The sequence below is a fragment of the Dreissena polymorpha genome, chromosome 1, assembly GCF_020536995.1.
Source record: "Dreissena polymorpha isolate Duluth1 chromosome 1, UMN_Dpol_1.0, whole genome shotgun sequence".
NCBI classification, from domain to species: domain Eukaryota; kingdom Metazoa; phylum Mollusca; class Bivalvia; order Myida; family Dreissenidae; genus Dreissena; species Dreissena polymorpha.
The window spans coordinates 168,851,094-168,923,182 of NC_068355.1; the positions used below are offsets into that span (position 1 = coordinate 168,851,094).

A 72,089-nucleotide genomic window follows, 5' to 3' on the forward strand; every position below is an offset into this window, starting at 1 on the left:
AAACCTGTTTTATTAACACACATAATCAGATTTTATATTCATCTATCAATTTTAGTAATAAAATAGATACAAAACCCATAAATATACACACATATCAATATACACACTTTGTTTTGCTTATGCAAAAATACATGTTAAACGGTATGTTTGCATAGTTAGTTGAAATAGCTTTCAATAAACATCACAGAATGAAGCGGGGTCCCTGTGTCTGTCACTGTGGTTTTGATAATTAACTTGCCACATATCACCTCCCGTGTGGTTTGATGGTGTTCATGTAGTTCTTACACAGCTTCGAACCTTAAAAGCGTTACAGATCTTTCGACGAATCCTTTTCAAGTCTGAAAAACAATAGAAGTAAAACCCATTTTAAAGCATGTGCTCTTATTTTCTTTGTCATTCATTGAAAAATGGACCAAATTCAATAATCAGGCAGAACTATCAATTATTATATTTATTTAAAGACAATAAGTAAAACAAAGAAATATTATATTTCAACATAACATGTATGCTTTTATAAGAATTATGTTCAGTTAAACATAAATTGTTTAATCATTACACGATTACTTCAGTATTCAATAATGTAACATTTGGTTCATTTGATATATTTTCAGTACAGACTAAAGTTTATGTTCTGGATTCTTACAAAACTGTGTTCAGATTAAATGCAGAACTGACGGGCAAATTATTGTATACCACACATAGCATTTAAAAAAAAATGTGTCCCACACATAGCAGTATAACATTTATATACACACACTCCGAATTAGATGTATTTGCGCAAACATACAATGTAAGTAGCTTATCTATGAAGAATAACAATATCCGCCCTATTTTTTAAACCCTCGACAATATTATAATCAATGTTTTTGTTGATTGAACAAAAAATATACCACACATAGCATTTCACTTTATGTGTTTTCAAACACGCGGTTGCACTTTTTGGAAATTATACTTAATTAATTTAGCGCAAACTTAACAAAGTTGTGTCTTTTTACAATGACCGGGCACTCGTCTTTGTTTTTTTGAAAATGGTTTTGAAATTATGAATAAATTATTAAACGTTACCTGAAGCGACGTTTTGTTTACATCCGATTGTCCCACACATAGCCGAAAAAGTCACGTGGTTCAGGCACCTTGGTAATGCGGTGCGCTTGTTTGTTTTTATTATGCCCATGAAATATATGTGTGAGAGGGTGGGGGGGGGGGGTTCGTAAACACATTAAAACTTTTACAGTGTTTTCATATCAATGAGTACTCAACCCATATCATAAATGAGCAACGTAAGAATAAGTTCAGAATCATCTCCCCTTGAAGTTGAGAAAAATATGAAATTACGCTTACAAGATGAAGCAGATTTTTTAAAGCCTACACAGTTCTGTTCCATTAATGAAAACTGCACACGGATGCCAGTAAAAAATGAAACCAATGTAAATAAAGTGAACTATGAAATATTTGGGGGTTACAACACAAAATCATAGATAATGGTTATTTGGGGGTTATAACACAACATCATAGATGATGGTTATACCAGTATCTTTTTCTATTTTGTTTAAAATAAACGGCCAATATATTAATATTTACAGTAGAAAAAAGATCGTTCCATGTAACTTGATTGAGTGCCTTTTACACTGAAATTCCCGACGCCCTTTGATGCTTTGCATCAATACTTATCTTGTTTTCTGGTTTAAACGCATATTAGGTCATATCGCGGAGATTTAGTTAACCTTACCATGTGTTCATGGGCGAACTCACGTATTCAAGTCGTATTCGACTATGTGCTCATACCTACTTTCGGGAATCATCATGAAATTATTGCCGTACTTAACGAACAAACATGCCTTAGCTTATCGAATTAGAGAAAAAAACAATAATCAAAAGAGAAAAATTATATGTTCATGCACATGGGCATGTGAAATCACGTCCGTACACATAACATCATTAACTTAGGAAAGGGAACAACAAAATATAAAGTTTGGTATGATATACACGTGAAATTAAAGAGCATGGTGTAATTAAATAGCATGTCAAGTTTTGAATATATCTGCTACGTACCGTTATGTTATAACCCACAAACGTTTTACTGTAACAGAACGTTTTTTTTTAAAGATAATTGGTACAGAAAATACACGTCGAATATCTTTTTTAAAGATATTTCTTGTTATATTTGATCGAGAATGTAACCCGCCTCCCAGTTTCGCTGAATGGGTCAAGTTCCCCACGGGTATTACTTCCTCGTACCCCCCATTTTGTTTTCGTACCGAAAATTTTTCGTACCCAATTTATTTCGTACCCAATTTTTTTTCGTAACCAAATTATTTTTGTACCCAAATTTTTTTTCGTACCCAATTTTTTTGGCATAATTTTTGTACCAATAATTTTCGTACCCATTTTTTTGTAATCAAAATTGTCGTACCCACATACACAATTGTGGTGATGTAGATAAACTTAAATTGATGCTTTCATATCCATCCTCTTCAAAAGCTTCGTCACACCAGTACTGTCAGTACTTTGATTTACACACGGGCTGGACAGAATGTACACACACCATTAAGATTAATTCAACACAAAATGTACAGAAACATACATTCCCAACTCATTTAAAAACGTGAGAACCTGTATAAGTTGTGGCATGGTGGTTTTAGAAAAAAGCATTTCGATAAATTTTTCCTGTAGACGCGATCAAATTTCCACCCAATTAAATCGCTAACGACATCAAACTATTGCGTACATCATGCTGCATGCACACAAATGGTGGCTTCTTGCCGACGTAATAGATAATTTTGCATTTTTTCCAAAAAGGATGGGGCCAATGCTTAGGAGGGGCGCTAATGATAGGAGGTGGCGCCAATTCAAGATGTATCAATTAACAGTCGTATCGCAATGAGATCATCACACGACGTACATTTTTTGATAGATAATGTTATTTGTTATATTTACTTTATTTTTCAACGTACATACGTAGGCCCAAATCTTTACAGAACATAAACACATTCTACAATAAATAAGATGTGTTGTTTTTAATATGTAAGTTATCAATTCAACTAAGAAGCCACCAACATTAATAAAACAGATTGTACTATACATACCACAAATGTGTAATACTCAATAAAACCAATAACTAAATTCTCAACATTATCAAAATAGTTCATCGACAGCAATTGTTGTATACAGTATGATAATTCGCGAAATAAATCTAAGATAATACTTTTTCTTGAAACGATGATTTGTTTCCCTTCAGTTGCTTAATTTACTAAAAGTCCAAGTTCAACGAATCTTGATAAGGTTCATATATGCAGTTTTGCCACTATCAACTTAAAAAAAATGAAGAAAGCTCGGTCTTTTTTCGTTAACTTTTGTGTATAAAATAATAATACATGTTAAATGTTCGTATCTTACAAAGACGAACGTTTAAATCCATCAATATAAAGAAGTGAAACTCCAGCTGCTGGAGCAGTATTGAATTTTCATTAAAAACAATTAGTTGGTCCTTTACTTAAGGCAAGTGACCGATTGCCCAAACAGTACAAAACAGCACAATAAAGCACAATACAAACCAACATAAACACAAAATATGAATAAAGCTGGGGTCACCGCCTTGGAACGGTCAATGCAAAGCATTGGGGGTTTAAACCTGGTTATAGAGCGCTCAACCTCACACTTGGTCCAGCAATATTCATAATACATTTAAGTGTAAATAAAATTTAACGTCATAGCATTGTAACTCAAATTAAACAATAATAAAAGGGAATTAAAACGCATTCAATTTAATTACTAAGACATTATTATAAAACTACTTTTTTTCTAAGTAAACACGCACGCGACTCAAATGTGCTGAAGTAGTCAACTTACAAAAATAAATGTAAGTCCTGTAAACATAATATAATTCATTTCATAAAATATGTCACTTTAACATAGCTATACATGTGCATTGGCGCCACCTCCTATTATTAGCGACACTTCATTGTCATTGTCTCCATCTCTTTTTGAAAAATGCAAATTTAGTTATTTGTAGATGCATTAACGTATACATTGTACATATTCAAAGCAATCGTTATATGTAATGAGCGATTTAATTGGCTGGGAATGTGCTCGTCAGACAGGCAAAAGACATCGATTTGCTTTTACGAATTCTACCATGCCACAACTTATAAAGGTGCTCAAGTTTCCAAATGGGTTGTGATTGTATGTTTCTGTACATCTTTGGATGACTTTTTCTTCGCTGAATCGCACTACATTGGCCGATTTTTAAAAATAATGCAAAATATGTTGAAAAAAAAACCATATAAAACCTAATCACCCTGTAAAATTATCCGTTAACTTTCAAAACAACCGGGCCTGAGCGCCACCTCGGTAATAGAATTGGCTCATTCATTAAAGGTGCCTTTTCACAGATTTTGGCATTTTTTAACTTATTCATTAAATGCTTTATATTGATTAATGTAAACATTGGATCGTAAAAGCACCAGTAAAAAATCAAGAATAAAATTAAAAAAATGAAAAGAACATTGCCCTGAGCAGGTTTCGAACCAGTGACCCCTAGAGTCCTGCCAGAGTCCTGAAGTAAAAACGCTTTAGCCTACTGAGCTATTCCGCCGAGTACGCATTCTTGACGTATTTTATACGTTATATAAGCAATCTTCGTAGTTTCACGAAATTTAACGACAAAAACAGAACTCTCCAAATTATTCAATCGTTTCGCGTTGCAACGCTTTATAATTTTTAGGTTTTAAAATCGTCAAAAGATGCATATAATGGCTATATTAGAGCATGGTAAATGTTCAGTATTACTGTTTCCTCACAAATATCAAAACTAAAACGAAAATTTGCGGATCTGAAACAACTTTTTTTCAATTTTGTCAATTTACCAAAGCGTGAAAAGATCCCTTTAATGCATCTCAAAAAAGAGGTGGCGCCCGTGCATGATTAACGGCCATGGTGTTTCTGTACTCCGTTTTATTCTGCGTTATTAACGCGTATTTGCTGAGCCAGAACTTCACGAAAAAATCGTACGCCACGATTTCAGCAGTAAAACATGTACATGTATATGCCTATAACTGACATCTGCCCTACTTGAATCGGAGGTAGTGGAAGAATGGTCGTGAAAACAGATTTAATTATCGAACACCAAACTAGCGTTCTACATCTATGATGCAAATAGCTGAATCTGATTGTTAATTTAAGCATATATATTGTAATGGTCACGTGTTTATTTTTACTCCTTGTTATTCTGCGTTATTACCGCATAGTTTGGGCGAAGAATTAAGAAATCAAGCCTTTATGAAACGCACGAAAATTTCGTGCTCCATGATTTCAACAGTAAAACAATCGACAAAAGGTGGAACTCTGAAAATCCGGTGCAGCACCACGATTGCGACGTCGAATCAGACGACAATTAATTTGAAATGCTTTGGATTTTCGTTCAAGGATTTGCCTCGATCACGTGCCTTTGTTATGACGTTGATCAATTGAGAATGAACGCTGCTATTCGTATGGACGGGATATTTGAGAAATGTTTTATAATTGTATGTAATGGCTATAAGAGTATATCGTAAATTGGCCAATAACATCATACAGACGCGTAGCGTTCCGGTTATTCACGGATTGTAACGTCTTTGACACAAAAAGTGCTGCGCAGTTCTTCTTGAATGCTTTGAGCTTTTATGAGTACATAGAGCTCAACGACCAAGAATGTCAGTAGATGGGAGTTGGATTATTGCAACTAACAAGTGTCCAAACAAACATAACCGAGACATATTTCGACATCGCGACCTAGACACCAAGTTATAAGGTAATTGATTCTTACCAAACAACGAACACTATATTGTGTTAGGTCATCTAGCACCGGCTCGATGTATGGCTGTTTTCGACAAGTAAACAGTGCTACTGCCAGTGTGATTTATGCAACTGTAAAGCTGAAATACATGAATGGATCTTGAAAATGATGTGAACAATTCCATTGAAGACTTGGAAAAGCTGGAGGCCACTGCCATAGAATATATCCCATTGGAAAGTAAGTCACATACATATAGGTTTTGTGTTTCTTCTAAGATTGGGGTCCCTTTTAATATGTCAATGAAACATCTGTAGTCACAACATTTTTATCTCAAATTCTAGTGTTATGATATTAGCCTTTTTAACATGTCCCAAGATCTAGCTATACTTGTAATGTAGTTGCAACAATCTTTCATTGCAAATGAGTGGCATGTGCCATGCATGAGGTAAAGGTATTTACCACAGGTGGTTAGCGTGTGGCTATGATATTAATTAGTGAAAACATCATTTTGAATGATAATTAATCATATTATAACGAAAAATTAAACTTTTCGGAAAAAAAAATCATTATCAAATATATATATATATTTATTTGATAGAGATTTTTTTCTTCAGAAAAGTAAATTTTTCGTTATAATATGATTATTTATCATTCAATATGATGTTTTCACTAATTAATTTCATAGCCACACGCTTACCGCCTGTGGTATTTATTATTAATTAAAATAAAAGAGGAATTACGCTTACAAAAAAAATTGAGTTATTGTCATGTTTCTACATAGAATGATTGTGTTATATTTAAACTTCATTTGCGATTGCACATATGGGAGTGAAGGTTAATGTTACTCAACAAAAATAAATGGTTTCTGCTCCATAAATAAATAACAAATTGAGCTATTGTATAGAACTTACCTACTGGTACATAACTGCCTTATAACCATATTGAGCATGGGATTGCTTCTTGGGTGTGTGGGGTGAATGTCAAGATCACTGACGGATATTAAAGGTATTCTTTTAAGTCCATAATTTGAAATGAAACTGAACAGTTGTAATTAAACTGTTTACATGGATTCCTTATCTCCAGGGATTTGTTATGGTATAGTGGCTTTGTGTGTATCTTTGTGAAGCAGCGATGGCCATTCACTGTGTGGAAAATTAGCAGCCAATGAACTTTTTAAAACTATGAAAAAAAAGAGGCGCATACTCCTGATAATTGTGAAAAACAAGTTGAAAACTTGTACAAATTGTGAAATTTAATTTAATTGTAACAAAGATTGTCAAAGAAGTATAGTTTTTCTAACATATTGACACAATATACAGTGTAATTAAACATTTTCCTCACATTATACCACATAAACTGCATTTCCATGACTCAAACTAAGCATAATCATTGTTAATTATTGGAAATAAACAATTTGCAATTTAATGAAACATTATCAGAATAGTAATATACCTTTGCAGTATCAAGGCAAGGTTCTAATCAGGGTCACATACATTCATAAACAAGGTCACCAGTTGAAATCTGTATAAAACCTGTTTAACTCTCTAGAAGTCATATGTATGACTCAATATTGATGAAACTTAATAAGAAAGCTTTAGCTTGACAATATAAACCCTAAATTTATATCTTTAGACAAACTAGGTCACCAACTCAACTCTTAGATATTTCCAGTTGAGAATCCTTATTTAGGACTTAATCGTGATAAAACAAGGTCAGAATGTTTTTTAATATTGGTCTAATTGTGTCAAAAACTGGGGACCAGGACAGTTGGTGTACCTAGAATTAGTGTTAGCTTTTTGGGATCATCATATCCATTTTGTTATCTCCCATGGTAGGCACAGGTATATTGTTTTGGCAGTGTCCATCTGTCCACCGGTCTGTTCATCCCACTTTCCATTTGTCCAGAGCCATATCTTAGAACTTCTTGGGCCAATTCTATTGGAACTTAGTATGGGCGTATATACACGTGTATTGCTAAGTGGATGATGCTCTTAGAATGTCATCTCAATCCATTTGCAAATAATGGAGTTATGGCCCTTTTTTAATTGAAAATAAGCACACTTATATGTCTGGAGCCACATCTTGAAACTGATTGGGATGATTTCATTGATTATTGGTATGAGTGTATATATGGATAAGAGTAATATGCATGCCAAGAAGATGCAACTATTATTGGTTATAAATAATGGAAGGAAAGTCTGTATGGCTGATGTTTGTATATAAAACTGAATAGCAAGTTAAAAGCATATATATTAGAAAATAATGTGTCAATGAATTTAACAAGTTTCAATTAGTACAATAATATATACATACTAGTAAATCAAGTTAAAGGGACCTTTTCACAGGTGGATTGAAAAAGCTCCAGTTAAAAAACAAGAATAAAATTTAAAAAAGTAACCTTCAACTGGGCTCAAACCACTTACGCTTTGAGTAAACTCTATTGCTTAGACCACTCCGCCATCCGTGTTCATACAATGAGAGATGTATTTTATACTTTATATAAGCAGTCCATGTACAGGGTTTTTTTTTAGAAAAAGGGGAAGACGCTGGGTAAAAGGGGAAAATAGAGCGCGAAAGAGACATATTTGGGGAAAAAATAAAAACTGTTCATTTCAATGTCTATAACTCACTTACAGACTTCATGTTTTTTTTTAGAAAAAGAGGCATGTCTCTGACCTTTTTGTTCTTAAACACATGAACAAGTATGATATTAAAGTCAAAGTCCTAAATAAAGTTGCAGGGGTAGATCTAATAATGGGAAATGTTTTCAACAGGGGCCGGGGGACGATGTCAATATTGTGATTTCAATTTCATGATGAATGGGCAGATGATTTAGATCTGCTGCAGTATTGGAAGGGAAAAGTGCGGCTGCTGCCGATTGTGTACTTTCACTTTCACAATGTTCGATGTTGATTACTGTATAATGTACCTCCGAATCCTGCTGGATTTCAACGGTTTTTGATGATTCATTCTTAAAAAATGCGTCTACGCAATTAATATTTTCTGAGTCCGAACGTTTTATTTTGTTTGTGTATGGACTTTTTTCTGTTTTAACGTTTATATCTTGGCTTTCACATAACCGGATGAAAATTCGACTGGTTTTCGGTAATTAATTGACGAAACACCCTTCTCGCGCAATAACGGAATCCAGTAAAATAGTCACATGATTAATACGATTAGTTGCCCGGTTTCCATGACGTTATTTAAAAGCTATATTTAGAATCACTGGTATTCCCAGATTTGAGTGTTCGTCGGGAGAGAGAGAGAGCGAGATCGTTGTACTTCCCAAAAGAAAAACAAAACATTTCTTTGAGGGTAAAATATTATATTTTTTTGAAAAATTATATTTTTGGAGGGAAAATTGTATTTTTAGGGGAAAAATTCTGGTAGGAGAAGACGCCGAATATCGGCGTCACTTTCTTAGTAAAAAGAAACCCTGATGTAGTGTCACAAAATATAACAACAACAGAACTCTCCAAATTATTCAATCATTTCGCATTGCAAAGCTTTCTAATTTTCAGGTTCAGCATCAGGGTTTTTTTGGCCCGATTTTATAGCCGAAATTCGGCTATGTTCCCAATCCCAAAAAGTATACTTTTTTCCCAAAATGTGGCAAAAAATTCCCAATTTCCAAAAAAAAAAAAATAAAAAAATATTTTTTTATTTTTTTTTAGAAAGAAGTCTTATGCGTATTTTATCTCAATTTCAATTCAATTACATCTAACAAAGTATTATATGATTTTGTTCTTTTAATTTGAATGATTATAAAGAGTTATATCAAATTTAGTATTTCCCTAATCAGTGGACTTTTCATGTGGAAAAAAAGGATAATGAATTTATTTTCCCAATTTCATGAAAATGCCGATAAAATTCCCAATTCCAAAGCCATGGGCTATCTTCCCAAAAAGTGGAGAAAAAAAACCTGAGCATGGTAAATGTACAGTATTATTGTTTCTTCACAAATATCCCCCATAACTTCAACGAAAATTAGCGAATCTGAAACATTTTTTTGTGTTATTTTGTCAATTTACCAAAATGCGAAAAGATCCCTTTCAGAAGATTACAAACAAACAAAAAACAATTTATGTGTGGATGAATTGTGGAAGTAAATAAAAAATAAGCCAGAATCATTAAACCAGAAATCTGCTCTGGGATTTTTGACTTTGAAATGTATCACAATAACACCTGCTCATTATATATGTATGTGGTTGCATACTTTTCAACAATTGGGGGTATTTTGCCTTGCTTCTGCTGGTTTGTGATTGGATGATCAGTCATTGGACCATTTTGTTGTTGTAGGATATCTAAATAAAATGCTAACCCAAGTTCATGCAACTTGGTATGATGGTTTTTTGTGAATGTTAGCCCTTATTGATTTGTCATCTAAAGGTCAAGGTCACAGGCTTTTGACCATATGATAGCTAGAAAAGCCTTTGAACCCATGATTGTCAATATTGTTATGGTTTTAAATGGGAGGAACAAAAAAAACACCTATTCGTTTTGAGGCCAAAATGTTAAAGGTCATGGTCACAGAGGCTTGTAAAATGAAGTTGATTTCCGCATGATATATAGGGGATGCTTTGAACTATCATAACCTTATTTGGAATGCTGGTTCCATGGGAGGAAAAGAAGATTATAACCTAATTATTTGAGTTCACCTGGTTCAAGGTTAAAACTTGTAACTTTAATATTATTATAGCAAAATATCTATAAAATGCTTCAATATCCAATCATCAATGTTGGTATGTTGGATAATTGGAATGCAAGGATGAAGCCTTAGTTGAATTTTAGTTAGGCCATGGTCAAGTATAGAGACTTTTGACATTAAATTCCTTTGTGCGCAATTCCTAAAGAAGTATTTTACCCATGATTATTATAATAGTTGTGCGAGTTACGGAAGTTAAGGAAGAAGTGTTTCAACTTTGAGTTTAACATGTCAAATGTCATAAGGGCTTGTAACATGCAAACTGTTTTCTGCATGGACCAGTTTGTTTCCATAGAATTTCAAGAGGTCATTTTAACCTAAGATTATCAAGTTTTTCTATTGTTCATTCAATAGAAAAGATTGAAGACAACCAATTTTAAAGGCAACCAGTCAGAGGTCAAAGTCACAGGGATATCTTAAATGATAATCATTTCAACACACTATCTTGAGAATTGATTTCATTTTTAGCATAGGTGTGTTTACGCACCTATGCTTATGGTATATACCACATTTCGAAAATCCACATCGATTGGTTGCCCTTTATGAAGCCTTACCTGATCAAAAATCAGACGAAATATCTATTTAATTTAGTATATGGTCATTCTTACAATTTTTTTTTTGAAACGTTTTTCTAACGTTTTCTTCCAAGAATATTGCTGACACCGTTTTTAGTGAATTTTTCTAAGACCGTTTTATGTCAAAAAATCTTCTTATAACCTAAAACAAATTTCGTTCGTAAAACAATTCTATCTGCACTATAAATCTCAATCTCCTACGCAGTGGCCTCCCTTATACTAGAAGTTACTGACCGGGCGAAGCAAGGGAAGTAACTGCTGTGAGGAGTTTCTATAAAAATCTGCATTCAGAAATCTGTATTCAGAACTCAATCTGTTGTGCACGTCTGCATCTAACGCTTACCACAAGTTTTACGACAAATTCTTGACGCAGACGAATAGGGTAGCGTCTATTTTCAGTTGTGGAAAGAATAGTTCGATACAGATCTGTCCGTGCTTAAATTTTGAAAGGCTTGGGTAATTAATTTTTCATAAGCGTTTCAAACACTGATGTAAATGGAAAGATTATCTATTTAAATAGTCGGTAATTGTTTGAAATTATTGATTTGAGAAATTCGCGGATGGCGATATCGAACTACATTATACCACGTGACGCCATTCTTCCCTGTATCTTGCACCTATGCTTTTAACGCCATCGGCGCTCTCGTTATAATATTTAGTTAGTGTGGTGGTAAGTCGTGAGTGAAGGATGTCCCTGAAGGATTTTTTAATCAAAAGGAAAAGGTCAAGGTATATGTTGCATGTAATCTCGGTAAAAATTGCTACATTGATAATTTGGCTGCATGTCAGGTTCATGCATGTCTGCTATACATCTCCTTTACTTTTATGAAATATAATTACCTTAATCTGAGATGAATTATGAATTTAGAAAAAGCCCCAACTTAAATATTACGTCAGTAAAATATTGCAAATGATACTTTAATCACATACAACAATGAACAATGCCAGGTTGACTTTGCTCTTTGATTGCGCACTATTGATAATGTTATTATATTACATATAATATTAACATCTCATGTGAGATTGTTGAGAGAAATCATTGGATCAATAGGATCTGACTGCCTAGCAACCAGGAGGTCATCGGTTTGATATACACTGTGCGAGTGTTCTTTAGATCTCCCCCGAAGACATCTTGTATTGCATGGTTCAACTAAGGAAACTGGGTGACTCGCGAGTGTTTCAATAAGCCTAACGTCCTGCAAGTGTTTCAGTTAAAGGCTATGGTCTTTTTTCCAATGAGCTAAAATAAGTAGGTTTCAATTATATAATGGGATTTCACACACATGTATATATCATATATCATATCAATATGATTGCAACAATAAGGGAATTTTGCACGAGATGTCAATACAACAGCAAGGTCATTTTTAAGAATAAATTTTTATTCACACGTACAGCAAATACAGGGCTATAAAGAATGTGCTTTCCAGAGTTTGTGGCTTGATTCTTCACAATTGTTAAATTGACGTTTTTATCAGATCTTACTTTTGAATCTTAATATTAGGCCAAAAAGAAAAATAGTTGTGTTTCAGGTCACCTCCTGAAAAAAAGAAGGGTCGGTAGGTAGGAAAAACTTATTATTATTTAAAATTCTTTTTATTTTTCATGTTTTCCATAAATCAGTGTAAAGTGTTGAACACTGTTCTAATATCTAAATATAGCAGTTTGGATCAGTTATATCAAATATTTGTTGTTAGATATTTCACACAATGTTAACTCTTTACCATCTGAAGGTGAAAATTTTCATTTTGCTGCAGACTACTTTTAGTTCTTTAAACTTGTGAAAAACCTTTTATATGTAAATAGTTTCGATCGCTTCGACTGTGCTGGGTGGTATCTGTGCCATACATTCTTTAAAGTCATGGAGTTTGAATAAGAATTCAAAGACTTTGTTCCGGCATGATGAAAACATTTGTTCAAATTGACGGACAAAATGGACGACGCCATGTTTACAATCAAACGGAACGCCGGATATCATTTTTGCGGAAAAAACAGGCTGGTCCCCCGATTGCACAATGTGTATAATATAAAGCGTTCGCGGCGACGTGATGTTATTTTGCAGGTCACAATACAATAATTCTGGTAATCGCCGAATTCGACCGGACGGAGATGGAAAAAAATCGCCGAACTCGGAACTCGACGGGGAAAAATTAACAAAAAAGGCAAATATTGGATAATAAGTTTTTGGGTCGGCCCCAAAAAGGAAGGGTCGGTCGGGTGACCGGAAACACAACTATTTTTCTTTTTGGCCTTAAATGAATGTATTATGATACACATTTCTTGTCTATGTTACTACATTAATTCTTTTATTCTTTAAATATGATTCAGACTTATGATAATCAGGGGTTTTTCTGCCTATTTTGGGAAAAGGAGTCTGACCAAATTGGGATTTTTTTATCGACAAAATTGTCCATTTTGGGAATTTTTGCTTTGATGAAACGGCTCATTTTGGGAAAACATTGTGAAATTATCATGCTTAAATAAGTCAGTGGTTTAACAAATAAATTTGTTTTTATTTGTTATTTTGTCTTCTTTATATAAACACATGCAATATTGGGCATGCTCAACGTTTATTCAAGTACTGCAATTTTGTTTTTCAGTTACAGTTACACTCTGAGATAAGAACTGTACAGTCAAAAACTTATAGCAGATATTTTTTACCAAAACAAACACTGGTTAGTCACACAAGTTACAGCATAATTTTTCTCTGCTTGCTGTTTTTGAAAGCATCACACAGTTCCTCCAATGTTTTGTCATTCAGATCTAGACCTTCAATCCTGGGTACCGTTTTACTAAGCAACTTACGCAAGCCTTAGACGTACGCACATATTTTAAAATAATTGAATTTCATTTATTTCAGATTGATGCAAACTAATTTTTACTTAGAATGTAACATTATATTATGAATTTCATTTCAAACATACCAAATTTTAATGTAGCAAGAATTTGAAGGAAATAGACTGAATTTTAAATATGTGCGTAAGTCGACGAATTGCGTAAGTAGCTTAGTAAAACGGTACCCAGATGAGTACCCCTGCGAAATGTTGTTCTGCAGTTCACAAATAATTCGTGAACAGTTCATGAACTGTTCGTGAACTGAGTTCATGAACTGTTCACGAATAGTTCGTGAACAGAAAATGAGCCACGTCTGTGAAAAGTTCTTGAAATTTTAGTTCATGAACTGTTCATGAACACTAATGGCATGAAGTGTTCATGAAATATTCTTGAAAAATGGCATGAAGTGTTCATGAACTATTCTTGAACCCTTATGGCATGAAGTGTTCATGAACTATTCTTGAACCCGTGTGGCATGAAGTGTTCATGAACTATTCTTGAACCATTATGGCAAGAAATGTTCATGAACTATTCATGAACATCAATGGCATGAAGTGTTCTTGAACAGTTCATGAACAACACAATTCTTGAACTAGAAATGGCGCGGCAGAGGCCGACGCGTATCCCCACGCCGAATGTTTGACCTAGGTGTGCCCCAGGGTTGGTAATGGGGCCATGCATAGCTGAGATTGACCGTATTGTCATAAGAAAAGTTCATCATCAATTAGAAGTGAATTGGTGTAGAAATGAAGAAGTTATAGTAAAAGGCAATTTTGGGTGGGTGTGACATATGTGGGCAGGGCGCCCCAGGGTTGGTAATTGTGCCATGCATAGTTGAGATTGACCGTATTGTCATAAGAGAAGTTCAGTATCAATTTGAAGTGAATCAGTGTAGAAATGAAGAAATTATAGTAAAAGGCAATTTTGGGCGGGTGTGGTCTATGTGGGGGGGGCCCCAGGGTTGGTAATGGGGCCATGCATAGTTGAGATTGACTGTATTGTCATAAGAGAGGTTCAGTATCAATTTGAAGTGAATCGGTGTAGAAATGAAGAAATTATAGTAAAAGGCAATTTTGGGTGGGTGTGACATATGTGGGCGGGGCGCCCCAGGGTTGGTAATGGGGCCATGCATAGTTGAGATTGACTGTATTGTCATAAGAGAAGTTCAATATCAATTTGAAGTGAATCGGTGTAGAAATGAAGAAATTATAGTAAAGGCAATTTTGGGTGGGTGTGGTCTATGTGGGCGGGGCCCCAGGGTTGGTTATGGGGCCATGCATAGTTGAGATTGACCCTAATGTCATAAGAGAAGTTCAGTATCAATTTGAAGTGAATCCGTGTAGAAATGAAAAAATTATAGTAAATGGAATTTTTTGGTGGGTGTGGCCTATGTGGGCGGGCGCCCCAGGGTTGGGATTGGGGCCATGCATAGTTGAGATTGACCCTAATGTCATAACAAAAGTTCAGTATCAATTTGAAGTGAATCCGTGTAGAAATGAAAAAATTATAGTAAATGGAAATTTTTGATGGGTGTGGCCTATGTGGCCGGGCGCCCCAGGGTTGGGAATGGGGCCATGCATGGTTGAGATTGACCGTATTGTCATAAGAGAGGTCCAGTATCAATTTGAAGTGAATCGGTGTAGAAATAAAGAAGTAAATGTAAAATAACCTAAAAAAATGAGTGATAATTTCTGACGCGGCCCCACCCCAACCGCTATAACTTTTGACCCAGGGGTCAGATCAAAATTCCAAATAGTGCAGGGTCGCACATATGCTCATAGCTACCATGTGTGTAAGTTTCAAGGTTCTAGTGCTTTTAGTGTAGGAGGAGATAGTGGCCAGGACGGACGGACAGACAGACAGACAGACAGACAGACGGACGGACGGACGGACGGACGGCGGAGATAACCACAATATCCCCACCTTTTTTTCAAAAAGCGTGGGGATAAAAATTCTTCAGGGTTTTGCTGTTCACGAACAGTTCATGAACATTTTCCTTCTATTTTTCAATGGCTCATTTCCTGTTCACGAACTGTAAGTGAATAGTTCATGAACCATAGTTCTTCAAGAATTCATGAACTGAGGTGGCATGAAGTGTTCATGAACTATTCATGAACAAGAATTTGTCAATTTATGCAAAGGTTATCATAAGTGTTACTAAAGCTCAACAAACAGGTCAGGGTAAGAAGAAACAAGTCTTGTATTAGCCCTTAACATATTGATAGCAACATATAACAATAATTTAAATATAACACTAATAACTGAGGTACAAGTGGTTTGATAATACTCTTTAAATTTCATAACACAACTTTGCACTATATGTTCATGAATAATTCATGTATTGAAAAGATTATGAATAGTCTCATTTTCAGTTCAAGAATCATTTACTAATCAATGGTTTCCCTGAAATGGTTACACTTACAGTGCCAAAGAACTTGAAATGGAACCAATGGCTGATCAGTTCAGCCGGTAATTTATTAAAGACTTACATTTTCAAATATAACATAAACCATGTGCCTTCCGTTTCAACTTCCTGTGCACACAATATTCTTTCTTTGTAAAAACAGCAATGCAATGTACATTGAGTTCTTGATATCATCTTAAACTGTTCTTGAAATAAGATGTCCTTAAAACGTTCTTAAACTTGTCTTTTAAGTCTTCCAAGAACAATGACAGATCCTTTTAAGAACATATTGGATTCTTAAAAAGTCCATCATACGTTCAAAAACATTGTGTAGACCTGTTTAAGAACATCAGAAGGAAACATGTTGTTTATAAAAGTTCTTAAAGTGTTCAAGAATAGTTTAAGAATAATTCAAGAACAGGAAAGGTCCTTAAAAAGTTATTGAAGTGTTCCTGAAGGCAGTTCTTGAACAGTTCTTGTACAAATGTTCTTAAAATTCTCTAGAACAGGTCAAGAACTCTAACTTACAGAGGTGAAAGTACTATGCATATTCATACTAACTTCACTGGTTTCACAAATCTACAAGATTTGTATGCTAGACATTTCAATATTACTTTCAAAAATATGTATGAAACATCTAGCCAAAAGGAATTCATGAATTATTCATGATGGATCCTTAAAGTCTGTCTCAGAAAAGTCATTAGAAATACTTGTGCATGAAATGTTCATCACTAAGTATTTATGGTTAGATGAAGAACTGTTCATGAACTTTGAAATGTTCAACAATAATTCATAAACAGTTCATGAACATGTCTTAAGAACAGTTCATGTCCAAAAGTTCATGAACCAAGCTCAGGAACTTTTTAAGAACCGTTCATGAACAGTTCTTGATTGGCTTGAAGTGTTCATGAAATCATGAACAACATTTCGCCGGGGCATTTTTACCCCTGCGAAATGTTGTTCTGCAGTTCACGAATAATTCGTGAACAGTTCATGAACTGTTCATGAACTGAGTTCATGAATTGTTCACGAATAGTTCGTGAACAGAAAATGAGCCACGTCTGTGAAAAGTTCTTGAAATTTTAGTTCATGAACTGTTCATGAACACTAATGGCATGAAGTGTTCATGAAATATTCTTGAAACCTAATGGCATGAAGTGTTCATGAACTATTCTTGAACCCGTGTGGCATGAAGTGTTCATGAACTATTCTTGAACCATTATGGCATGAAATGTTCATGAACTATTCATGAACATCAATGGCATGAAGTGTTCTTGAACAGTTCATGAACAACACAATTCTTGAAAAATTCTTCAGGGTTTTGCTGTTCACGAACAGTTCATGAACATTTTCCTTCTATTTTTCAATGGCTCATTTTCTGTTCACGAACTGTAAGTGAATAGTTCATGAACCATAGTTCTTCAAGAGTTCATGAACTGAGGTGGCATGAAGTGTTCATGAACTATTCATGAACAAGAATTTGTCAAATTTATGCAAAGGTTATCATAAGTGTTACTAAAGCTCAACAAACAGGTCAGGGTAAGAAGAAACAAGTCTTGTATTAGCACTTAACATATTGATAGCAACATATAACAATAATTTAAATATAACACTAATAACTGAGATACAAGTGGTTTGATAATACTAATTAAATTTCATAATACAACTTTGCACTATATGTTCATGAATAATTCATGTATTGAAAAGATTATGAATAGTCTCATTTTCAGTTCAAGAATCATTTACTAATCAATGGTTTCCCTGAAATGGTTACACTTACAGTGCCAAAGAACTTGAAATGGAACCAATGGCTGATCAGTTCAGCCGGTAATTTATTAAAGACTTACATTTTCAAATATAACATAAACCATGTGCCTTCCGTTTCAACTTCCTGTGCACACAATATTCTTTCTTTGTAAAAACAGCAATGCAATGTACATTGAGTTTTTGATATCATCTTAAACTGTTCTTGAAATAAGATGTCCTTAAAACGTTCTTAAACTTGTCTTTTAAGTCTTCCAAGAACAATGACAGATCCTTTTAAGAACATATTGGATTCTTAAAAAGTCCATCATACCTTCGAAAACATTGTGTAGACCTGTTTAAGAACATCAGAAGGAAACATGTTGTTCAAAAAAGTTCTTAAAGTGTTCAAGAATAGTTTAAGAATAATTCAAGAACAGGAAAGGTCCTTAAAAAGTTATTGAAGTGTTCCTGAAGGCAGTTCTTGAACAGTTCTTGTACAAATGTTCTTAAAATTCTCTAGAACAGGTCAAGAACTCTAACTTACAGTGGTGAAAGTACTATGCATATTCATACTAACTTCACAGGTTTCACAAATCTACAAGATTTGTATGCTAGACATTTCAATATTACTTTCAAAAATATGTATGAAACATCTAGCACAAAGGAATTCATGAATTATTCATGATGGATCCTTAAAGTCTGTCTCAGAAAAGTCATTAGAAATACTTGTGCATGAAATGTTCATCACTAAGTATTTATGGTTAGATGAAGAACTGTTCATGAACTTTGAAATGTTCAACAATAATTCATAAACAGTTCATGAACATGTCTTAAGAACAGTTCATGTCCAAAAGTTCATGAACCAAGCTAAGGAACTTTTTCAGAACCGTTCATGAACAGTTCTTGATTGGCTTGAAGTGTTCATGAAATCATGAACAACATTTCGCCGGGGAAGTTTGGTTTGTGTGAATGTGCTGCGTAATGGGGAGCACAGCATGGTTCTGAATCCTCGCTCAACCTCAGCAGTGCTTGTTGGTATGATACACATCAGCTGGACATTAATAATCTAATAATCAAAAGTCATAAGACACTTCTTTCTAAAAAAAAAAAATTTTTTTTCTTTTTTTTAAATTGGGATTTTTTTTCTAATTTCGGTTTGGGATCGGGTCCGTTTGCTTTGGGAACGCCTTCGTTTTCCGGAGGCGCAGACAGTGGTGAAAACCCTCTGATAAAACATCAAAAGTGAGTTTGTTTTGTTTAAAAACATATTATTGTAAGCAGGGATCATATTTTTTGTCGGTTTTGTCGGTCCTAGACCGATTGGGGTCATGAAAGACCGATTGAAAATCCCAAACAGTCGGTCCGATTCTATTTGCTATTAAAATTCCCATGTCATGAAATCGATTACACAGTGTACATGCTAACACACCCTAATGACATTCTTATCTCGATTAGGTGTGAAAACCAGTCGCTGCAGTCTCTAAACTGGTCAGGACCGGTTTATTGCACGTCAGACCAAGAATCAAAAACTTGTGAACAGCGGATTAAAAACGCATCCGAAAAGACGCGTCTGAATGCACGCGCTGTACCTAAACAAAACATGCCGATACGTTTTCCACCAGCGTAATAATCCGGTAATAATGAAGTTGAAGATCTGATCGACAGAACAGCCGAAAGTTATTTTTATGGGTGGAACTTCACATAAAATAGTACATAAGAAAAATAATATACCGTAGGTTTCCACGTATAGCGCGCTCCCGTGTATAGCGCGCAGGCTGTTTTTTAAATGCAAAAATGGAGAAAAAAATATTTAAAGACAATTAAATCACCAAATCGGACCGAAAATGGCCGCCATTTTACTATTGCACAATCCAATAATCTGGGGCATTGGAAAGCTTAATTAAGCATTCAAAATAGAAGCGTCATTATGACTAGGAGCATGGGTTGCATAGCACTATACTTTTCTGACAATTTTGTAAGTTTCCAGCAAAAGATTGTCAACGTGCATTTCGTGAAAAACGTGAGAAAATAAGAATTAGTGTACATCGTGTGATTTTTTCCTCGGGGAAAGCATGGGCATTACCATTAAATTTGAATGTCGCATGGGAGACAGAGATACAGTTGTTGAGGTACACCACTGTTGAACATTCAATATTATACACACAAAATGCAATTGCATATCTTCACGTTCTCAAGTGTCAATTAGTGTCTCAAATGTCAATTAGCGTCTTAACAAGTCGTGGCACATATTACTCAATAACATCTGCCAATTACGAAGTGCAAAATGACCCCCTTTCACACCTACCGTTACCCGCAAAAAAGACCTCGTTCACACCTACCCTTCCCTTCTCGAAATAAAATACGCTTTTTAACAAAATACACTTTAAGAAGTGCATTTATTCTGCGCTTTCTCCAAAAAAGTGTATTTTTTCTGCGTCTTTCGTTTTAAAAGTACACTTAAGTGCATTAAAGTGTATTTTTCGAAATTAGAGCGTGTTTTTTCATAATCTTTTGAATTGCCAAGTGTATTTTTTCTGTACTTTTATATGATTGAGTGCGTCTTTTCAATGGAAGTGTATTTTTAACTATATCTTTTCCAAGACAGTGTGTCTTTTCAATTTAAGCGTATTTAAGTGTATTAATAAGTGTATCTTTTCTGGGTCTGAACATATTTTCTACTTTTCATACATTATATATTAGTAGTAAAAATTTTGTAGTCTTTACAAAAACAACACAAATACAAGTGTTATGTATGACATTATCAAATGTTTATTGATTATTTGAAAACATCAAGAAAATAATACTATGCATAATAAATTTTTTAACAACAATGCTTAACAGCTTTAAAAAGCACAAGTTCAACTAAATCAGGCTGTGGGTCACTTATTAAAAATATTGAACATGTCAAAAATATTATGTGGGCTTCTGGCAAGCCCACATAATATTTTTGACACTTTCAATATTTTTAATATTTAAATTATATTTTCTCAAATTTCTTATACTGATATTTAACCCAAATAAAATTAATATCTACCACATTGTCTACTAAACACATTTTGTAAAGGCAATTAAAATAATATTTATAATAGAATTATAATTTTCTAACTTCTTTCAGTATGTCAAATTGAAATATTCACAAATAAATATAATATGCTAAGGGTTATGTGCATGTATTGTAATTTGTGATTTCATAAACAATAAACAGATTGTCATTTCTCAGTAATGATATTCAATTTAAGGTCACAAAGAGAAGAATTGTTATCAGTGATGTGTATTATTCCATAAATATTTTGGTGTTGAAATTTGCCTTTATCAGTAGATATATCTCAAGCTGACACAACAGATAAAAGATCAGCTCTCCCCCAATTAAATCAAATATGCATCATAAACACTAATCTCTTATCAGTGATGCAGCAATGCCTAACAAAGGGGTGCATATCATCTGCATACTTTTGATTGGTTGATAGTTTTTGTTTTGAAAACAAGCCACTTTTGATTGGTTTAGGGCACAGGAAGTAAATTTGTTTAAACAAGCAGGTGTCAGCAACTGATAATGAGCTACATTTTTAGACATGATTTAGCAAATTAAGATTTTAAATTGTACATGTAGTGTCAAATGTCTTGAAATACTGTCAGCATGAAGTATTGTGTGATGAAAACAAAGTGTATTTACTACAATGTAGTAAATCAAAGGAGGTCCAAAGTGGCTGGATACTGAAGAACAGTTGTAACAGGTTTGTATTTTTATTTCTGCATCCCTTTTTTAATTAAGTTCATTGAATTAATTATGATCATTATCATGTTTATGTATTGTCTCTGGTATAAGGATAAGTAAATGCATTGTAATTTTAAGGAAAACTAACACCAATTGAAACAAAAATAGATAAATATACAAATTAAAAAGTGTTAATGTTGTGTACAGTGAATTATTATGGCTGTGTTTTATGGTTATTGTCATCTTAAACTTTATTTATAGCTAAGTCTGGTCATTACTGAATGGACTTCTTTCCCTCATATTTCAATGAAAACTTTTATATTTTGATTTTAAAGGTAAAACTCTTGCCCCAAGGAAAGAATGTGCATTATCACCTGCTAAAAAAGGAAGAAACAGGGGGATACTGACTGATGTATGGGCTTTAACACCAGGTTTTTACCCTTCAAGAGTTGGCCAACTAGAGTGAAGCAGGAGAGTGGGCTGTGCTTGACTAAGAAAAGCTGGATTTGTTGAGAGGTAAAACTATACAGGTTATTGCATTTAAAATGCATCACACTTCCAGCCAGTCCAGACAGCCAAATGAGACCACGCATCTTAGTTCATTTTCAAACTGTATTGTCTACAAAACGCTATTTCTTTGATGATAAGAGTTTAGTCACATGTGATCACAGGATTAAAAAATTGCAAAAATAAACAAACAAAAACAACAAGCAAACAAACTTGCATTGATTTAAATTTCTAATTATAATCGCAACAAGATTACCATTACAGCAATATTTCATAGTTAAGTGAAACAAAAACCTTACAATTTAACAAGTATGAAGAATGCCTCGCCCTTTTGATAGTGTGTGATATCATGTTTATCTTTTGCAGATCAATACGCATTCAAGATCCTTAAGAAGAGAAGGACACAAGCAACATCAGTGGTAGATGTCACTCCAGCCCCTGCTTTTCCGGTCTCGCCTGCTGCTTTCCAGGTCCCTCCAGCTGCCAAGATCAGGTCTAGGCACTGGCTGCCATCCAGGTCCCCCTGGCGGTTGCGGTCGTGTTCTCAAATGGCTGCTGTACTGGACTACTGGTCCCACCACCATATCGTTAAGGTCTCTCCAAATGCTGAAGTCCAGGTTCCTCCGGCCACTGCGGTTCAGGTACCCCCAACAGCTGTGACCTAGTTCTCTGCAGCAGCTGCGATCTAAATATATTGACCCACTGCGGAACACTGCGGTTAATCGTTTTTTCCATACAATCTTCCACAAATGCCTCATTTTATAATGAAGTGTACAATTCTTATGTTCATATTTGTTTGTGTTATAAAGATGATTTTCCTGCACATTGTGTTTTTTTTCCCTTAAAACTGCATGGGGCTATTACTTTTTTTACTGAAACATATCAGCACAAAATTGTAAAAGACTTTAACATACTTTAATACAAAAAAGTGTTTAAACCCACAGGAAACCACCTTGCCAAAAACCCACAAAAACTTACTGAGCAGGTTATTGTTTGCCAAAACCTAGCGAGTGTGCATTTCATTGTCCATATGCTTATAAATTTAATTATTAGAATGAATTATCTTTAATGTATTTTTTTTAGATATAAAAACTCAAGAAACTTACATAATTTTTGCGCCACATTACAAGTTTATTTGAATTTGTGTCACTCCTAAGATTTTCCCATGGCCTCCGAATGTCTCTCTTACCCTCTGAAAGTGTTTGTGTTTAGAAATTATTTATAACGTTACTTTTAATAAATAAATCTATTTCAGACTATAAAATACTGTTCTAGCTGTTGATATGTCCCCTTTATAGTTAAAACTGAGATAACTTGTGAGTAAATAGTTGTAAATGGTTGTATATATTTCCAAGTTTGGAAAGTTATGTAGATCTCAAATGTGCTTTCATGTCCATAGTGCTTATATATTTAATAATAAGAACGAATTATCTTTGATGTCATTTTAGGTTTTTTCATATAAACTCGAAAAACTTACATAATTTGTGCGCCACATTACAAGTTTGGCAAGAAAAAATCTTTAACAATATTAAAAACCATGTGAGGATTGAGAAAGATTTAAAAAAAACTATTTTGCTATTTGACAATTTGGTAAGCCTACATGTATGTCTTTGTCTTTCAACATATTTTATTTGCCATTGTTATTTATTGTGATATTGTTTGAAAAAATTGTATATTGACATGTTTTTTTTCAATGCATTCTTTGTATGGAACAATATAAACCAAAAAGTATAGGGACAGGGGGAAGCAGTTGCAGAGGAAAGCGGAAAAGCTTTTAAGCACCCATAGAATGGCCTTAACTACTTGTTTATTTTAAAATGATTTATGTGAATAAATGTGTTTATTTCAAAGTTTATTTGCTGTTGTTCTCTCAGATCATATTTAAACCGGCCACTTTTCATATCCAAATGAATGTTTTTTTAATAGACATTTTCAAAAATACACTTGAGCGTTTTTTTTCTTCAAAAAATACACTAGAGCGTATTTAAAAAAAAAATACACTTGAGCGTATTTTTTTCCCCAAATTTTTCAAAAAATACACTAGAGCGTATTTTTTTCAAAAAATACACAAGAGCGTATTTAAGTGTATTTTTTCATGTTTTCCTAAGTAAATTAAAACGCTTAAAATACGCTTCAAGTGTACTTTTTGGGGAACAAAAAAAAACGGCAAGCGAATTAATACACTTAAATACACTTAAGCGTATTAATTCACTTAAAAACACTAAAGTACACTTTAAAATACACACAAAAGTGCATTTATACACTCAAAAAGTGTATTATTTGAACAGAAAAATGCAGTTGTTTAGTTAAATGCGCTTTAAAGCGCATGTTATTGGCACCATATTTTTTTCAGCAAAAAATACGGTGCCAATAACATGCGCTTTAATGCGCATTAAAAGCGCATTTATTGCGCATTAAATGCGCATTTAGTGCACTTTTTCGAGAAGGGTTGCCTGCTCTCCGGACTGTCGACAACAATCCCTATCGGAATTCATCAATAAAGAAGTGTAAAAACACAAACAAAGAAATGTCCGCAAGTTTATTCAAACAAATTTATTTTCGACCAAAACTTCTTCTACCGCATTCATATCTACCAGTAGCGACTTCTTGTTGTTTCGACAATGGCCCCTCAGTCTGAACAATTATACTATACTTAAATTAAACCGCGCGTGTTTTTCACGTTTTCCTTTGATTCAAATACGCCGCTGTTAGTTAGCATAGTTTGTAAGTAAAACGATCAAATTAAATTATTATCACCTTTTCATTTCAATCGAAAATCTGCAGAAAGTTGTAACATCGAAGACATACAACTAATTATTTAATTATCACAGTTTATCGATAGTCAGCTTGGATGTAATAAATTTATTGTCACGCTTATTTTCATTTTTAATCTTATAATACGACATTTGCGACCGGCCGCTATTTTGTTTGCAGACGACAATTTTAACTGTGTATTCATAGCTCCACCCATTTTTACGTTTCATTCAACAATGTCATTTCATGTGTAAGCGAGCTCAGTTTTGATTGGCTAGCTACCATGTGCACTTCAATAACAATAAGGTCAAGCGATGTCTCGATACAGGTGCAGACCGGTTTTCGTTCACTGTTCAAATTGCGAATACTTTCATTGAAACAAAGACAAAAATATAGAAAACCAGTTTCGGGTTAAAATGGTGGCTGTTTTCAATGAAATTTTACGAGATTTTAGCATTTTCGCAAATCGGATTTTTCGTTAGCCAAATTGTCAATATTTTCGAAAATGGCTTAAGTGGCGAACGACAGTGCGAGCCCTGATTATAGGGTGGTAGTTTTCTGGAAAAAAACATGGCGGCCATTTTTATTATTTACGATTACACAACATATTTTTTACCAATTTAGCAACCAGGATAGCGTTGTATCAATGTATAGCGCGCACCAGCTTTTTAATTTGAATTTTGGAGGTAAAACACTGCGCGCTATACGTGGAAACCTACGGTACATTGAATAAATCTTTAGTAAAACTGTGTTAGAATCGAAATAATTCGTGTACTTTATACTTTGTTGTTGAATAACTCACGACCGGAAAATTAGAGGCGTGGTTTCAAATACTTCGCTCTCGTGATTAAATCCCTACGCATCTAAACTATCGGACGTGGGTTATTTGACAAAAAATTATATAATTATTTGGTTTGTCGTTGTCAGTAGCCAACCTTAACGCACAGACATTTGTTTAGTTCAGTGAATGTTTGTAAGATATTATCGAGTCAACAACAATTTAAAACATCGGTATAGACTTTCACGGATTAATAATATTGACAACGATGAAAAAAGTCTGATAAAACAGCACACGAAACAAGAATGAAATACCAAATGATAACACCAGTTGAATAAACTCGTTACGTTTAACAAAAATGCCTAAGGGAATTTTACTTGTACATGTATTATACCACCTTCATGAATTGCAAAATCAATGGTATATATTTTAACGTAATTTGTCATGATTTCGGATACACATTTTCGGATACTTTTTCCCATTTATATCCGGACCGATTGATGTTGCGGGAAAATATGATCCCTGATTGTAAGTAATACTTAATCATTTAAAAGCAAACAATAACAATATTAATATTATAGAAATTGACAGCCTTTTCAGAATCCAAAAATGAGAATCATTTTATACTAGATTTTCATCAATCAGATGAAAATGAGTAACCAACTTTTTGCGCAGGACTTAACCTATTAAACTGAACATATAAATTTAGGAAATATATCAAAACAAGTTTCAATAAAAATTGATGATATTTCTTTCATCATTTAGCTTCAACAAAAATGCTCAAACAAGCTGATTAATTAATATGAAAAGCAAAAATTGTAAGTGAAAATAGAAGAAGATACGTACCTACATCACATAAAACCTTTAAAAACTACTGGAAAGCACAGAGACCAGTTGTAAACACATACAGTTCCATGTACAACACATTGTAAGTATCAACAAAAGATTGTGGGATTATTTTCACAATTTCAAAAGAAGTGTCAGTTTCTATTCAAAAGGTATTTTTAAAAAGATAAACTTGGTATGTACTGCCACTCATTACATCATTCTTAATAAAGAAGTACAAAGCATGATCAACATTGGAAACTTGTATATCATCTCAGAATGGGTTGGTGCATGTAAACCAAGTGCTTAGATAATGTCTACAGTTGTGGGAAGATCAACAGAGAATGGATTTTGTGATGCGCATTTTGTATATTACTGGTACCTTCTGCTTGTTATGGCTGGCCCATGCAAACAATGTGTGAAATGTGTTGACTTATTCATTTAGTTGCAGATAATAAAAATCTGAACATTCCTTTTGATCCCTTCAGGTATGAGCATGAAATTAAAAAAAAATTATAATTATTAAAGTATTCAAATTTTTGCATAGTACCTAAGAGATCATCCTAGATCTTCCCCTTGTAACCATATGCAATACCTGTCTTTCAAGATGTAGATGGTTGTTGTGCTTTATGAAATATATAATGTTAATCTGAACTTTAGATGGAACTTGTGCTGTTTATACATGGAACAAACATTTAAAAGATAAACCTTACACACACACTTCCTGAAACAAAAATCCCATGGGCTCAAAAGAACAATTTTTATTATAACAAATATGTGTACTGCATGATGACTATTTGTTTCATTTACCTATTTAATTTTAACATTTAATTTCAAATGTCAGCAGTTTGTTGTGCACGTTACATTTTTAACAATTGTGCAATTTTGCGGCTTTTGATAATGCTTTTTAGATTATAGTCCAAACAAGTTTTATTTGCTTTTAGCTATAATGAGCGTTATAGCACACAAATAGCCCATGAAATCATTGTTGCATAAAATTATCTTGTGAACAAAGAATGGGAGAAAAGGAATTGTTATAATGTGTTTATATACAAGGGATTTTCTGCTATGTAAAAAAAGGCTGTAAAACGGACCTGATCCCAAAGCAAACGGACCCGATCCCAAACCAAAATTATTAAAAAAATCCAAATCCCCCCCCCCCCCCCCAATTTTTTTTTTTTAGAAAGAAGTGTCTAATGACTTATGATTATAAGACTCTATATCTTAATTTTAATTTTTAAACAGCCTATGAAATATATTACTATAATTTCTATGATTTTTCCCAAAATGGCCAGGAAAAGACCTGTTGTGTAAATATTTGTTTATACAAAAAATCCCAATTTGGTCCTTTTTGTCGATAAAAAAATCCAAAATTTGCCAATTTTATCAATAAAAAAAAAATCCCAATTTGACCAGACTCCTTTTCTCAAAATAGCTAAAAAAAAATCTGATATATATATAAGTTTTCAAAAACATACCCATTATGAATACAACACTTGTTATGTGTTTAACAATGTTGGCAAAAGTATTTTTAAAAATGTTTAATATTGACTTTGGCAAGGAATTCACAATTGCATAAGGTGGAAATTATCTGAATATATTGTTTGTTTTAAAATAGAACATGCATGCATGATCATCTATATTAACATGGTTGGCCATTATTTTTTGAAAAGCAATATGTTAAAATATATATATAAGGGAAATAGTTTAAAATTGCATAATATTTGAGTGTATTTGATGGTATTGTTTTAGTCAAATACCAGCATAATGCAGATTGAATATTAAAAATAATTGTATATTCATCATAATAAAATGTAACAGACAATATGAATTTTAGAAAAAGTAGATACACAATATATATAAAAGATATGAAGCAAACAAACATCTTAAGCCACACATGGTTAGAGTGTTCAAAAAGTTTTAATTAAATTTTCCCTTTGATATCAAATACTGCCCTATGAACTTAATGGATCTGATGACTGCGCATGAAGTGGTAATATTTTTGCATCATTTTAAAGCAAATCACGTTGCTGTGTTGAAAATGCTTACAAATGATAATTTAAAAAAATGCATTTTGAAAAGAAACATGACTGTGCAAACTTTGTCAAATAATCGTATCACACAATTGATTTTGTTCTGAGACCTTAAATAGTCCCCAAAAAGGTTTTGGTTCATTAGAAGTTCGAAAGACTTAGAAAATGATATAAAATATAAGATTCTTATGGATTTTATAGAAAACAAATATGCTTGAACAATTGGGGTCATTACATTTTGTTGGATTGCCTGATAAACAGCATAATGTTTGATTGTATCAGTTTTGCTGGTAGAAATTGAACGTTAGTGATTTGAAAGCAAAAGAAAATATGTTTAAATCAAAACCTAATTAATCAAATTTGTTTTCATTGTGTGCTGGAATTTGTGAGCCAGATTTGCTTTGAAAGTTACAATTATTAAATGTCTTCTATCCAATCAGCAAAAGTTTTATAATTTATGTACCAACAGACCTACTTATCGATAGACAGGCGCAAAACAATGTAACCTTACAAATTGTGGCATAATAATTTCTAATTAACAAACTTCTCTTAATTTAGTACATGTCAAACTGTTTTATGGCCAAAGTTGACCTTTGACCTCTTAGTTTGGCCTTAGCCTTTGAGGAAGAGAGATACATGCAAATGCCCTCAGATTCCTCATGGTTGTCATTTGTGTTAAATTATTTTAAAGTTGCATGCTTCTTCCCAAAGTTACAGTCAAGACAAGCTGTTTAATGGCCAAATTTGACTTTTTACATCCAAGTGTGACCGTGTCCTTTGAGGCAGGTAGCTGCTGACAAGTGTTATATGAGTAATGGTGTGGTATGATGGTTTACATTTGCAAGAATTATTATAAAATCCATTAATATATAGCAAAGTTATGGCTAAGACAAAAAAAATGGTCCTTCAATTTAAGATGTATGTGTTTATATTTTCTATGAAGAAAATCTTAAATAATATAAATGTGTATATAAAGAAAGAACAGATAATATGAAATGTATACTGATTTAAACAAAATTACATGAAAATGCAAGCTCTAGATACATGCATTTTTTTAGTATTTATATTTTGTTATTTTGTTATTTTATTTGTTTTTCATATTTTTACTTATTCTCATCCCTCAAATATACACAACTTAAGGTTTTTTATTTTACCAGCGATTACATATGAAAAAGCATAGCTAAATTTACTTTAATGCAGAAATATTGCTATTAAAATAACTATTATAATGTATACTCAATTCAATAACAGACAAACACACTCAAAACTTACTGTATATATTATGAAAACAATAATTAGTAGTTAAAATAAAGTTGTGCTTACAGTAAATTAAACAACATTTGTTGCCAATGATCCCATACCTGTAGCATACATGCACAAGTTTAAGTTAACCAATTTTAACCCTTTGTTGCCCATAAACACAACATACAATATAGATATATTCTTGCTTACAAATATCAATGTTAACACAATAATTAATATAATTTATCAAATACATACAAACACTCAGTTGTTATTTGTTCTGTTACATGCAATTGCATATATTCAGCATAATTATCAATGACAAAATTAACATAGGTATTATAATGTTTCCTTGTAGTAGTAAAAAGGAAAACAGTTATTGAAAGTTCATAGCAGCAGGGTAAAGATTAGGAGCTTTGTTTTTTACAATTTGTTATATTAACATTATATACATGTCAACATTGGTATCCTATAAGCAGGAAAGTGAAGAAAGCTATTGTAAGATCCATAAAACAACAAAATGGTATTCACTTCTTATCAATAATGTAACATAACTTAAACATAGATGTTCAAAGTTCTCAGCCATGCATTTTGCAATAAACTTAAATGTTGAAAGTTCTGAACAATGCATTTTGCAATGAATTAGAAGAGTTTTATTTGTTTGGTGTGTGTGTCGGGGGGGGGGGGGAGGGGGCTTTCCAATATTAACATCAGTAACATACAGAGAAGGAGGGCTTTCCAATATTTAAATTAGTCACATATTGAGGATTACCGGATATACATTTCCGTTATTCACATCTGCAACACAATTCTTCAGGTGAACAGCTTTGACTGTTCACACAAGCAACAAAATTGTACAGAATAAAACTTTCAAATTTTCAAACCAGTAACATATACAAGGAAAAAGCTTTCCAATTTTCATACAGGTGGACTGCTTTTGTACGTCAATTAAACAGAAAAAAAAGCTTCTGAATGTTCACATCAGTAACATAATTATATGTGAGAAAATCTTTCCAATTTTCACATCAGTAACACATATAACATTGTATAAAATTCATCAACACCATTTCACATAGCCTATGATCCAGTTTTTTAACATTTCTCATATGAATATATTTATGAGTAACAAAATATCGAAACAAGTTCTAACATAATTTAATGATGTTTCTTTTGTCAGTAATTAGCTTAAATAACAAGGCAAAGTATGCTTAGGCCTAAAAAAAGAAGTATTGTTTCCGGTTACCCGACCAACCTTGTTTTTAAATATTTATTTATTAATATTTATTTGTACAGTAATTTACAGATAAAGACAATCTGGATCAAACATCTTCTTGTTAAGAGTTAACTTTATCTGAAGGTTAGTACTATGTCGTCCTGGCGCATTTCACACTGGTGATACCTGAAAATAATGACATTCTCATTGAGTTAAATATTCAATTAAGTGTTGTGGAAAGAAAAAAACACACCCTACCTACCGACCCACATTTTTAGGGCATGTAACCAGAAACAAAGCTATTTTTGTAGGCCTTAATTGTGCATCTGTGAAAATCAAAAATTAAGTGTAAAATTAAAGGCAGTAAATCTATGCTGTTCATACCTAAACAATAATGAATAACCATGTAGGTTCTAAAACAAAAGAAATTACAAACTACTGGAAAGCAAGGAAAGCAATCAATTGTATACACATACAGTTTAAACAACATTAAGTTTCAACAGAACTCTGTGTGTTTATATTAACAATTTCTTACAAAAATACTAGTTGTTGTTGTTTAAGTTTTCTTCTTTTGCAAATACTGTGATATTGACAGTTATTTTTACGTTATAATAATGTAGAAAGTTTGCAAACAATACAAAGGTATTACATGGATGTACTAAATTAATTATCTAGGACCGCATTTCAATTTGACTTAGATTTAAGACTAAGAATTTTCTGAAATCATAATGTTGTAGCAGTTTTGTTGTTGAGTCTTGTTTTGCTTTTACCACCTCCACAATCTAAAGAAATTCAGAAACTAAGATGAATGGCACAGATATTGTTGCAAAGTTGTATGCCTGTAAACTGGAAAGTATTTGTTCTAGAATTTAAATCTGTTATTAATTCTTAAATCTAAGAATGGGTTGGTGAAAATGGGCCCTTGTCAATTGGGCCCGTATTCACTAACCGATCCGTAAGAGTTAATAATAAAGAATACGCTTATAACCAAGAAAAATATGCTCAGTATTTGAATATAAACAAGCACTTTTGATGATTATGCCATGAACAAAACGTTCTACATGAAGAATCTTGTTGATAGAGGTGGTTTATGCCAATGTTTACTAAAAAGTTAAGCAATTCTTGAATATTCCAATTTAAAATATATTCTTTATTCATAAACGTTAGTCTAAGAATAGTTTCGCAAATACAGACCATAGATTCTCTTTGTATTTCAACAGTGCTTGAGGACCAAGATAGAACTAAGGTGCTCTTTTTTTTTGGTTCCTCCAAATGTCAAAATAAACAATGTTTACATAATTGTTGATATCAAGACATTTAATAAGTATTCTATTCACAAGTATACCCTTTTTATGAGTGTAATATTTATATTAGCCATATAGTTTGAAAATATACAGCACACTGTACCCTTTGTTAATGAAGATCTTTTAATAATGCATTTTTGCAACATATGTCCATCAAGCTTTTGTTGTTTGATTGACTGTCTCTATATTCTTTATTTGAGCTTTAATCTGTTCATACATAGAACACACACACACACACACACACACACACACACACACACACACACACACACACACACACACACACACACACACACACACACACACACACACACACACACACTAGAAAATGGCAACTCAAACAGATAGACACAAAACCTAAAACAAAGATCCCATGGGCAAGCAACACAAAACTAGTAAAGAGAAATACTTAATTATCTGCTTCAACTGCATGTATTTTTCTCTATATTTCTCTGTAGTAATTTGTAAGGCTAATATTGTGTTGAAGCTGTCTTTATATGAAACCATTTTCTAATTTGATAACTATTTTTAAAAAAGAAAATCAAGACTGGCAAACAAATCTATCAGAAGCCTTAATAGATAGACACAAATGGCGGGTGGTATGTCATTGAAGGGGTATATTACTGGTAGATTCCGTCAAGGTGGCATTGGTTGCAAGAAAACTCGTCAATTATTACCAGATATAGTAGTTAAAGGCACATTATATATATATATTGCACAGATGTGAAGAATTGACACAAATATAACAATTTTGCCTTACAATTACCATGTAAAAATATTTCATTAAGTTGTGAACATTGTGTGCAAGAAAGTTTGTTAAATATTGTTTATTGAATTTTGCATTGAATACAAACATTAATTTGGTAGAACAATCTGAACATGTCTTTTTTGTATAAGAAGACATGCAATTTTGTTCAGAAACAATTTACATGGTTGTCAATTCTTTTTTGGAATAGGAATGTGTTAAATAGAATAATAAACTGACCTATCTATCAATTATTTGAATTGGATCTAATTAATTTAGAAAGGTCCTATTTTAAAGCATGATCTCATTTTACATGGCTATTATAAATTAAATACAATGAATAATTGCATGTTACAAAAAAGCACCTTGCCCCAGATACTACAAAACATAAATTATACAATATATATGTAACAAATCCGTGTCTCTATTTACATAAGAGCAAGAACCAAGTTGGTCCTTTTTCTCACACCTTGTTTTCCTATCAATTGGAGTTCAAACATTTAATAGCCGGCAAGTCTGATATTGAAACATAAAATGAAGTGTAGCACATACAACTACATGTAAAACCACATTTGGCTTGGGTCTGTGTTTTTTACCCAATTAAAACCAGTTTAAAATTTGCCAGTATATCATATGGAAAAATATCAGCAATCTAGATCACCAGGTCAATTTGTAGAATACCTTGTTACTAATCTAAAGGACACATTTAAGACTCAATCTTTATGAAACTTGGTTGGGAGGCTTATATTTACAAATGAAACTTGGTTGGGATGCTTATATTTACAATATATATAGGCCATGTTCAAATTTGGATCAGGCGCATCTTAAACCTACGTTACCAGGCCAAATTTTAAAATCAAATTCATAATAATCTAGGGGCAACATGTTTATATCTGGGTCAAGCTTATGTTGATTCAACAACTAGATCAGCAGGTCAGGTCTTCAACAGTTAACATCAGGGCTATCTTTTTATTATCCCCGCCGAAAAAAAATTCGGAGGGAATATAGTAATAGCCTCCGTCTTTCCGTCCAAAACTTTGTCCAGAGCATAACTCCAAATCTATTTAATGGATTTACTTTAAACTAAGAATATAAACAGATGGCAACTAGGAGAAGTGCAGTGACCAAGATCCATAACTCTGCCTACCTTAGTTTTTGAATTATTTCCCTTTATATATTTCAAAGTTAATTTTTGTCCGGAGCATAACTCATAAATTTTTGAAGGGATTTACTTGAAACTTGAAAAATAAACAGATGGTAAGTAGGAGAAGTGCAGTGACTAAGAACCATAACTCTTATCTACCTTAGGTTTTTAATTATCTCCCTTTATTTTATTTCAAAGTAAATTTTTCTCCGGAGCATAACTCTAAATGTACTGAAGGGATTTACTTGAAACTTGAAATATATACAGATGGTAAGTAGGAGTAGTGCAGTGACTAAGAACCATAACTCTATCTACCTTAGTAATTCAATTATCTCCCTTTATTTAATTTCAAAGTTCATTTTTGTCCGGAGCATAACTCTAAGTCTACTGAAGGGATTTACTTGAAACTAGAAATATAAACAGGTGGCAACTAGGAGAAGTGCAGTGAACATGAACCATAACTCTTTCGGCTGTAGTTTTTGAATTACCTCCCTTTTTTATTTAATTTTTATATTTTTTTTATTTATATTTTATTTATTTATAATTTTAAATGATATTTAATAAAATTTCATAGTAAATATTTTAGCTTTTTAATTTTTAATATCTCCCTTTATCTAATTTTACAATAATATTTTAATTTGAACACTGAAGTATTCACTGTAAAATAAATAGATGAGTTAAAGGAAAATACAGTGATCAAGAACAGTAACTGTTTATAGTCTTCTTTTTTAATTAGCTCCCTTTCTTTCATTTCATATATTTTATTCTCTACAGCATAACTCCAACACTATATAACTAATTGATCCTAAAAATAGAAATAGATGACACAGGTGCCATGATTTACAAATATTATTCTACTCTCTAAAACAAATGTTGTCATACAAGCAGACATATTTCAGCGGGGATTTGGCACTATACTGTGACTAGCTCTTGTTAAATGTGTGATCTAACTCTTTCATTGTAATTGAAGACGCTCAATCTGTTACATAATGGCATAGTTTTGAATATTAACGCATAAACTTTAACAATGACTATGGATTAAAGATTTGAAGTCGTCTATAAGTGTTTAAATATCTATGATTTTTACCTATCAACCCGTCAGTTTGTTAAGATTTCGCTTGTAACCGGATTTTTTCAATCCATACCGGAGTCTATGGAGCATTTTGAGTGTGAGTCTAAGTATAAGGACTATGATGTGTCAGAAAATAATTGCAAATAAACAAAGCTGCAGCTTTTTTCTTGCATAATTTTTTCTGCTGTTTTAAAAACATTGTTTAAAGCGATTTATTCAGACTTTGAGGATTGTAAAACAGTGCAAACAATATTTTTAAAACTCCGATATATCAAACACATTTCTGAACAGATTCACCATTAAGCACAAAGAAATTCGTATTGAAAAACTAACATGTTGTATTACATATCCTAAACATGCTCAAAAAGATGGAGTTCTTGGAATATGTTAATGTAGCGGTAGTAGTCCCCAATATTAATTGTTTTTATCAGGCCCATTGCATAATATGATATAACATTTTTACATAATTGAGCAAGATTTTTCTTCAATTTTCTTTTGATATGCTGCATAAGCAGCCTCTGTTTGTCTTAGTCTCTCTTGCAGTGCAGCCTCAGCAGCTCTGGCATCTTCAGCAGCTTTAGCAGCATCTTGAATGGCTTTATCAGCTCTTTCAGCTTCAGCAGCTCTAGCATCTTCAGCAATTTTAACAGCGTCTGCAGCATCTTGAATGGCTGTAGCAGCTCTAGCAGCTTCAGCAGCTCTAGCTTCTTCAGCAATTGTAGCAGCTGCAGCAGCTGCAGCAGCTTTGGCAACTTCAGCTACTCTATGAGTTTCAGCTATTTCAACTGCAGCTTTGGCATCTGCAGCAGCTTTGATAAATTTAGCAGTTTCAGCTTCTCTAGCCTGTTTAACAGCTTCAGCAAGTCTTTGGTCTGCAGCAGCTTTAGCAGCTCTATTAACTTCAACAATTCTAGCAACTTCAGCAGCTTTAGCAGCTTCGTTACATCTAATAGCTTCAGCAGCTTCATCAGCTTCAGCTTTTTGTTTAAAACGTGAGCTAAAGCATGGTATAATCTTTTTCACATTTTCAATATCAAAAAAAATTAGCATATCTTTAATCATTTCTTCCTTTTCTGTTTGTGAGACCTTATTGTCTATGTACAACTCTTTATCTTTACAAAACCTGAATACCGGTTGAACTTCTGGATGCTTGACCTTTATATCATCAGGAAAGTTCTTTTCAAGTTCATCTTCATTTTTAGTAAATGTCATGATAACAAAAGCGTAATCATTAGCATCATCTCCAAAGTATTCTATGAAGCGTTGGAATTGGTCTTTTACTTCAGAGATCTTATTTGGATCTATTACAAAACAAACAGCATGAAATCCTGGATGCAAGTTTTTCTCTGTTTCTAAGAGTTGCTTCTTTAAATCTTCGTGACTTTGGCTAGAGGGATTCTTCACTGGGAATTCCACAATCTTTATTTTACGACCATTGTTTTCCCCACTCTAAAAATACAAATTATAGCTTTTAAATGGCATGACTATCAAATTTTCATATAAATACATCATGTCCCTGTGTAGCGTAACAGCATATAATGTTAAATAAAATATTAAGGGTTCCATAAAGAAAATATTTGAATGTTAGAAATAATAATAACATAAATGAAGTTTGGAAATTTAATAATAAATCTTGGTGATATATTGGCCATGATTATAGAATTTGAAAATTATTCTTATTTGTTAAATTATAATTAAGATCTCTTGCAAGTAAAGACCAGTCATATCAGTACATTCAATGTTAAAGTAGGCTAAATCAACAATTTGAAAGGGCAAAGATAAGATATTCTAAACCTATGAATCTGTTACTGGGCGTCTTGTATTTAGCAAAGGTGGCCCAATTGATAGTTTGATCAAAAATATTGACACAGAAATTCTAATCTTATTAAATTATTTTGTACATCTATTGAACTATGCCGGGTGAACACGATTACAATAATATCTTAGTATTACCAGACATACAAAGTATTGCAACGGGAATCTTAGTCTTATTAAGTTATATCTCTCACATCCATTGAACTATGTAGTCAAATCAGATGTCTGAAAGGATTAGTCGATAAATGGGTAAACACATGAAACTCCGTTCCCAGGGGGGTCATTGATTCAGTACATTAAGCAACTCAACCAATCAACGATAAGCACGTGCAGAAACGGACACTAATGACCAATCAAAGTTATAATTGAGTTTTATGCAAATTAACCTGTAAACAAAATGTAGATGTTTTGTCAGAATGGGGATCCTGCAGCTAGATTTAAAAGGAACTTTGAAACTTATAATTTTGGTGTTAGAAAATATCTTGATAGAATAATAAAAGAAATAGTTTTAATCGTTCAGAGACTTGTCTTGTTTCTATAAGTTAAATTAAAAACGTTGACTCTCAATTACGCTACACCTGGGTTACTCTACTGATGTAAACAAGTTATAGCTGTGGAAGCAATGTTATTGCTCAGAGGTCTTTAGAGATTTTAGATATTGCTTTGATTCCATATTGCAATGACAGCAATATTTCTAGGCACCACATTGAAGATGGCGGCAGCTGTCACACTGTCTGTCTGTCTCCCAGCAAGAACTTTGTTATGTTAACCATTATTAGACAATGCATTGTGAGTGATACAAGTCTCCCTTTTTTAAACGTCAAAGTCACACTTATAATAAAAGGCAAATGTCGAATCTTGACATTGACCAGCTTGTTCATAGTTTAACTTTGTCATTCATTATTTAATTTTAAAATCAAGTTTAGCATGAAATACAGTTATCTACCTGAAAGGTTGAGGTCACACCTACATGTGAAAAGTCAGTTTGGACATAAAACAGCTTGTCTGTTCTGTAGCTTAGTCATTAATGATGTAGTTTTAAAATAACCAAACATGACCAATATAACAAGATGGCATGTCGCATGTCAAAATTGTGTCCACATGGTATTATCTTTGAAAAAATAAATTACCACTCTAAAAGACTTAATCTTGATGAAACTTGGTCAGGATTTTTATCTTGACAATATCTAGGCCAAATTCAAATCATGATCAATTTAGGTATAAAAACTAGGTCATCAGGTCAAAATTTAGAAACAAAAGCTTTTAGAAAAACTTTAATTGCACGTGCTTACATACGCTTTGTTAGATACCTCGTTCAAATGTTAAGTGTTTTTTCACGAAGAGTGGATGGTCCAAATGCTTAATGATACCATTAAGGTTGTTTAAAGTAAGCCCACAAAATATCTTAAATAGAAAATGCAAACAATGATCTACATATAAGTGATCAGCGCTTCTGGTAAATCTTATTAAGACATATCTACATGAAATGCGAACAGTATGCTACACATAAAAAAAAAATATGTCATTTTATAGTTTCAGTTTTGAGAAAATAACAAAAAATATCAGTGATCTGAGATGAGAAAAGTTGTTGAGTGTATAAGCCACATTGATGACTGAAACTTGATGAAACAATGCTTATCTTGACAAAGTCTAGGCCAAGCTCCACTGTTATCAAAAACTTGTCACTAAGTTCAACTCTTAGATGACCTTGTTGCCATTCTAAAAGCCTTATTTATGACTTAATATTGATCAAACTTGGTCATTATGTTTACCTTAACAATAACTAAACCAAGATTTATTCAGCGTTGTGTGTTTTCACAAAACTAGGTCACCAGTAAAATATTAAGAAACCCGCTCTTGTAGCCACACTCTTGACTCAATCTTGAGTACACTTGGTAAGATAATGTTTATCTTAACACTACTATCTAAACCAAGTTATAATATTGGTCATGTAGGGTTAAGCACTTGTTTATCACTCAAGTCATTGATATTTTGAGTACTTTGAACTTTGACCGCTTTAGAGCCATCATGAAGTTCATTTTTACTAAGTTTGTTTAAACAACAAAGACATTGTATATTCTTCTTTTAGGATATGGATAATTAGTTTACTGTATAATTATGTAAAAGAGTGTTAAACCTACAATTGTTTTACTTTTTATAGAGTTCATAGCGCTTGTTACCTACCTGTGTGTCTTGGCATGCATTCCCCACTGTTGAAGCATGTTCAGTAAACAAGCTTTTACCCAGAAGAGAGTTCCCAGTTGCACTTTTTCCATGGCCAGTAAGTCCAATGAGGAGGATTCTTAGATCTTAAAATACAGAAACATTATTTATGTTACATTGTTTCATTATAATTTATGATTGGCCATGTCTAGGGTCATATGATTTAAATAGACTTTTGTAGTAATATTCTTTTGTGGTCTCTTAAGAAGTTGATTCAAATCATGTCCATGGGGTTGCAGCAAAAACGATCACGTGAATTATTTAGACTGATATAAAATAAATATTAAATTAAATTCCTTTTTGATATTAGAACTCCAAGAGCCTTGGTATTTGGTATGGCATATATTGTAATGTTTTTCTGCGTTCAAATTATGACCCTGGGGTCAAAACTGGCTGAACACTAGGGTCAGATAATGTAAACATTTTTTTGAAATTTTACGTATTTTCTGTAAAACAGAAAGATATAGTGGTCTAAAATTTGCCATTTAACAGCACATAATTGTCCTCTACTAAAAGTTTTCCAATCATGTCCTAGGTGCAAAATTTGCCCTCCCTGGTGTTGTGGGTGGGAAATGTTTATTGTTTAATTTATATTATGTATGTGACATCAGATTGCGGCCTTCTACAAAGATTGTTCAAATCATACCCCTGGAATCAGAACTGGCCAAGCCCTATTACTCAGGTTGATCAATATAGGGTCATCTCAGCCCTCTTGTTTATCATTTATAATTATACAATAATTATTATAAACAAAGGGCCCTGGAAGACCAGATACTTGTTAACAAATATTTTATAAAGGTATGTCTTGGCCATTATTTATATCACTTATTGGACTCAAGAATTACATCAATGCTACATTGATTTTAAACAGTAATATATAATAACAAGTTGCAAAAGGCAAGTTTTCAATCTCTTAGTTCACAAAATTATGGGAATTCCGTCAGTTAGTATCTGTCATAATTGTTAAAATTGTAAAGCATATGTACACACATTTGTTGATTTGTTGTTATTTGTGTTTACTTTGTTACCACAAATTATAATGATATTAGAAAACTATTCACTGTTGGTTCAGTTCATTAAAACTTTTGTTTATTCATAAAACTGATTTATTGAAGGTTCATACAATAGCAATTTATTACCTTAAAAAAGAGGTTTAAACAATACCATTATCAAGTAACGATCCAAGTATCTGCCACATGACTTTCCAGTTCCAGTGAGAGTTACATTACTTTTCCATTGTTGATTTCAACAAATAAACTAAAAACACCCTTCTAAACAGTAAGAACTGGCTTTTTGCAAACACTTCATTGCAAAATAAAGAGGATTATGTAACATTGTATTGGTTTCATAAAAGATTACACCTGTATCTATTTTCAATCTTGATTTTTCACAGCAGAAATGTTTAGTTCATTAACCCTAAAATTAAATCGGTGCTCACAAGAGGTGTAGCTTTATATTTCCAGGTATCAGGACACTTGTTCCTGCCAAAAATTCAAATCCAAAGTTCTGATTTGAATATTAGATTTGTGTGCATAGAAACTTTAAAGTGTGATGTTGCTCTTTTAGTTGTTTGAGTGAACAACTAAGGTTAATAGTGGTGTTTTGAAAATCAGTCTGCAGACCATTACCGTTCAATCACTCACAAATCGAGGATTGAAGGCAATGCGTGCCGAAAAATAGTTTGCGGAGGTATACTTTAAGTAATTTTCCCCTACCGGTGAAACCGGAGGGGACTTATGGTTGTCAGTCAGTCAGTCAGTCAGTCAGTCAGTCAGTCAGTCTGTCACACTTTTTATCCCTCGCCATAGGCGGAGGGATATTGTTTAGGCGTTGTCCGTCCGTCCATCTGTCTTTCCGTCCGTCGGTCTTTCCGTCCATCCGGAGCCATATCTTGGAAGCTTTGGCGGATTTCATTTAAACTTGGTATGAGTATATATGGATAAGGGGATGATGCACGCCAAATGGCATTGTACACTATCTGTTAATTATGGAGTTATGGCCCTTTTTATCTTGATAAAATGCTTTTTTGTGTGTCCGGAGCCATATCTTGGAAGTGCTTTGGCAGAATTCATTGAAACTTGGTATGAGTATATAAATTATATGAATAAGAGGATGATGCACGCCAAATGGCATTGTACACCATATGTTAATAACGGAGTTATGGCCCTTTGTATCTTGAAAAAATGCTTTTTTGAGTGTCAAATATAACACTTTTGTTTTCAGAAGCATATTGGCGGGGGATATCAATTCAACGAATTTGCTTGTCTGGATCCTGCGATAACAATTTTTTTTACAAATGCTGGGTCAACTTTTAAGAAATAACACGATACACAACTCGCGTGACCTACTTGACACCGATCAGACAGGATTAATGAATAAAATCTTCACCTTCGCATTGGACCAATGAAATCACTCGTGTGTTTCAAATGTTGGTTAGTTGAAATGTATGTAAACAAAGGTTTCAAACGGCGCTGGACAGTTAGTTTTGATGCATAATGCAATGGCAAGCACGGTAAGAATGTTTTTTCATACGTTTTATTGAATTATGGTATCGAGGTCCGTGAACTTTGCAGGGAAAATGCCCTTTACTCCGTGAAGATTTCATTAATTTATCCTGTCTGATGGATGTTAAGTAGGTCACGCAAGTTGTGTATCATGTTATTTCTTTAAAGTTGACCCAGCATTTGTAAAAATATTGCAAGACATGTACATTTCCAGAAAGGAAATTCATTTCTGCGTTGAATAAGACAAAGATCGTGAAAATCGCTGCACAAATTATTGATGAAGTTAGGGCTGTTCAAAGCTATGCATCCTGTTTTCGGGTGATTTTGAGTTGGATACCTTGTTATATATATACATATGCTTGAAGTATAACCCTCTCTCTCTTCACTATAAGTTATTAACCCTGGTATTTTTTTGCATAGCCCAATAATTACACAGTGAAATTTTATAATGCAAAACATAACTAAAAAAGTATGACTGGGGTTCAAATGATAGTTTGCAATAAACACAACCCATTCAGAATTATAAAGAGTGTGTGGTCGAGATGTGTGTGCACTGTTTATCATCATATTTATGTTATAGAGATAACTTAAACAAAATAACAACAACATGTCTCTTTTTAGACGTTCTGAAAGCAATAAAAATATTATGAAAATGATATACTGTGAAACCATTATTTTCGCCAGCACGAAATTTCGTCGTTTTTTTTTTTTAAATAACGTTTTCGTCAGCACTTAAATTCGCCAATTCCTGGCTTTGAAAAAAGACCAAAAAAAATGCTTCAGTCAATATCCGATTTCTTTGTCAAACATGTCCGAAATATATCGCGGTTGCGATAAATCGTAGTGGGGAAAGAGGGAGGACACTTGAAAGTCACTTGCAGGTGGTGGGGCCGGTTTGTCACATGCCAATATACTAGTCTTTTGTTGATCAGTAATGTGCCCCCTTTAGTGCAGCATTATTATGATTAGCGATTGAGTGGGTCCGAAAAAATGTTAACGAGTGTTTGAAACAGTGAAGCCAATTGCCAATTTGTCTTATTCATTTACTATCATGGCCATAATGATAACAACCTTACCTTTTTCGGCGCAAATTAGAGAAGGTGCGAACATTATTGGTAATAATTAGTGTTAGGAAACTATTCGGTCAGTTTTCAATAAAGTTTCAAGAGTTTTGCATCGTAAATATTTGATATCTTTAACTACAGTAATTTGTCTGACATGTCACTTGTAATAATGTCAATGAATTTAGAAAATTTAAATTAATACACTTATTCCAATAATAACGCAGATGACAGGTTTAAAGTCTCAATAAATGTGTTTTAAAATTTTATTAACACAAACATACGCCATTTTTCGAAAGTGTAAAATTAACACTGCATTATTTGACAGCGGTTTCATAGGGCACAGTTCAGATTAAATTGTAACAACCAATGGACGAGTGAGTTTAAATTAGATTGAATGCAATGTTTTATTGTGTCATACTCAGTCATTCGAAAATCGTTCTTCTCTGGGATTTCCTGAAAATCGCGCGAAAATGAAAGTGAATTTCTGTAGACAATTACCCTACGTTTGGAATGAACTTATCGTCATAATTGCTAATTTCTCTTTACCTGTTACGAATACAATTGCTACAAATAACAATGATTTGAAACATGTATCGTAAAATTTGTCGAAGTTGTCAATGATTAAAAAAATCGATAGCCCATGAACGAAACACCAGCTATTTTCACACCTTTATTGTAGTTAAGCGGTAACAACCAAACACAAATCAATATGTTCTGTATTAATTTGTAATCAATGAGGATATGTATATCAGTCAGGTGTTGATCACACATCATCATCTTTTAATTTCGTTTGTCTTTGATCCGGATCCGCTGCGTGGAGGCTGTATAATTTGCAACAACACTGAGAAACACAATGCACACAATGGGTAATAAAGTTGTTAACAATTAGCGCTAAGCATTACTATTCTACCTAAACGTAGTCAACGGAGTCGATACAGCTGTACTGCACCTGCGTTTTACAGCAATGTCACGTGTCAGTTAAGTACACTGTGTAATCTACGCCCCTTTGTGTCAAAACCGGATTATCTTCATTACGAAACAGTCAGAGTATGTTTGCGTGGATTACGTTGGATTTTAATGCCTAATGCCTTCGGTAATTCAGTCTTAATTTTGTTCAAATATTGGACATGATTGTTCGTTAGGATCTTGAATTCGTCAATTGGTTGACTGACGTAATACATGAAAATTAATGCCTGACGATTAATAATGGTTTCACAGTAACGAGAACCAGTTAATATCGAGGGCTGCCACAAGACAGTTTTAACTGTCTTTTTTTGAAATTTTACAGGAGAAGCAAACAACATCACATTTTCTCCATTCTTATTGTTAACAACAAAATACTTCACATTTTATTACAGAATAGAGAAACAAACATATTTCATATAATCACAAAAATATATCTTAAAAAAGAAAATAACTTTGTAGAATTAATTGACTTACTACACTCTTGCGCTGAAATTGGACATGTTCGGGATTTTGAATTTCCTGCAATACTGTAGTAAGTCAACTAACTACAGTATTGCAGGAAATATTAATGGTAAGCAATACTTTTTTTTCTCTTCAATACAAAAGTAAGGGTTATAGAAATAACATTAACATTCTTAAAAAGGGAACTTTTTTATTTTTTTTACTTTTTCAACACATGTTACTCTAAAAATTTGCATATTTGCATATATTTGGCATTTGGTGTGATAAATTTAACAAAGTTAAAAGGTATTGTCAATATTTTTATACAAATTTGCTGATCAAAGAGTACATAAAAATGGAAAATACTGCAAATTGATTATCATTAACCTTATTATCTTAATAGATAGGCAAAAACATTTCATTTCTTTAAAATTTCATGATTTGCTTCATTTTGTATTATAAAGTCATATGTTTCCAGTAATTTCAATAATTCAGTGCACATATAAGATAGAACTTAAACCGATAAAATAACAATAGTAACTGACAGCAGGCAAATCATTTTGTATAATAATTTTTCATTTTTTGTTTATGTTAGAAAATATAACATTTTTAATATTATATAATTATTAACTGATGTAGTTCTCAGAGATTCAGTAAGAACTACCTATATTTTTTTAACATGTCAGACATACCTGATCAAGTTAAACAATAATTAAGAAATAACAATAAAACAATTTTCTGAACAATGTTTAAAGTATTTTTCAAATTAGAATAATTATGTCTAATGTATGTAGCATTTATATACCAAGACATTGTTCTTGTCAATAAACAACTTAACAGCAAGTATAGTTGACAGGTCTGTGTAGACACAAATCAACAGCAGTTATGCAAATTCATGATTGTTTTCTAGTTTATTGTTGTCCATTAGAACATACTGGTGAATAATTATTAGTATTATTCATACATTAACGTCAGTATCATTCTGTATTATATTGCCATGCTAAAATATGACCGATTTGAGTTAAGGGTGGGGTAACAATAGATTATTATCAATTACACCTTTAGACAACCATTCGGCCGACCAGGAGGCGGCTGCAGTAGGCCCCAGGAAGGCCGCCGCTGATCAGGAAGTCAGCAAAATGGACACAAGTGGTGAGGTCATCCCGACCGCCTGCCACGTGGTTCCGGTTGATAGCGCTGTCGTAACCAACTGTGAGGTGTCTAGTTCCAGTGGAATCCCACTGGTAACAGCCAGCAGGAGTTGTCCAGCTTTGATAGCACCGCAGTAACCAACAATGAGGTGTCTAGTTATCGGAATCCCCCTGGTAACAGCCAGCAGGATTTGTCCAGCTATGGAAGCACCGCAGTAACCAACGGAGAGGTGTCTAGTTATCGGAATTCCACTGGTAACAGCCAGCAGGAGTTGTCAAGCTATGGTAGCACCGCAGTAAACAGCCATGAGGTGTCTAGTTATTGGAATCCCACTGGTAACAGCCAGCAGGAGTTGTCCAGCTATGGTAGCACCGCGGTAACCAACCGAGAGGTGTCTAGTTAACAGCCGTGAGGTGTCTAGTTATCGGAATCCCACTGGTAACAGCCAGCAGGAGTTGTCCAGCTATGATAGCAGTTTGCAAAGCCTTTGTTCCCCAAGCGTATGTTGTTGCAGCCGGACCATGTGGTGGTGACGGGCATGCCGATACTGTTTGATGTCGCTGATGTCCCATTAAGCGTCCTCGTCCCGCTCAAGTCGCTAGGTTTTCCCCTGGAAGTCCCGGTAGAGAGCTACTATTTAGTCAATGTAGTCCTGTTTCTGTTTCATTAGAGGCCCCTTCCACAGCCCATTTGTCAGGTACGTACCAGAGCGGCGTTGACGGTCACGAAGTGCAGGCGATATCTAGTGAAACTACCATAGAGGCGACGCACCCCCACCCTATCCTAAACAATCTTCCTGTTCTGAGTAACCCCCCGACCCAGTGGGATCAGGATGTCCTGACAAGGCTGCCAAATAGCGGGCTATATGATGTGAGGAGCAATTGGTTTGTATTTAAAGTAGGGATGGCATCCAATACCTATATCGGTATTCGAATACACGCAAATCCATTCAAAAGAATATTCGAATATTCGCATTAAACAGTTGGAATGTATTACCTTCTGTTTTCTGCAATGTATAACAAGGACGTATTCAAATTGTTTGTATTAATACCAGGTTATAACCATTTGCCGATTACTTAGAAGGTTGTTGCTTTTGTTAACTTTGCTGTAGAGTAATCTTATCGTTGTGAACTGAATCTATGACCGACACTCAAATCGGACACAAATAAAAAGATAAAAACAAGTCATAGAATTGTAATCATTTACATTTGAATTTTCCATAAATTTAATAATGGCGATAACATGTGTGTGTGTATAAAAAAGTATCATTTCAAAAGGTTATGCAAAATACATTGCAAAGAATTTAGTGATGACTGCATATTTTCTGTTCAAACAAACATTTATATCATTTGTCAACTTTGACTACTTAAAACATTTAATGACTGTTCAAACTGTGATCACACCATTTTAACTATTGTTCGCTAGTCATTTTAAGGCCCTAATTGGCAGCAAATTGACAAACAAAATTGACGCCCTTTCTTTGGGTGTGTATATTGCGACTGCACAATCGACGCTGATAAGAGCACGTTATCAGTTTGACACGACAAGCGTCTTATCAAACATGTTAATCCCTTTTGATTTCGGTTGGCAATAAGTTGTTATTGTTGTTGTAATTAGTAAACAACTTGCGGGTAATTAATTGAAAAGCACAAAATCGATTGAAATAGTAAACTTGCGAATACTCGAATGCCAACTCTGCCATTCGAATACTGATGATTCAATCGAATATTCAAATACTTTTGCCATCCCTAATTTAAAGCCAAACTTGGGCGGTACGCCAAGATTGATGGCTGGTTGGAAGTGATAGGCTGACTGTCTGGGCTGGTGCGTCACAGGTTACAAAGGCGGTTGACTTTTAGGCATTGCTCACTGAAGGGAGAGGGACGGTACCTTACACCGAGCTTATGCAGCGGCTACAGGAGCGCTTTGGCGCCAGAGAGCTACCTGTCACTGCGCAGGGGTTCCATGTTTTCCATCAGGAAGAAGGCGAGTCCCTAGACGATTGGTCAAATCGGGCACTAACGCTTGCAACCACGGCGTTTCGTGATCTGCGCTACGCATATGCCGCTGAGCAGGCAGTGACGAAATTTTGTCAGGGTTTGCTTGACAAGGAGGCCGGCAAGCATGTAAGCCTGCAGTTACCCACATCGATGGTGGATGCAATGCACAGAATGAAAATATATAGCCATGTTCAGTCCGCTTGCGCCGCGGCTTGAGGATGATCAAGCAGAATCTAGGTGGGTTCACGGATGAAAAAGGCACCCACTCCAGATGTGGTCAGTGGCTCGGCGGTGGACAAATTAACCCAGGTGGTCGAGCAGCTGCTGGATGCTGTGGAGCTATTGTCCAACTCTTTTGGAAGTTCGGGTGTTGATCCTTGTGACCGCCTATGAACGTGGTCCTGGTCCTAATGCTTTCAAAATTAGAGCTGGAAACAGGTGAAACAATGGTTACCATATTGGGTACCAAGGTTCAAATTTCCATCCTGAGGGATTGAATTGAGCTGATATGGCTCCAATTGGGGAGAGTATCCTCGGCGGGACATATCATGTCTTACATGCGGTGGTTTAGGACATTTCCAGCGTACTTGTGTGACCAATTAATATTTGTATATGTGCAAAAAAAACAATGATCTTTTACTTGCACAATTAATAATTTCAGATTAAGTAATGCTTAAATCTCATAATCTAATATTATATAAAAGTATTAAATTAAAGAAACAACATAATAATAATTTAATAGTCTTAACTTTGGCATGGTTTTAAAAAAGGTGCTTCAAAAATCTGATCTTGTAGGTATAATATGAAATGTATGAGTTTGAAAATAACTCAAGATGTTGCACACAACCATTTAAACCATTTTTCAAGATAAACTGATGATGTCATCAACATTATGACATCACATTGAGTTGACTTGAGACTGTATTGCAAGAACAAATACCATGAAGATCAATAAAATGTCTGTGCAATAATGTAGTAAGTTGACTTACTACTGTATTGCAAGAATTTTTATTTTCAGAATGAGATAAGACTATATTGCATTATAGACATATACACTATTTTCTTTAAGAAGAAAGCAAAACTTTTTCTTGTATTGATGTAAAACATGCTTACAGGTTTAAAAATGCAATAAAGTCAATTTTGTAAAAATATGCAGTTAAGACAGTATTGCGGGCAGCCCTCGATATAAAATAAAATTTGTGATCACCGTTATATTAAATCAATATTGTGGGAATATCTAATACCTATCACACTAAGAATATAATTTCATAATGGAAATTCCCTTTTCAAAACTTTTGACACTATATACAATTCAAAATAAACAATAAGATAATTGATGAAAATAAATATACAAAAATCTGGGAGCAGTACTTTTTACGCACAAATTAGATAGTCATAAAGACAGCGCTGTTGACCCGTACTTTGTTGTTTATGCATTACTTGTTACCCTGGTTGAATGAATATTTTAACAGCAATAGATACAGCCAATGGCAAGTCATCAAGACCATACTTTCAAAACAGACACGTTGTCAACCAGTCTCTGACCTTAACATCAGTATAGAACACTCATGCGCTATTTTACCCAGCTTTTCGCCTTAAATGACCTATACATAATGCCATCAGGACATCATAACAAACCCTGAGTTTTAATAACCCACATTAATACGTGAACATCCTTCATCATGTACATGTGCTGGAATTTACCAAACGCTACGCCATCTTTGTTCAAGAACGCTACTACGCTTTCATCAGCAAAGTCTGCTAATTTCCCAATAATTATGCAACCGTCAAATGAAATCCTGAATGGAATCGATTTGTAAGTAAATATTTTATCATTTTTTTACAATTTTTTAAAATTAATAGTATTAAAATGACTAAAAATTATTATGAAAGCAATAAGAAAAGAACGATTTTAATTTAACATGTGCTCGAATTGCGAAACCCATTTACGCCTATCAACTTTAAACCTTCCATATTTTACACACAAATACAATTTTATGTGTTGTTTAATGCAGTTGCAGTGAAGAATTTGTGCATATAATATGTGTTTTTTCGTTATTTTCAATGGGTACGAAATGGGTACGAAACTTCGGTTTGTTCCGATCTGGTTCATACCAAAAGTTCAAAAATCGCAAAATCAACAGTTTTTTAAATGATTTCAAACCATGAATGTCCAAATAAAATAGTCACGTTTATTGTTATTGCGTTATCCTGGGATAAACTGTCACGGAGATCAATAATTATAACGATTATTAGGGACGCTATTTATTTAATCAATACCATGACAATAACACGTGTTAATCTGTTTAAACAGGCATTTGTGAGCATTTATGTTTAACAGTTCCATTATTATAATGTTCTGGGAACGATATATTTTGATTAAGATACCAACCATTTCTGAAATAAAAAGTACGTCTTCCACTCAATGTACTATATTTCGGATATGTTAAAATTCTGACATTAAGATAGTGATATTTATGTGTTGATTTTGTGTATATAGTTTGTAAAAATATGTTTTGTGTTATTTCCGACAACAAGAATGGAGTGTGGCGATGATCCTGGGCCTTTCTGTCAAGAATTAGATGTGAAAAATATTCATTTAATTGAACCTGGAAATCAACCACCACAGCTAACAGAAAACCTTTTAACAATAGGTGTTGTGGTACAATTTGTGAAATGTGATAATAAACAGAAGTTGATGTATATCATGTCCAAATGACCAAATGTAACTGTTTAACAATTTGAATTTAGGTGCTTTATCTTCTGATGTTTAATTTATTTTTCCTTTCATATGATGTATATTTGTGTGATTGTAGTTTTTAATAAATAATTCTGATCAAAACATTTATGCAGTATGCTATTACATTATTATTAGTGTTATTATATTATGTTGGTTATCTGGTTTATCAATTGGAAAAAATGTTATTTATATAAAAATAAAGCTTATTAAGACTTATGAAGGTACTTCAATTATATTTTGTTATTTATGTATTAACATACTTCTCAAAGTAATAAAAATATAGTCCATGCCATTATTTATTAATGTAGTAGATGTACCGGTGGTTTTCACACTGCAATAAAGTGACGACAACTTTTTTGGGGCCAGTGAAACCCCTGAAAAGTGTTTTATTATGCTATTTGTATTTGTCTGCGGTATTAATTTTTACTGGACGATAGTTCTTTTAAACCTCAATAGCTTATTTGTTGTTTGTTGAGATAAAGTATTTTTAATGCAAAATATGGATTCCTTGTGAAAAAAACAACATATAGAAGGCAAGTTTCAACCAAATCAGACAATTAAAACAAAAATATAAATTCAAATGATAGCAAAATGAAAAAAAGTTATTTTGTTCCACGCACGAAGTCCGCAAAACACACAGGTACTATGACCAAAATGCTCAGCAAAAAAATCACCAAAAGTTTATTTATATGGACAAGTGAAACAATTGCATAACTTTTGAACCAGTTAAGATATTTTTAAAATTTAAACTAATTTAAAAACTGCACATCAAGACCTACAGTCTGATTATGATCATTTTGTACATCAACATGTTTGAAAAAAATCACTGTGGTTGCTTAGTAGAAAGAACCTCATACCATAACACTTTTTAAAATGAGAGCATATTTGGTCATCCATCTTTTTTTTTTTTTTTTTTTTCCGTCCTCATACCAGACACTTTTAGAAAAAAAATCCGAAAATCATTTTATAAAAAAATTCTGGCCTTACAATTACGCGTTAAAATCCATCTTGCAAAATGTCAGGGTCTGTACTCGGTCACTTAATCGTCAGGGGAAGACATAATTTACTATAGATAAACACAGTTTTGCTTTCAAGATGAGAAAAAACTACCAAAATAGTATACTTTCACGTTAAGAGGAAAATCGTTTAATTATCTAACCACAAATGTTTGTCGTACTCGGTCAGCACATCTGAAAATCGTTCCTGAAGGCCTGAATAGGCTACCCTTATTTGTCAGTTTGTTGTATTTGCTTTTTATGCCCCTGGTAGGGTGGCATATAGCAGTTGAACTGTCCGTCAGTATGTCTGTATGTCAGTCTGTCCGTCCGTACGAAAACTTTTTCAATATTTAACATAGCAACTTGATATTTGGCATGCATGTGCATCTCATGGAGCCGCACATTTTGATTTGCAAAAGGTGAAGGTCAAGGTCATCCTTCAAGGTAAAATGTCTAATATATGGCGTCTGTCAATCCATCCAAAAACTTTAACTTTGGCCATAACTTTTTCACTATTGAAGATAGCAACTTGATATTTGGCATGCATGTGTATCTCCTGGAGATGAACATTTTGAGTGGTGAAAGGAGAAGGTCAAGGTCATCCATGAAGGTCAAATGTCAAATATTCTGTCCAAAAACTTAAACATTTGCCATAACTTTTTCACTATTGAAGATAGCAACTTGATATTTGACATGCATGTGTATCTCCTGGAGCTGAACATTTTGAGTGGTGAAAGTTGAAGGTCAAGGTCATCCTTCAAGGTCAAATGTCAAATATTCCATCCGAAAACTTTTACATTGGCCATTACTTTTTAAATATTGAAGATAGCAACTTGTTATTTGGCATCATGTGTATCTCCTGGAGCTAAACATTTGGAGTGGTGAAAGGTCAAGGTCAAGGTCATCCTTCAAGGTCAAAGGTCAAAAATAAAAAATAAAAATCATTCAATCTCTTACTTACTTCTCATGGAGCTGCACATTTTGAGTGGTGAAAGGTCAAGGTCATCCTTCAAGGTCAAAGGTCAAATATATGGCTGCAAAGCGGCGCAATAGCATTGTGTTTCTGACAAACACATCTCTTGTTTGAATTCAATTTTATATCGAAATGCATTGTGCTAAAATAAACCATTTACAACTCTCAATTAGATTTAAAAAGACCCGCTTCATGCGAAAATGGGTTTTATGCCATCATAACTAAAGCCCACCCAGCCTGCGCATGTCTCAGTCTGGTCAGAAGATACATAATGAGAGATACATAATGAGACCATAAAACCTTGAGTGATTTTTTAGTGGAAAGCATCGCCTCTGACCAGACTACGCAAATGCACAGGCTGGGCTTGAGCTACCCCAGCCAAAATGCCATAAGACTCATTTTCACATGACACTGTTGTGGAAGTGTTATTTGAATGTTTCAAAAGAAAATTGCCCGTTACATATTAACAACTGATATATTTCGCTGGTGGAAAAATAAACTGATAATAAGCCATGTGAGGATACATGATGTGAAGACACATGATGTGAACTCCCGTAGCATAATTTGTATTCTTCTGACACTAATGTGTGGTTTGATTTATTTATATATATATATAATAAAACACATTTCATGTGGTGAATATGCGACTAACAAGTGAAAAAAACAACACACAATTGTTTAACTTTTGTTTTTCAATTTAATTATTTAGAAACATAAATTTCAAACTTTATTTCAAAGTCAGCATGTTCGCCGAATATCTTTTTAAAAGATGTTTCTTATTATATTTAGTTGTTTTTTATATTCGTTTTAAGCGATTATAAATCATTTTTGTCGTTGTCTATATATTATAACTGTAGTTATTGGTGAACTCCATGTGACTATGATTTCGTATTTTTATTATGCAAAAATATCCACTTACGCGAGACGTATTATTCGCATAAACCTTTGTAAACTTCTATTAATAACCAACCAATGAAACTATACATATCCAGAAGCCGGGGCCTTATGAATGGAATTATGTAAAGATTTGACCTCTCACTGAAGTAAACAATGGAAACGTAGCTCCTAGTTGACCCTTTCTTTGTGCGAATGCAGTTTGAGTGTAAAGTGTGATGTTTACTATCATATCTAACTATGTGAGTTTACCCATCGCTTGATTTGAGTCTAACAAAGAATGAACCACAACATAATTATAATAATAAATGTATTGGTAATAACCAGCAATTTATTAAATTCTCAAGCAAACCACATTAAAACTTGAGCTATGCTGGTCGAAATACCATAAGACCCATTTTCACATGATGCGGCTATGAAAGTGTGATGTAAATGTTTGGAAAGAAAACTGCGTGTTCAAGCAAACCGTGACTTTATTTTCTTTATAATATATTTCGTAAGAAATTAAATGCTTCATTTAATTTATTTTCATGTCATCTTAATTAATTTTCATGTACTGACATTAACGTGTAAGTCCTCTACCGTCACCCCGTCACCAATATAAGTACTAAAAATTATGTGTTTTTTTAAATAATTTAATTTACAAAAAGGTTGAAATTGTTGTTGTCACTTGTTAGTTGCATATTCACCGCATGAAATGTGTGTTATGCGAATATGGATAATTTATTTCCGATTGTCATGATTTTTCTTAATTAACAGTGTATTACGTATCATTATGAAACATAATGAAATACAATTAAGATTCATATTACAATAAAACATTTTCCTTTTAACGTTTGTTTTGCTTTTCATAGTGAAATTATGGTTCTATTGATCACTTAGTAAAATGGCATTGAGTTTTTCCGTTTTTCTCCCTTTGATCAGAAAAGGAATCGGCTGTGTTTGTGTTTATAATACTTTCAAAAACACACACTGTATCAACTGCTATTATTAAAATCAAGGTATCATTGGTTGATATAATGGACCGGTGTTGTTTGTACCCGGGTGATAATGGGGTTTTCTAAAGTCTAGCGAATTCTGGGATCAGTCTATTACGAACCTCCGAACATTTCCCAGCCATATCAGATCCCCCGGCCCCCTCCTGCTGTACTACCAGAAACAGTCAAGTGCTATCGAAGAGGTTACGCAAAAGTCGTCTTTTAATAGCCTCAGTTTGGGAATGAACTGTGCCGCGAAAAATTACCACTTGCCTGACGTAGCACATAGTGGACTATTTTAATCATTCATAAACTTACTCTTCGGCGAAACGTATAGCTTTTTTGACTTTTTATATAAATGATCCTTTTAAAATTCTTTCATTTAACAAAATATTCATATAATGTTTCAATATGTAAATTATTGTAGTTCAAGAACTGAAACAACGCCGCAAATTATTTCTTGGCGTGTATGCAGGTTGCAGGTAGTGATCAGGTTAAAAGTAATGCTCAAAACTAGATTGCAAAACTTGCTCTTTACCTTAGTTGTTCGCAAGTGAACAACTAAAAACCTCATAACTTATTATATGTTCTTCTAAAATTGTTTTAATAGTGCCTGAACTCATATCGAATCTGGGTCATGTGGCGGTTAAACAATTATCAAGTCAGCAGCATTTCTCAGAAGAATTACATTCTGTAGGGTTAAAGTGGCTACATGTGTAGCTCAAGGTCCTTTATGACCTAGAGTTCATTTATTTAGAAAATACTTACTGGTACTGTTAAGGTGTGTCACACTATCTAAACCATACCCTTAATGTTAAAATGCAAATGTTAAAAGGACAAAAATAATGTGATTACCTTCTGTGGACCTTGTTGATCCCAAACCACGGACATGGGTCAGATAAAAGTCTGTTGCTCTTTTGTCTATCTCTCTTGTCAGTCTGTTTTGAAAGTATGGTCTTGATGACTTGCCATTGGCTGTATCTATTGCTGTTAAAATATTCAAAACCATTTGTTCCTTGTCATCTTTAGATGCTTTGTTATCAATGAATAGTATTTTGTCTTGACATCTTTTTCTTAGCACTTTGAAAGCTTTTTCTCCTTCATCATCAGGATTTGTTTCCCCTCCATGTATGTAGTTCATCATGTCCTCTTCTGTTTCCGTGTAAGTAAGAATGAGGAATGCATATGCATCAACACCTTTACCAAAAAATTTAAAGAACAATTCAGCAGTTTCAACCATTTCCTTGGAAAACCGATCTGGACGCATTACTAAGCAGATAGCATTGAAGCCCGGCAATGTCATCCCAATACATTGTGCTATTTGTTGATACACAGTTGCATCATTAAATGAGGTGTCAAAAATGCCAGGTGTGTCCACTACTTCTAATCTTCTCTCAAATCTGACTCTTTCCTGCTAAAAGAGTTGCCACTATTTTATTAATGTTAATCAGCATGCAAAAAAACCCACTTTAAACAAAAGATTGTTTTAATAAAGGCAACATAATTTGTATGCTCTACACAAAGTTGGGAGTATGGAGGATATAGGTGCTGCTTTATCCGTCTCTGACATTAAAAATCAAAAGGCCAATTCCAATGAATTAAACTTGATATGAAGCATTTCTGCAGGGTGGACATGCACATAATTGTCAGGTCGTTCTGGTGCAATGATTGTTCAGGGAGTTGTTGCCCTTCGGTTTTAAAACTTTATTGATTAATGTCATACGCAAATGGATTTTTTGTTTCCACACCAGATCTCAGAATCTTATGATTTGACTTTGATGGAACTTCATAAGCACTTTTCTTGAAGGATGGGCATATGTATATTGGCAGGTTTTTGCTTTGTTACATTTTCAGAGAGTTATTCCCCTTTTAATTGTTATATGTTTTGCATGTGATCTCAGACACTTATGATCCACATGAAAATAAATATGCAGCATCCCTTTTTAGTACATATGCGTATATTTTTAGGGCATTCTCAACCAATCATGGTTCAGGGATTTATTGCTTTTCATCCCCCGCCAGAGGCGGAGGGATATTGTTTTGGCGTTGTCCATCCGTCCGTCTTTCCGTCTGTCTTTCCGTCCATCCGGCACTTTTGTGTCTGGAGCCATATCTTGGGAAGTGCTTTGGCGGATTTCATTGAAACTTGGTATGAGTATATATATGGATAAGAGGATGATGCCTGCCAAATGGCATTGTACGCCATCGGATAATAACGGAGTTATGGCCCATTGTATCTTGAAAAAATGCTTTTTTGTGTCCGGAGGCATATCTTGGAAGTGCTTGGGGGATTTCATTGAAACTTGGTATGAGTATATATATGGATAAGAGGATGATGCACGCCAAATGGCATTGTACGCCATCGGATAATAACGGAGTTATGGCCCATTGTATCTCGAAAAAATGCTTTTTTGTGTCCGGAGGCATATCTTGGAAGTGATTTGGGGGATTTCATTGAAACTTGGTATGAGTATATATATGGATAAGAGAATGATGCATGCCAAATGGCATTGTACGCCATCGGATAATAACGGAGTTATGGCCCATTGTATCTTGAAAAAATGCTTTTTTGAGTGTCAAATATAACACTTTTGTGTTCCAGAAGCATATTGGCGGCGGATATCAATTCAATGAATTTGCTTGTTGATCATTAATATGCCCTTTTCTAATGAATTTTATGTTTCTTTGTCACTAATTACAGAAACAAATGATCTTTACTTGATGAAATATGATATGCAGTATCCGTTCAGGTTTAACATCAACACTGATGGTCAAGTTGTTCTGTGCTAATTAAATTTCAGATATTTATTGCTTCTTGAATAATTATTTTTTCCACACAAGATCTTGAACACTAATGATCCTTTCTTTATGAAACTTTATATGCAGCATCCCTATAAGGTTGATATCTGCACATTTATCGTTATTGTGTCAATATTGTTTCGTGAGTTATTGCCATGTTGATTAAACAAAGTTTTATGTTTTCAAGTGAGATCGCAGGAACTTATTATTTGAATTCTATGAAAAGTTATATGCTGTATTGGGTGGACATACATTGTCAGGTATTTCCCCTTAAAGGGGAATTACCTGACAATGTATGTCCACCCAATACAGCATATAAAGGCTTTAGTGATCTTAATGGGAGTTATTGACATTTGAATAATAATTTGTTTCTGTCTGAGATCTGATATTTTCATGATCTAAATCTGAAAGCTTGTTAATAAAGCATAGACATGATATGCATATGTTATCATATCAGATCAATGTCATGGTTCTGGTCTGCTGATCTTTCAATGAGTTATATATACACTGTAACTCCAATATAATGCGCTATGTTATAACGCTGAATGCAATATAACGTGCATGGGTCTTGGCTCCCGTTTTTTTCTCCACCTTCCATTTCAGTCCAGAGCGTTTTCTTGACATTCAAATATGGCGGCTTGATGTGCTGATTGTTTAATGTCTTAATTATAATCAATGAGAGACTTACCATTACTGGAGAATTTATTATTTGGTGCAAAAAAGGTTTGAAAATAGCATGTGTTTCATATATTGGACACAGCGTTATAACGGAGCGCGTTATTTTGGAGTTACAGTGTACAATGAAATTGTGTGTGTTTTACAAGCTTGTGCTTGTATAATTATTAAAATTATTATGAGGGTGTTTTCATAAATTTGTCAAATTTGATCATCTATTTCCCCACCCTTGGTTGTCTAAAGATGATGTGAAGCAATCGCAGCAAAACACAGAATGAAGCTTTAACTGTTCATTACAACTTCGTGAAACCTTAAGGGAAGAATAGAGTGACACAATGCTTACATATAAATATTTTGTGCAGAATTTCAGTAAATTCAGATTTGAAGATGACTTTGAGATTGTTCGAAATGTATGGCAAAATGCAGTGCTTAAATGTGATTAGTGCATGGTTGCCAGTATTTAATACCACTAAATCTCCACAGATTTAAAGAACTTGATAGCAACCTTAAACAATATTATCACATATTCTTCTGATCTCATCCAAATTGAATTATTGACGAGAAATAATCTGATATATGAACAAGTCCTTATAAGTAAAGTAAAATTGATGAGCATGATGGGTTACAGTCTTTCAAATACTGACCTTATTTTTGGTATGTAAGTCTCAAACCTTCATGACTATCAGATTAAGTTTGTGTTTTGCTCCTCCAGCAAGGTATCAAGATCGGTTTGCGGTCAGTAAAATAATTGTATATAAAGGCTTTAGCATTAACTAGGTGATCTGGAATTCTATTCTGAACATAAATATATTTTTAAAGAAGATAATCGGCTATATATTATGGTATGTTAATAATAGAATCTTAATGTGTTTTAAACAATTCCATGATTTTGTGCAAACAAATTATTATTTAAGGAACATTAACACTATCAAAACTCACTTGAGCGGAAAGACATGGCAAGTGAGTTTTGATCGTGTTAATGTCCCTTGAATAATAATTTGTTTGCACAAGATTGAAAAGAAAAATTAACCAATACATGAAAAAGTACATCAATGGATAGCATCCTTCAGATTTTCTTATAATCTTGTTGACAACATACCATCCTCTTATAATCCTTTGTTACAGATAATCTGCTCATCTCGTCATGAAATCCATCTTTCCTTGTGACTCCCAGAAGTGAGTTCCCTGTTGCACTTTTGCCATGACCGGTATGTCCAACAAGAAGTATTCTTATTCTTAGATCTGGATGAAATAAGAATATAATATAATGTGTAAGAATATAATACAATCTGCTGACTTTATGATTATTATTGTATATTGAAATAAATTGAGCTTTTATATGGCAAGCGAAATGCACATTAATTCCTTAAACCACGGTTTAACAGTTAACTATATAGTTGAGAGACTTTGAACCCGGGTTCAAAGTGCCGTTTGCACATTCATTCCTTAAACCCGAGTTCAAGACTTTCAACCGTGGTTCGAAGTGTTCTAAAAATAGATAAAAATCTGTTATCTGAGACAACCAATCAGCAGAGCTAATAAACCACAATTAGAAGGTAAATGCCGAGACTTCATTGGTCATCTCTTAACTATAGGGTTAAGAGACTTTGAACTGCGGTTTAAAGTCTTAAACTGCGGTTAAGAGGCGCAGAATGCATATTAATGATTTAACAGTTAATTATAAAGTTAAGAAAGTTTGAACCCGAGTTCAAAGTGCTGTTTGCACATTAATTCCGTATTGGCCCTCTCTTAACTATAGGGTTAAGAGACTTTGAACTGCGGTTCAAAGTCTTAAACTGCGTTTCAAAGTCTTAAACTGCAGTTTAAAGTCTTAAACTGGGGTTAAGACGTGCGGAATGCACATTAATGATTTAACAGTTAACTATGAGGGTTAAGAGACTTTGAACCCGAGTTCAAAGTGCTGTTTGCACATTTATTCCCTAAACCAAAGTTCAAGAGTTTGAACCGCGGTTCAAAGTGTGTCTTAAAATAGATACACTGCAATGCCGATATATCGCGGTTGGCGGGGTCCAAAGATTGCGAGTGCGATATATCCGGCGCGCGATATAACTCGGAAAATGTCTTAGACTTAATTGTATTGCAGTTAATTTGACAAATTTCCCCAATGTTTTCATTTTATATACGGCGCTGCTACATATTTGTAAAGTAATAATTGCAAACCAATTCTACAATAAACATTTTCATAACTGCATACGTATCTGTATTTATCCAATAAACCAAAATGTAAATTATATTTTTTTTATTTCCATGTACGATCGTTGGCGAATCAGCTTAAAAGAAGAATTCTTGCTGTAAAAAACGTTTAAAATATAATTGTGCATAGATTCGAATTTACCCTTATAAATAGTCCTAATGAAGGAACTGAACCAGCATAACGGTAACGATACAGCGTGTTTGAATTATATTTTATTAAGAGGAAAATGTCAATGCCACATAATTCGCGAGATACCGCGGTATTTTAGTTGAAATTTACATCAAAACTTTTAATGAAAATTATATTATCTCAATGTTGTACCGGCTACAAAATTTTTATTTACAAATAAATACACCCACGCCGATTTCGCTCGGTTTTTATCAGGAGAAAGAAATTCATGACCAGTACCGAAATTTAACAATTTATATACCAGTCAACTGCCATTATTACCTTTGCAATGACACTAATTATTTATTTCTTAAGTGTTAAAAACAACCCCAGTCATGTGTAAACAACACTGTCACTAATCGACTGTTTTTCAGGCTTCACTGCGTGCCATAGTAAGCCGCGAAATATAGGTTGTTAATACTAGCTAGAACTGGTTTTTTGCTTAAGTTAACAAATTCTCAGATTAAAACATGTCATTAAGTGATCATGCTCGTTGGATATTTGGGAGCAATAGCCAAAGCGTGATATATTGGACAGCGCGATATACCGGTCCGACAAGCATTTTGTAAGACAACCAATCAGCGGAGCTTAAACCACAATTAGAAGGCAAATGTCACGATTTCAGTGGTTGTTTCTTAACTATAGAGTTAAGAGACTTTGAACCGCAGTTCAAAGTCCTGAACCCAGGTTTAAGGAATTAATGTGCAAACGGCACTTTGAACCCTGGTTCAAAGTCTCTTAACTATATAGTTAACTGTTAAACCGTGGTTTAAGGAATTAATGTTCATTTCGCTTGCCATACTTTTATGCGTTACGTTCAAATACAGATATCTACAGGAAACACTTTTGATTAGAAAACTATTTTGTAATTACCGTGATTCATTTCTTTCGGCAGTACAACTGGTTTTTCGCCGGTCTAAAAATAATTAAAATGCATAATAATTCAAATATAATCATAACTTAGACAAGCATGAGAGCCTTGCATGAGCATACATTTGTGTCTCTCGGACCTCTAATTTACAGGCTTTCTACTGGTCCCTACTTTTCCCTACTTTTTTTCATTACCCTACTTTTCCCTACTTTTTTTCAAAAATAGCCCTATTATCCCTACTTTTTCATTTTGCAAGTAAAATAAATAAAATGAAAAATGAAGGCTTACATAGGGCTTTTGTACTTGGCTTTATAAGATTAACAGTGTATGTTTTGAATGTCATGTTCATTATTGTATTCCATTTTGTAAATTGATGTTAAATGAGAAATACAAATTTCAGGTGCCTGTATTTCAAGGATGGGCAGAACAAGGCATTCTCACAGCATCAGATGGACTAGGATATGTATCAATTTAAAGGTAATTCCAGCTGAAAAATGGTAATAATTTTTGCCAGAAGAGCTTATGTCATGGCATGGTTTCCGTCCGTCCGTGCGTTTAGACTTTTTCTTGTTTACGCGATAAAGTCCACAGTTTTCATACGATTCTTTTCAAACTTGCTCAGTGTCTTTATATTAATGAGGACTCGAACTCTATTGACAATGGGTTACATCAGATTAAAAAGTCCAGAATTATCTCCCCTTGAATTTGAGAAAATTGTGAAATAAGGCTTGTTTATGCAATTAAGTCCACAGTTTTCATCCAATTATTTCCCAAATTGCACAGTGTCTTGATTTGAATGATGAGTCAAACCCTATTGAAAATGAGCAATATAGGAGTTATAAGTCCAGAATTATCTCCCCTTGAATTTGAGAAAAAAATGAAAATTCATTTTTTTTATGTGATAAAGTCCATTATTTTTATCCAATTCTTGGCAAACATGTCCCTTGACATATTGCTTTCATATTTTGCATACTTCTTTGCCAACATGACCCCAACCTATAAACAAAAGCAGACAACTGTATCAAGCATTTTGTAATAATTATGGCCCTTTTTTCACTTAGAATATGCATATTATTGATAAATCTATGTTAAAGTTTGCGTACCACCTCAAATATTTTCAATGTCCCTTTACATATTGCTTTTATATTTTGCAAACTTCTTTACCAACATGACCCCAATCTATAAACAAGAGCAGACAACTGTATCAAGCATTTTGTAAGAATTATGGCCCTTTTTCCATTTACAATATGCATATTACTTTAGTTACATTGCCATAACTTCTTTATTTATGATCAGATTTTATTAATACTTTGACAAAACAACACTTACCTGAATACCACAATGGATTCCACCCAAACAAAACCCCACGCCCCAACCCAGAATGCCTGCCCCCCCCTCCCCCCCCACTTTTTTTCCTTTTTTTATTTTTGAAAGATCATCTCATAAATGACCACACCCCACATTATACCCCCCCTCCCCAACCCCCCCCCCTTTTTTTTTTTTTTTTTTCGTTTTTTTATTTTTGAAAGATCGTCTAATAAATTATTGAATATGAACAATTTCCCCATGATGGCTTACGTTATACTGTCAAGCACTCGAATAGTCAAGCGCGCTGTCCTCTGACAGCTCTTGTTAAAAAGAGCAATATCGAAGCAATTAGTCCAGAATGACTTCCCCTTAAATATGAGAAAATTTTGAAATCCCGCTTGTTTTTTATGCAATTAATTTCACAGTTTTCATCCAATCATTTCCAATTTTGCACAGTATCTTTATATCAACGAGGACTTGAACCCTATTGAATATGAGCAGTATCGGAGAAATAAGTACACAATAATCTCCCATTGAATTTGAGAAAATTCTCCTTGTTTGCGTGATTAAGTACACAGTTTCCATCTTATTCTTTCCAAACTTGCACAGTGTACCCAGTCAGATGTGTAGCTACCTCTTTTTCTATAGCTGATTCATAATTTATGTATGTACCCCAGGTAATACCCCCAAAACAAAGTTAAAGAGAGTTAACTAGAATCAACCTGTTGTTTTGTCAGTCAGTTGGGGTGTCATGCTGCAAATGTTAAATTAGTGTTGCTAACTGGTCAATACTTGTCTGCCTATCAACATGAAACTATATATGTATTTGTTGTGCAATTGTTGTCTGACATTGTTTCCATGCACATATACATCTTAAATGAGTTAGAAACTGCATGGTCCCTCAGTTTTCTGCGCATCAACATGAAATTTTGTACATGCATTGTTTATACTAAGCAAAAATGTCGGATGTTATTTTCTTGTATGACTCAATAAACAAATACCGTAAATACACAAATATAATACGCCCTGGTGTTTAATACGCACCCCCGAGTTTGGTCCAAATTTATTGGTAAAAAGTGAAAATCCCAGTATAATACGCACAAAAAGCAGTGTCCGAAATTGGCCATGACGCTGTCATTTCCGAAATAATGAGTAAATATATTTTTGTGTTGTGAAAATAGTAAATCTATTTGGCGTTATCAACCATCTTTTCACAGTAATACCCCGGTATATTGATCACGATGTGTTATCGGGCCGTTGTCATGACAGTTGCATAATATATATCTCTGTCTATTGTTTATATTACCGTTGATTGTTTTATTTATGCAAACACCTTTACCGATAACACACGGGCCACCTGCTGACACTCGGGTCAAGCAGTCATAATTGCAAAAGAAAGAAACAGAAACGCTGTTTTTATTAACATTTAATTCCATTTGACATTATTCAGAATGATAATAATTATAATAATACAATAATAAGTATTATTATTATTATATATCTATAATACTGATGGTTGGTTTATTTAGCATGTACGGTAATATACGGTGTAGCCATGACAATAACTGTAAGCACAGTTGCCCCCCTTTGATGTAATGGTGTAATTCAAAATGGCTGGCACGCAGCGAATAACAACAATTAAGTTGAATATTTTCACAGAATTTTTGTTGTTCTGCTCTACATTCATATATAATACGCACCCCCTACTTGAAGAAAAATTCGGCAGGTAAAAAAGTGTGTATTATATTCGTGTATTTACGGTACTTTGCTGAGTTTTATGCCATTTAACTATGGCAAATTTTGGACACTTAATCATTGTTCATGAATGTGTGTATTTTGAAAAAGTCTCTTGAGTTCTACTTATCAACATAAAATTGTATAGAAATGTTGTTAATACTAATTTAAAAGTGCAAGGCACCACTTGTGTACATGTCGAAATGCTCCTTTGAAGGTTTTAACAAGTTTAAATTTAGGCAAATTTGAGATACTAAACATAATGGTACATGACTGTGTACTTTGTGTGGCTAACAGATTTTGTGTGTAAAACAAAACTGTATGGGATTGTTGTCTATACTGAAAGAAGTGCAAGACATTGTTCTTGTGTGTGTCATGCTAATTATAGCAGAGTTATGTGCCCTTGAACCTTTTCATTAGTCGATAAATCAACTGCTCGTTTTTGAATGTGGTCAAGCGAAGTAGTAAACTACATTTGTTTGTTAATTTTACTAATAGGGTAGTTTTTTACCTGCCTGAAATGAGCAATTAGGCGGGTAGTTTTTGTTTGTTCTCTGTTCTAGTATTTGTTCTGAAATGCATTCATTAAGGCAAATAACACCAAACTTTAGGAAAGATAAATAACTAGTGTAAAATGTATGTACTTAAAAGTTTTTTGCATTGTAAGAAAAAAAACCTTAGAGCATGAACTGCTTATGTTTAGCTATTTTTGTGGGCTTTTGTCTGCCATCAAGCAACCAGTGACATATGTTGCGTGTCATGTGTTGTCAAAAGTTAGCTTCAAATTGATATTACAATTTACACATGGCAGTGTTTCATATAAAATCATATGCACTATATGTGTGTGAACCTGTTTCAAAGTTGTTGATCTGGTCCACTGCATGTGTATGTCATAAGAGCTGAACATCATTGATTAAAAAACTGGAAACTAAAAACAAAGATCCAACATTAAATATTTGGTACATAACATTGTGAATTGGACATAATTTAATTTTCCTAGTTTGAGTGCAGCTAATTAGAAGAATTTTTTTTTCCATTGCATAATAAAGTCTACAGTAGGGGTCACTCATTGTATTGTATTGTATTGTATTGTATTGGCGGTAATTATGCTCCTGGAATACACTGCAACTCCAATATATCGTGGTCCGGTACATTACGATGTTCAATATATTGCCAATCGGACATGGAATCCATTTTTTTCACCCGCTTTAATTTGCTATGTTATCCGATATTCATATATCCAGTTTGTTCCAGATTGTTTGCCTTTTTTGTGCATCACATTCATGCTTGTGTACTGCGACAAAGAAAATCCCAACCTGCTCAACATCATCAGTAATTTGGCGCGTCACCTTTCACAACATTCTCTATTGAATTTGCTTTGAACTGACATGATGCCTGTACATTTTACAGAATCATACTAACCTATCTCAACAACCTTAGATACCACATAAACAACTTGTTATTCATTTAGAGGGAAAGACTCTGCACCTTTTTTTGCACTACCAATTTTTTATCCAAAAGTAATGTTAAAAGGGAGTTGTCTCCCATGCATTATGAAGTTTTTATGCAGAATTCAAACATTAAAGCCCATGCTGATTAGGAGGAAGGATGATGTGACATTGTACATGAGGTCAACTTTTTGCAGGCTTTTAAATACAAATAATTTACAGGAAATACATGAGGAGTGTTTATTTGTGGCTAGAGTAGTGTCATCTTTCGTGAACAAACAAAAGGGGCAATGCATTTTGGATAACACATTTTATGAAACACATTTTGAAATATTATATGGAATTATGTTTTTATGTTATACATATTTATAACACATGGATTTAATACATAATGCAATACGGTACATTAATAGCGTGTTTTGAAATTGCCAAACTATGCTTATCCATACATATACATGCATGAATGACCTGACAAGTTATATCGTGCGCCGGATATATCGTAATCGCGATCTGTGGACCCTGCGAACCGGGATGTAAGGGAGTTGCAGTGAAGTCATTCGGCTTTGTGTAACTGACCAGATGACACATTAAATTTTGTAATATTTTATTTGATATAAAATATTGACACATTGTCTCATGGAAATGATTACCGGTATCTGCAGGAATATAGTCTGTTTCTCTGTAAGCTATATGATTATTGCTCATGTTATGCTTTATGAAATCTATATCAAAATGTAAATTGTTCACATTTGTTTGTTGTCATACGTTATAAATGTGTCATACGCATAGATACCAAATAACAAGCTGTATTTTCAATTTAATTTGTTGTGTTTGTTGTTAATTTCGAATGCAAAGTGTCTTAAAATCATGTCAGTGGGATTGAAACTAAACACAACCATTATCTCGGAATTATTAATGAAGAATTATATTGTATTGTAGAAGTGTTATGGTTGAAATGTAAGATCATTTATAATGCTCCCTGAAAAAGCCCCTCTAGAATGGAGGGAATTTCTTATAACTTCCAGCATTGTTGTGCCAGAGCGCCAAATGCCAGACCCGAGCCCTGAGATTGAAGATCACTGTCACAAATCATGGTCAGACATAAGAAATTCCAACAAAGCCCTTTTTGAGATCGTAACTTCACACAGTTTTGGCCAATTTTGACATAATTAGGCAGTGCCTCACACAAAATGCTCGTCAAGGTAACAGTTCAAGGTCCAGTGTGTAATAAAGATATTATAAAGTAGTCAAACACATGTACTTTGTACTTTGTAGATGGTTTTTAGCTTGCTTGAGCACAATTTTGAGAACAATGGTTTATATGGGGATAGGGCAGTTGTCCTTTTATGGCTATAGTAAAACTTTAAAACTCGAGGGCATACAATTGACTTTAAAAAACACGGACAGAAGAGTGTTGGTCAGTATATGGCTATAGAAAAACCTTGTAAAGGCTCTTGATGACACATTTTATGTTTGCATGTAACTTGTGGTTAAATGGTATATATCGTGTTTTTTAAAATGGTTGTGGGGCTTGTTAATACTTTGTTGGTAGTTGGAGAGGGAGGGGGGGGGGGGGGCAATTTTCATTTCTCCTGGATTGATGACTCTTGTGCATTCAAAAACATTGCTCCTAGAGGTTTTTAACCAGGATTTCCATAGGAAAAAACTGCATGGTTAATAGATTGGTGAATGTCGGCGGGCGGGCGGAACAATTGTAAATGAGCTTCTCCGGGCCATAACTATGTTGTTCATTGTGAGATTTTAAAATCATGTGGCTCATTTGTTCACCATCATTGGACAGTGTGTCATGCAAAAGAATTGCGTCGATATCTGCAACGTCAAGGTCACACTTTGAGTTCAAAGGTCAAAAATGGCCATAAATGATCTTGTCCGGGCCATAACTATGTCATTCATTGTGAGATTTTAAAATGACTTGGGGCATTTGTTCGCAATTATTGGACGGTGTGTCATGCGAAAGAATTACGTCAATATCTCTAAGGTCAAGGTCACACTTTGAGTTCAAAGGTCAAAAATGGCCATAAATGATCTTGTCCGGGCCACTACTATGTCATTCATTGTGAGATTTAAAAATTACTCGGTACATTTGTTCACAATCATTGGACAGTGTGTCATGCGAAAGAATTACGTCAATATCTCCAAGGTCAAGGTCACACTTTGAGTTCAAAGGTCAAAAATGGCCATAAATGATCTTGTCCTGGCCATAACTATGTCATTCATTGTGAGATTTTAAAATGACTTGGTACATTTGTTCACAATCATTGGACGGTGTGTCATGTGAAAGAATTACGTCCATATCTCCAAGTCCAAGGTCAAGGTCACACTTGGAATTCAAAAGTCAAAAATGGCCATTAATGAGCTTTTCCGGGCCATAGCAATCTCATTAATTGTTAACCAGGTTTTCCGAATAAAAAAACTGGTTATTAGATTGGTGAATGTCGGCGATCGGGCTTGCGTCGTGTGGGCAGAACAATTATTCCGTGTGCAACTCCGCCTTCATTTCTCAATGGATTTCAATGAAACTTTCACAAAACGATTGTCACCAAGTGCTCTGGTGCATATTGCCCGGATTTTATGATTCGGTGGAAATCAAGGTCGCCACTACTAAAAATAGATTGAATTTGACACAAGGGGGTAACTAGGAACAATCAGTAACAATACACATTTAGAATTGTCTCCCTTTATCAGACTTATTTTTTTTTCAAATAGAAAACCTGGTTTTGTGACAATTTTGTCCCTTGTTCCTTATACAATGTATGTATATAATGAAATCTTGTGAACACTTCCTGCTTAAAACAATTTGGTTCCTAAAGGTACCATGTGAAAGCATTAAGGTTATAAGCCCTTTTGGTTCAATTTATAATGCTCCCTGAAAAGGTCCTTCTAGAATGGAGGGAATTTCTAATAACTTCCAGCATTGTTGTGCCAGAGCGCCAATTGCCAGACCCGAGCCCTGAGATTGAAGATCACTGTCACAAATCAAGGTCAGACACAAGAAATTCCAAAAAAGCCCTTTATGAGATCTTAACTTCACACAGATGTGGCGAATTTTCAAATAATTAGGCAGTGCCTCACACAAAAGGCTCCTAGTGGTTTAAGGTCAAGGTAACAGTTCAAGGTCCAGTGTGTAATAAAGATATTATAAAGTAGTCAAACATGACTGTGTTGTTTGTACTTTGTAGATGGTTTTTAGCTTGCTTGAGCACAATTTTGAGCACAATCATTTATTATAGTCTATGGGGATAGGGCAGTTGTTTTGGTAAATTTACAAAATAAAAATAAAAATTGTTTCAGATTTGCAAATTTTCGTTGTAATTATGATAGTTGTGAGGAAACAGAACTACTTAACATTTACCATGCTCTAAAATATGCATCATATGCATCTTTTAAGGATTTAAAAACCTGAAAGTTATAAAGCGTTTCAACGCAAAACGATTGAATAACTTGAAGAGTTCTGTTGTTTTTGTTATATTTTGTGATACTACGAGGATTGCTTATATAAATTATAAAATACATCACTCATTGTATGAGCACGGATGGTCGAGTGGTCTAAGCGTTAGACTTTTACTCCAGGGGTCAGTGATTCGAGCCCATATGAGGGATACTTTTTTTCTGTCTTTTATTTTATTCTGGTTTTGTACTGGAGCTTTAAAGATCCAGTGTGTACATTTATCAATATAAAGCATTTAATGAAAAACTTTAATATATGCCAAAATCTGTGAAAAGGTCTCTTTGAAGTTTTTTGTCCATGTTTATGTTGCATTTTTTTAATAAGCTTATATTGGCCATTTAATTATGATATAGTCTAACTGCTGGTCTCACATATTTCTGATAATTACCAGGTGTAGGCCAATATCTCTCCTGTGAGTACCTCTTAGTTCCTGGTAATGACCCATATCTTGCGGCAATTAAACCATGACTGTTTGCCAGTAATTCATTAATTTTACATGGATAGTTTTATCTCTGCAGTCACTACTGTTGTGGCGGCAGTGATGTCACTTTTTCCTTGCCGCCAGTGATGTACCGTATTTTTCGGGGTATAAGTCGCGACTTTTTTACAGGCAAAAGTAACATGCGTCGTATGCCCCGGAGCGTCTTATGTTACTGTACAAAATCGATTTTTCCAAAGTCAGAATGTGAAATTTTTAAGTCAGAATTGCATAAATCCGCGAGTTTGATAACCATTGCCGGTAATTTGTTTCTCTGTTTTTGTAACACAATTTTATTTTACACATAGTTGGTTACACACTACTAACGATACTATTGGGGTACTATACAGTACCTTAACGTAAATTAATCAACGCAACAAAAAAAGTAGTTGTCTGCTAAATTTATTTAACGAGCTAACCTTACGATTTTTACAACAATTTGAAACAAAAAATAAAGTACAACAAACAAACACAATATCAATGAGAAGCAGAGTATACAACAATAAGTATACAATCAGATACGGCACAATACCATACATGCCATAAATTTTCAGACCGATTCCGGGACATTGTGCTAAATTTTCCGGGACATTTGCCGATTTTCCGGGACATGTATACAAATAGCAATATATGAAGTCATACATGTATTTTTGGCACGCATTTTTTCGCGATATCCATTTAGTTAAATTACTTATGTACCTGGAATAAACAAATTTAACATCCATTTAAGATCAATGCACAAAAAAACGGTATTTAAACCAGAAGAATAAATTATAATTAACATCGTAAATTGCTTTCAAACAATTGACAAATTAAACATTTCTACATCAGTTTCTAGATACAAGCCACGTGTTTTGCGTGTTTGAAAAGAGCACATGTATATAAACATGAGATAGTTCAGTGCTGATTTAATTTTCATTCACTGTATACACTTAAAACGTGGACTGCGTGTAACACGGGTGATGAATTCAGACGTTGTCATGGGTGGCGCGCGCGGTGTAAGCTATGACGTCAAACTGTTACAACTTACATTGTATGCGCTGAGCGTAAAGTCGTGTTGTGTGTCGCAATATGAGTGTGAATGAATCTGACACCGCGAAAATCCGGGTGAAACTGGATTTATTCATGAATGTGCATCGCGTAATCCGTTAAAACTACACAGCCATCAAATTTGAGCAAGCAAAGTCACAACGAATTAACCCCTTTTGTTTGACTGTGATAACGAGAAAATCGACAAGATAATAGGAACCCCCCCCCCCCCCCCCCCCCGCCCCCCCCCCCCCACCCCGTTAATTGATCGATATTGACACGTAGCGTTTTTGCCTAATCGGACAGGCATTGCTTTGGAGATGACGCAATATCAGTGGCAAGTACAGATTTGCATGCTAATATAAGGAACATACAGGTTTTACTGAAATCCGGGACATTTGACAAATTTCCAGGACTGCGGGACAGGGTATGCATTTCCGGGACTGTCCCAGACGATCCGGGAAGTATGGCATGTATGTCAATACAAATTCAAATCATTTATTCGTCATGGTCGTCGACATCGAAGAATCTGTCAGCGATGTCCCCAGTGTGCATGACAAGCGTTTATTGGTATGACTGCAATACCACATGTCTGCAAACCTGAGATCTCAAATACCCTTTAACCATCTGTGATAGATGAACGAACATAATCTCTCCATGGGAGACGATGTCCCCAGTGTGGATTAATAGCGTTTATTGGTAAGCCTGGTACGACACGTCTGCACACTTGTACTTCTCATAACAGGCCTCATTTTAATATTCATCATAAAAATGCTCGTGTTACCAATTTGAGAATGCCGGTAGACTTTATGCTACAAAAGTTTTGCAAACAATACACATTAAAACAAACAAACATCGCTATACTATTTTAATAAAATGGTACATTTATTTTTTATGAAACAGCAAATGCTGCATTTATAGCCTAAATGCAGTTTATTACACAATAATTGTTTTTTATTTTGTTTTGTTGTATTATCAAATGCGCTTATTTAAATTCGTATTTCCAATTTTATTGCTAACGCCACGTTTACGCTAGTCACATCTATAGCTCATGTACTTTTCTTTGTTCTGTTAGAAAGCGCGCGAAAATTAGCGTGGAAGTATACAATGTTGAAGAAAAACTGTGTAGCGAAGAGAATGCCGTATCTTTGACGTTACGCTCATTTAGGTAGTTTATTATTAAAACAGAAAATGTGATGTGTACTGATTTACAGGAAAATCTGGTCAAGACTTGATTTTATTTTGGTATTTGTGAAAACATGATCAGCAGTGTTTACACTGCGATGTTTTGACAAAACGATTCAAATGTGCGAATGCAACGGCTTGCGGATAGGGTCAAATATTACCGGTAATACATTGTTCTGAATGACGTTTTTGTTTAAATTAATACGTTCAAATAAATTTAATGAAAAAAATATATCAATACAATGAGCATGTGAGAGAACAAATGCCAGCATTGTTTTTAAGATGAATTTTCTATCTGAAATAAAACACGAAAGAGGATTAAACATTTAATGGATAAACATGTGTGACTGCATTTTTGGGAATATTTAATGATGATTTATGTGCGTCGTTTACGCCGGAGCGTCTTATGTATGGACAAAAATAAAATAATGTAAAAAAACGGGGATGCGTCTTACATTCCGGTGCGACATATAACCCGAAAAATACGGTAACTATTTCCTGGCGTCAGTGATGTAACTATTTCCTGGCGGCAGTGATGTAACTTTTTCCTTGTCGCCAATGATGTAACAATTGCCTTGGCGTCAATCATGTAA

At 33.9% G+C, this 72,089-nt stretch overlaps 1 protein-coding gene and 1 long non-coding RNA gene across 2 annotated transcripts; one reads left to right on the forward strand and one right to left on the reverse strand.

The window, feature by feature from the left end:
• Positions 1-21,643: 21,643 nt before the first annotated feature.
• On the forward strand, positions 21,644-22,841 carry LOC127860265 (uncharacterized). The gene is made up of 3 exons (XR_008039659.1): positions 21,644-21,772; positions 22,089-22,269; positions 22,627-22,841. It is a non-coding gene; the product is annotated as an uncharacterized LOC127860265 (long non-coding RNA).
• Positions 22,842-35,829: 12,988 nt separating this feature from the next.
• Positions 35,830-55,523, reverse strand: LOC127864400 (GTPase IMAP family member 8-like). The gene is made up of 3 exons (XM_052404056.1): positions 54,973-55,523; positions 39,370-39,494; positions 35,830-36,819 (listed from the first exon to the last, which is right to left on the reverse strand). The coding sequence occupies exons 1-3, from the start codon at positions 55,418-55,420 to the stop codon at positions 35,830-35,832; spliced, it is 1,563 nt and encodes a 520-aa protein (XP_052260016.1). The 5' UTR covers positions 55,421-55,523.
• Positions 55,524-72,089: the final 16,566 nt, after the last annotated feature.

Excerpts from the sequence above, each read along its gene's own strand:
- LOC127864400 (XM_052404056.1), bottom strand. The coding sequence starts at position 55,420 with ATGACATTGCCGGGCTTCAATGCTATCTGCTTAGTAATGCGTCCAGAT. Across the intron at positions 39,495-54,972 it reads ATCAACAAGGTCCACAGAAG|ATCTAAGAATCCTCCTCATT; the intron begins GTAATCACATTA and ends CTGTATTTTAAG. Across the intron at positions 36,820-39,369 it reads ATGCATGCCAAGACACACAG|AGTGGGGAAAACAATGGTCG; the intron begins GTAGGTAACAAG and ends TTGTATTTTTAG.